This window comes from Dermochelys coriacea, chromosome 1 (genome assembly GCF_009764565.3).
Source record: "Dermochelys coriacea isolate rDerCor1 chromosome 1, rDerCor1.pri.v4, whole genome shotgun sequence".
Classification (NCBI taxonomy): Eukaryota; Metazoa; Chordata; order Testudines; family Dermochelyidae; genus Dermochelys; species Dermochelys coriacea.
Genome location: NC_050068.2, coordinates 100,688,216 through 100,760,304, shown reverse-complemented (window position 1 = coordinate 100,760,304; position 72,089 = coordinate 100,688,216). Strand labels below are relative to the sequence as shown.

Here is a 72,089-nt window from a genome sequence, read left to right as displayed (position 1 = left end):
TCTTTTGATTTCTGTTTCACTAACTTCCTCATTTTTGTGTAGTCCCCTTTTCTGAAATTAAATGCTACAGTGTTGGGCTGCTGTGTTGTTTTCCCCACCACAGAGATGTTAAATTTAATTATATTACGGTCACTATTACCAAGCAGTCCAGCTATATTCACCGCTTGCACCAGATCCTGTGCTCCACTTAGGACTAAATCAAGAATTGCCTCTCCTCTTATGGGTTCTAGGACTAGCTGCTCCAAGAAGCAGTCATTTAAGGTGCAAAAAACTTTATCTCAGCATTCCGAGAGGTGACATGTACCCAGTCAATATGGGGATAGTTGAAATCACCCATTATTATTTAGTTTTAAATTTTAATAGCCTCTCTAATCTCCCTAAGCATTTCACAGTCACTATCACCATCCTGGTCAGGTGGTTGGTAATATATCCCTGATGCTATATTCTTATTATTCAAGCATGGAATTACTATCCATAGAGATTCTATGATACAGTTTGGTTCATTTAAGATTTTTACTTCACTTGAGTCTATGTTTTCTTTCACATATAGTACCACTCCCCCACCAGCACGACCTGTTCTGTCCTTTCGATATATTTTGTACTCTGGTATTACTGTGTCCCATTGTTTTTTTCCACCAAATGCATCCGATGAAGTGAGCTGTAGCTCACGAAAGCTTATGCTCTAATAAATTTGTTAGTCTCTAAGGTGCCACAAGTACTCCTTTTCTTTTTGCGAATACAGACTAACACGGCTGCTACTCTGAAATGTGTCCCATTGATTATTCTTTTTCCACCAAGTTTCTGTGATGCTTATTATATCAATATCCTAGTTTAAAATGAGGCATTCTAGTTCACCCATCTTATTATTTAGATTTCTAGCATTGGTATAAAAGCACTTTAAAAACTTGCCACTTTTAGCTGTCTGCCATTTCATGATGTAATTGAATGGGACTTTTTTTCATTTGACTGTTTCTCATCAGATCCTACCTGTATTTTATTATCTCCCATCCTCTCTGCCTTACTAGGACATAGACAATCTCCATTAATAGATCCTCCCCTAAGGGATGTCTCTGTCTGAACCACGTGCTCCTCCGCACCTGTAGGCTCCCCCGCCCCCAGCCCCAGCCCTTAGTTTAAAAGCTGCTCTATGACCTTTTTAATTTTAAGTGCCAGCAATCTTGGCACTTTGATTTAGGTGGAGCCCATCCTTCCTGTATAGGCTCCCCCTTTCCCAAAAGTTTCCCCAGTTCCTAATAAAACTAAACCCCTTGTCCCTACACCATTGTCTCATCCATGCATTGAGACCCTGCAGTTCTGCCTGTCTAACTGGCCCTGTGCATGGAACTGGAAGCATCTCAGAGAATGGAGGTCCTGGACTTCAATCTCTTACCTAGCAGCCTAAATTTGGCCTCCAGGATCATTCTCCTGTCCTTCCCTATGTCCTACATGTAACATGGCCACCAGCTCCTCCCCAGCACTACACATAAGTCTATCTAGATGTCTCGAGAGATCCGCAACCTTCGCACCAGGCAGGCAAGTCACCATGCGGTTCTCCCGGTCATCGCAAACCCAGCTATCTATGATTCTAATGATCAAATCACCCATTACTAATACCTATCTCTTCCTAATAACTGGAGTTCCCTCCCCGGAGAGGTATCCTCGGTGCAAGAGGATACCACATCATCTGGAAGGAGGGTCCCAACTATGGGATCATTTTCCTCTGTTCCAATTGGATGTTCTCCTTTCCTGAGACTTTCATCCTCCTCAATAGCACAGAGGCTGTCAGACTGGGGGTAGGACTGTTCTACTGTGTCCCAGAAAGTCTCATCTATTGTGACAGGGTCAGGCCAAATGGCTACAGGAGAGTGATAGAAAGCAGATATATCAGCCCCAGGTTGAGTAGGTCCCTTTTCCCAGGGTAAGGTAACAGGGAAGGTTCCAGAACAATCAGGAACTTTCTGGAAACAATTAAGGCAGACAGGCTGATTAGAACACCTGCAGCCAATCAAGAAGCTGCTAGAATCAATTAAGGCAGGTTAATCAGGGTACCTGGGTTTAAAAAAGAGCTCACTTCCATTCCTGGTGCATGTGAGGAGCTGGGAGCAAGAGGCGCAAGAAGCTGAGAGTGAGAAGGCATACTACTGGAAGACTGAGAAATACAAGCATTATCAGACATCAGGAGGAAGGAAGTCCTTTGGTGAGAATAAAGAAGGTGTTGGGAGGAGGCCATGGGGAAGTAGCCCAGGGAGTTGTAGCTGTCATGCAGCTGTTACAGGAGGCACTGTAGACAGCTGCAATCCACAGGGCCCTGGGCTGGAACCCGAAGTAGAGGGTGGGCCCAGATTCCCCCCAGCCCTTCATCCCCCCAACTCCCTACTTGATACCAGAGGAGTTGAACTGGGCTGTGGGTTCCACCAGAGGGAAAGGTCTCTGGCCTGTTCCCCGATCCACTAGATGGATCAGCAGAGACTGCGGGGATTGTTCTTTTTCCTTTCCCCAGGCTGGCCAGTAATGAGGCTAACTGAGTGAACGGCAGATTTGAGCCACAAAAGTGGCCAAACTGAGTGCTGCAGTGAACCTCTGAGGTGAGAAAATCCGCCAATAAGCGCAGGACCCACCAAGGCAGAGGAGGAACTTTGTCACACTAGGTACCTCTCTGTCTCCTTTAGCTCCTCCAGTTCAGCGACTCTTGTCTCCCAAGCCCATACAATGTCTCTGAGGGCCAGGAGCTCCTTGCACTGAATACATATATACACCACCTGTCCATAATGCAGGAAATCATACATGCTGCACTGGGTGCAATAAACTGGATAGCCTCCAATCTGTTGTTGGACTTCTACCTGCATTATCTTTTTACTCCTGAAGCTTGTTCCTTTGTTGTTGTTTTGTTTTTATCAGGGGATGGTTTTGGCTTTAAGTTTAAAGAATATTAAGTTTATCTAGCTCCCCCTCCTCACACTCCTCCCTGGAGAACTCCCTTGCATAACTCCCGTTAACCACTCCTGTTCGCAAGCTAGTTCACTTCCAGCTCTGACACCAAAATGAGCTAATTTCCTGCCTTTTAATTCCTCCAGCACATGAAACATTTCCTGCAGGTATAACGGGGCAGGGCTGGCTGAGCCCAAAATAATTCCTTAACCCCTTGTTGCCCAGTGTGGGATTTGTACACCCCATCACAGTGTCTAAATTTGGATTTAGGTGCCTAACTTTAGGTATCCAAGTTTGTATGTTTTGGCCAAAATAAGAGAATTGAACTAATTACTAATTACTAATTATTTCCACATTTAACAGAGGAATATTTCCCGCCTTTTCACAGTGTTAACTCCTGTTCCCCTCTGCCTGTTTAGAGAGAGGATTTGAAAAATACACTATCTTTAGAAGCATTTCAAGTGTGATCTAGATCAGTGCTTCTCAAGCTATCTCATGTGGGGGACCGGCAATTTTTTTTTCCAATGTACGAGCACACTGGCAGCCAATGGCTCGCAGACCAGCACTGGTCCGCGGACCACCACTTTGAGTAGCACTGATCTAGATTATCCATAGATTTCAAGGACAGAGGAGACCACTGTGATCATCTACACTGACTTCCTGTATAACACAGGCCATAGAACTTCCCCAAGATAATTCCGAGAGCAGATCTTTTGGAAAACATCCAATCTTGATTTTAAAATGATCAGGGATGAAGAATCCACCATGATCCTTGGTAAATTGTTCCAGTGGTTAATTATTCTCACCATTACACATTTATGCCTTATTTCCAGTCTGAATTTGTCTAACTTCAACTTTCAGATCATGTTATGCCTTTTTCTGCTAGATTGAAGAGCCCGTTATTAAATATTTGTTCCCCGTGTAGATACTAATAGACTATAATCAAGTCACCACTTAACTTTCTCTTTGTTAAGCTAAATAGAGTGAGCTCTTGGAGTCTCTCACGATAAAGCATGTTTTCTAATCCTTTAATCATTCTCATGGCTCTTCTCTGAACCCACTCCAATTTATCAACATCTTTCTTGAACCATGTATATCAGAACTGGTCACAGTATTCTAGATGCTATCACATCAGTGACACATACAGGGATCATATAACCTCTCTTCCTCTACTTGAGATTTCCCTCTTTATGTATCTAAGGACCACATTAGCACTTCCGGCCACAGCATCACACTGGCAGCTTATATTCTGTCGACTGTTCACCATGACCCAACAGGTTTTTTCAGAGGCACTGGTTCCCATGCTAGAGTCCCCCAGTTCCAGTTTGTAAGTACGGCGTATGAGCTCTCTTCCCGGATCTATACATTCACAGCATATTAACCACATGTTGCACTCAGTTTACCAAGCAATCCAGATTTCTCAGAATCAATGACCTGTCCTCTTCATTATTTACCATTTCCCCCTATTTTCGTGTCATCTGCAAACTTTATCAGTGATGATTTTCTTTCAGGTCACTGATAAAAATGCTTAATAGTATCGGGCCAAGAACTGTTCCCTATGAGACCTCACCGGAAACAAACCCGCTCAGTGACAATTCCCCATTTACAGTTACATTTTGAGACCTATCAGTTAGCCAGTTTTTAATCCATTTAATTTGTGCCATGTTCATTTTATATTATTCTAGTTTTTTAATCAAAATGTTGTGCTGTACCAAATCAAACACCTTACAGAAGCCTAAGTATATTATGTCAGCACTATAACCTTTATCAACCATTGTAATCTCTTTTTTAAAAAAGAGAGATCAGATTAGTTTGACAGGATCTATTTTCCATAAACCAAGGCTGATTTGCATTAATTACATTACCCTCCTTTAATTCTTTATTAATTGAGTCCCATATCAGCTATTCCATTATCTTGCCCAGGATTGATGTCAAGCTGACAGGCCTAAAATTACCCTGATCATCCTATTTACTCTTTTTAAGAATTGGCACATTAGCTTATTTCCAGTCATCTGTCACTTCCCCAGTGCTCCAAGACTTATTGAAAGACTTATTGATGAGACTGTATCATCTAGTTTTTTTCCAAATAAACAATAGAAATATTTATTGAACACTTCTTCATTTTCTGCATTATTATTGATAATTCTACCATTTCCACCTAGTAATTGACCAATACCATTTTCAGGTTTGTATATTTTAAAACTGTTATTTACTGCCCTTAACTCTGCTGACTATAGAGTTCTTCTTGTGTCCTTTGACTTCCCTTATCAAATTTCTACAATCCCTGGCTTCTGATTCATAGTCATTTCTATCAACTTCTCCTTTCTTCCATTTATTATACTTGTTTTCCATTTTATTTTTTATAGCAGCCTTCATTTCCCTTCTAAACCAGGTTGGTTCTTTGTTGTTGTTGATTGTGGCTTTTGGGACACCTAGTAAAGTGTTCTTAAACAATTCTAATTATCATTCACGTTTTTCTAATTAAATTCTTCCTCCCAGCTGATTTGTCTCATAATTGTTTTCAGTTTTATGAAATTGGCCTATTGAAGCAACTGGTCTGGACTTTATTTGGCTTGCACATTATAAATGTGAACAAGTCATGATCACATGTCTCTAAGCTACCATTATTTTTTTAGTTCTGTGATTAGTTCCTCTTTATCTGTTAAGACAAGGTCTAATAAAGAATTCCCCCTGTGTGGGCTACAATACTCTTTGAATTAGGGAATTGTCATCTGTACTGCTTAGAAATTGCAAATGTTTTTGTACTGGCAGCAAAGATCTCCAGTATATGTCACTCAAACTGAAGTTCCCTATGATCATGCAACTTGTTTTCCTTACACATTATAGATGGGTGCATAAGGAGCTGGTCATCCTGGTCTCTAGTGTGATTTAGTGGTCTGTAGCAAATGCAATCTACTACCTCATGTTATTCTTTATCTGTTAGCTTTATCCATCTGATCTTGAATGCTTTATCCATAAGCATTCACGGTCATTTTCTTCTAATTATCATTTACCTGGAAGCAGATAATGCCATTTTTTACATAAAGTGACAAGTCCCCTCCCCTTTTGCTCACTCAATCCTGCTTAAATAGATTATAACCATTGATTTTAACATTCCTATAGTACAAATTATCCTACCAAGTTTCAATAATACCAAATAGTTCAAATTTATGTGAATAAATGAACGGTCCCAATCCTTCTTGTTTATTATGCAGGCTCCTAGCATTGGTGTATAGATCTGACACTTTGGGGTTCAACGCAGACCAGAAAGGGGCTGTGTCACTACCTGCCCTGCAACTCTGTGTGCTTTAAATGCTATGCTGCTGTGGTTCACGGCCCTGAAACTAAGAGCCAGCCTACTAGCATACTGGTCACACTCTGGCTTCTACCACCTACTTACTGTTTTCAGAGTGAACCTAACACTTTCTCAGTCTCGAATTTCCCCAAATCATCTGCCCTGCAGTGGCCAGTCTTCTTGCTGACCATTTATATAAGTTATTAAATTAGTTGCTCCTTCAAAGAGACAACACACAGCAGACTGTTAGCTTAATTGGGGATAACACACCCTTCCCTTCACTCACTGCATTAAATTATTTTATAGTAAAACAAGTTTATTTAACAAAAGGTCATAGGATTAAGTGATACCAAGTATACAGAATAAAGATAGAGAGGGTAACGAGTAAAAATACAATTTAAAGACTAAAACCAGATATAACAAATTAGACTCTCTTGTTTAAAGAAGTGTTTCTCACTAAGCCTCTTTTCCAGCACAGCTGACCAGACTCTCTAGCCAGGACCCTTCACAGATCTCATAGTGCTCAGTTCCTTTGTCTCTTCTGATGAAGGATGCCAAAAATGTCTGTCTCCTTATATCTTCCCAAAGTTAATTGACCCTGCTTCAAGAGGCAGGAAGGCTTCCTGGGAGTTCAGTCTCCATCCCCCATGGAAATTAACTGTTCATCTTTCCCCACGCTTTCTCCTAATGGTTGTTTCAGAGTAGCAGCCGTGTTAGTCTGTATTCGCAAAAAGAAAAGGAGTATTTGTGGCACCTTAGAGACTAACAAATTTATTTGAGCATAAGCTTTTGTGAGCTACAGCTCACTTCCAAATGCATCCGATGAAGTGAGCTGTAGCTCACGAAAGCTTATGCTCAAATAAATTTGTTAGTCTCTAAGGTGCCACAAGTACTCCTTTTCTTTTTCCTAATGGTTGTGTTTACCTTGCATGTAAATGTACCTTCATTCTCTCTGCCTGATTACCAGGCAAGCAAATACACATTCCTTTGTCTAGGGCAGATAGGGCTTATGCATTGCTTGCCAAACAGATTTTAAGAACCTAATTCTAGCACAAATTTATAACTCTTTGTTCAGACACCATACGGACACCACACAATGATTTTCAGGACCAGCATGTTATCACTTTGTACATAACTTAAATAACACCTTTTAGATACAGATTATGACAACAGGGTGTTAGGTGTAGTGAGTATGTCTGGCCTGACCAGAGTTGTGGACACAGAGGAGTGAACCACCAATGGGTCTCTGTGTTACAATAGGCAGTTCAAGAAATTCTTCTCTTCATGTCCTGTGGTTCCTTGATTAATTTTGTTCTCAACTTCTCGATTTTGTGCTAAGTGCTTAAGAGTGCTTAATGTGCTAAGAGCCTCTTTTGACGCTCCACTTTTCCTATTAGTTTAATCCTCTTCAGACTGTCTCTGAGGAGATTGGTTCTCTTTCTGCTGAGATGGAGGCCATACAAACTACACATTTCTCTCTCCCCACAGAAGGTGGATCAATGTACCACAAAATCCAAACCCTAAATCGTACATCATTTACTTAGTCATTTCCAGAACCTTCTGCCTGCTGTCTTCCTTTGTTCATGTGATGAGAAGGATCTCTGAAATCATTTGGACATTCTTCTTCTTCAGCATGCTTCTGAGTTCTTTGAAGTCATCTTTTATCTGTGAGATATCTTGCAGTGCAGTGTCATTAGTGCCAATATGAACCATCACCAATGAATCCTTGTCTGTTGACTTCAGAAGCCTATCTAATCTTAGAGTGATATCTCGTGTCTTAGCTCCAGGAAAGCAGCACATTGTCCACCTATCCCTTGCAGAATGTTCTTTTGATTCTTCTGAGTATTAAATCTCCAGCAGAGATTGTCTGTCTTCCTTGGACCGTTGGATAACTTTGTGGGCAAGCTTGATTGTCTTATAGGTTGGGCTGAGCTGCCATCCATATGTGTGACCCATACATTTCTCTATTCCCTTGGGCCTGCTGGATATTGAGGCAAGTCTTCCATAGTTTCCATATTGAGGACCTAGTATCAATTTGAAACTTCTAACTGCATGGAATTCTGCCTGCTTCTCTTCTTCCTAGTGGCCACAGTATACCTATCCTCATCTGTATTAAACCAAGTGGAATGCCAATGTGACCTCTTGCCTCTGGTGGTTACGAACCACCAGGCTTCCTCTCTGACATCCTCTCTCTCTCTCTCTCTCTGATTTGTTGGTGGCCAGCTCCATTCTTCTTTGAACCTGGGATACCGGTGTTTCTCCAACCCTGCTCTGTAGCAACTCCTCAGCTTCTTTGATTCTCAGTAGCATCTCAGCTTGCCCCTCAGTCCAAGAATCTTTTCCTCCAGTAAAGCCATCAACTTGCAACACAGCCATTAAAGGTGGCTTTCTGAAAATGCTTTCCATTAGTTAAATAGCATCCTTTTTACTGAAAACACATTTGTTCTACCTCTCAGACCCATTTGTAGTAAGTGTTTTTGGAAACAGAGTAGTAAAAGTTTTGATCTTCTGATCTTTCCTGATGAAATCTTCATTTGGTAAAGCAAGAATGCTTGTTACAAAAACTCTGAGAAACAAAAACATAAGTCAGTTGTCCATTTCTACAGAAGATAGGGACAGTACCGATCTAAATTTCTTTTATCTTTGATAAACACACTGCAATTCTGTGGCAGTGCTGAGATCTGAATTTCACTGGGTATATTTTTCTTTTGATTCACACAATAATCTCCCATTAATATTAATGGAAATTACACATGTGTATCAGAAGGAGAATACTGAATTCTTTTAGGATATATGCTTTTTACAATGAGAGAACTACCTTGTATTTCATTGTTAAATCACACCTTTTTTCCTAATGTAGACATGACCTCAGGGCCAGATCCTGCAAACCATTATTTCTGTGAGTTTGCATTCCTTATTCATGCAAGTGGCCCATGGCAATTAGGGTGACGAGACAGAAAATGTGAAAAATCAGGACGGAGGTAGGGGGTAATAGGAGCCTATATAAGAAAAAGACCCAAAAATCAGGACTGTCCCTATAAAATCGGGACATCTGGTCACCCTAATGGCAGTCAATACACCTGCCTGTGTAAGTATAGGATCAGGATTTTATTTTGCACATACCAAGTGGCATTTGTGCAAAGCACCGTGTCAGGGTGCGGGTCCTTCACTCGTGTCTTCTCATATGAATGGGTCTCATACCTCTGTTTTGTAATCACCTGTGATGGGATGTCTGCCCCACACTGGCCCTAAGGGGTTAATGGAGCCCTGGTCTGCTCAGGAAGCAGCCAATAGGAGAGGGGCTATGAGGAGCAGCCAATCAGGGCTGGGTAGGCCCATATAAGAAGAGCTGCAGGGCAGAGCAGAGCAGAGCAGAGGGCAGGTATATCTACACTACAAAATTAGGTCAAATTTATAGAAGTCAGTTTTGTAGAAAGCATTTTTATACAGTCAATTGTGTGTGTCCCTACACAAATGGTCTTAGTGCATTTATCCGGCATTTAGTCGGCGGAGTGCGTCCACAGTATCGAGGCAACCATCGACTTCCGGAGAGTTGCACTGTGGGTAGCTATCCCACAGTTCCCGCAGTGTCCACCTCTCATTTGAATTCTAGGTAGAAATCCCAATGCCTGATAGGGCAAAAACATTGTCGCGGGTGGTTCTGGATACATATCGTCAGGCCCCCCTTCCCGCCCTCCCTCCGTGAAAGCAATGGCAGACAATCATTTTGCGCCTTTTTTCCTGGGTTACCCGAGCAGACACCATACCACGGCAAGCATGGAGCCTGCTCAGCTCATCGTCACCGTATGTCTCCTGGGTGCTGGCAGACGTGGTACTGCATTGCTACACAGCAGCTGCTCATTGCCTTTTGGCAGAAGACAGTGCAGTACGACTGGTAACCATCGTCAACGTACTCCAGGGTGCTCTTTTAACCGACCTCAGTGAAGTCAGGGGCACCTGGGCAAACATGGGAGTGACTCAGCCAAGACCAGCCATTACCTTTTTAAGTTTTATCTCATGGCAATTTGTCCTGCAGGCAGTCCTACTGCACCGTCTTTTAATGAGCACCCAGGAGATGATGATGGCCAGCAGTCGTACTGCACAGTCTGCTGTCAGCAATATGTTTAAAGATAGGCCAGCAGTCGTACTGCACAGTCTGCTGTCAGCAATATGTTTAAAGATAGATGAAATGGATCAAAACAAGAAATAGACTAGATTTGTTTTGTATTCATTTTCTCCTCCCTCCCTCCGTGAAATCAACGGCCTGCTAAACCCAGGGGTTTGAGTTCTATCCTTAAGAGGGCCATTCTGTTTCTCCTTGATGCAAAGCCACCCCCTTTGTTGATTTTAATTCCCTATAAGACAACCCTATAAGCCATGTTGTCAGTCGCCCCTCCCTCCATCAGAGCAACAACAGACAATCATTTCACATCTTTTTTCAGTGCAGGCACCATAGCACTGGGAACATGGAGCCCGCTCAGATCACCGTGGCAATTATAAGCACTATAAACACTGCGCACGTTATCCATCAGGATATGCAGAACCATAACCTGCAAGAAAAGCGAACCCAGGTGAGGAGGAGGCAACTGCAGCGTGGTGACAAGAGTGATGAGGACATGGACACAGACTTCTCACAAAGTATGGGCCCCTGCAATGTGCACATCCTGGTGTCAGTTGTGCAGGTTCATGGTGTGGAACGCCGATTCTGGGCCTGGGCAACAAGCACAGAGTGGTGGGACCACATAGTGTTGCAGGTCTGGGATGATTCCCAGTGGCTGCGAAACTTTTGCATGCGTAAGGGCACTCTCATGGAACTTTGTGACTTGTTTTCCCCTGCCCTGAGGCACAAGAATACCAAGATGAGAGCAGCCCTCACAGTTGAGAAGCAAGTGGCGATAGCCCTTGCAATGCCAGACAGCTACCGGTCAGTCGGGAATCAATTTGGAGTGGGCAAATCTACTGTGGGGGATGCTGTGATGCAAGTAGCCAATGCAATCAAAGATCTGCTGATATCAAGGGTAGTGACCCTGGGAAATGTGCAGGTCATATTGGATGGCTTTGCTGCAATGGGATTTCTTAACTGTGGTGGGGGTCACAGACGGAACCCATATCCCTATCTTGGCACCAGAGCACCAAGCCGGTGAGGACATAAACCACAAGGGGTACTTTTCAATAGTGCTGCAAGCACTGGTGGATCACAAGGGACATTTCACCAACATCAACATGGGATGGCCGGGAAAGGTACATGACACTCGTATCTTCAGGAACTCTGGTCTGTTTCAAAAGCTGCAGCAAGGGACTTACTTTCCAGACCAGAAAATTACTGTTGGGGATGTTGAAATGCCTAGTTATCCTTGGGGACCCAGCCTACCCCTTAATGCCATGGCTCATGAAGCCATACATAGGCAGCCTGAAGAGTAGTCAGGAGCTGTTCAACTGCAGGCTGAGCAAGTGCAGAATGGTGGTAGAATGTGCATTTGGGCATTTAAAAGCATTCTGGTGCAGTTTACTGACTCAGTTAGACCTCAGCAAAGCCAATATTCCCATTGTTATTACTGCTTGCTGTGTGCTCCACAATATCTGTGAGAGTAAGGGGGAGATGTTTATGGCATGGTGGGAGATTGAGGCAAATCGCCTGGCAACCAGGGCAGTTAGAAGAGCACAGGAGGGTGCGGTGTGCATCAGAGAAGCTTTGAAAACCAGTTTCAGGAATGACCAGGCTATGGTGTGAAAGTTCTGTTTGTTTCTACTTGATGGAACCCCCCTTCCCAGTTTCACTCTACTTTCCTGTAAGCTAAGCACCCTCCCCTCCCCCCTTCGATCACCACTTGCAGAGGCAATAAAGTCATTGTTGCTTCACATTAATGCATTCTTTATTTATTCATCACACTAATAGGGGGATAACTGCCAAGGTAGCCCAAGAAGGGTGGTGGAGGAGGGAAGCACTGGGTGGGGTGGTGGAGGAGGGAAGGACAAGGCCACACAGCACTTTAAAACTTATTGAATGCCAGCCTTCTGTTGCTTGGACAATCCTCTGGGGTGGAGTGGCTGGGTGGCCAGAGGCCCCCCCACTGAGTTCTTTGGCATCTGGGTGAGGAGGCTGTGGAACTTGGGGAGGAGGGCGGTTGGTTACACAGGGGCTGTAGTGGCGGTCTGTGCTCCTGCTGCCTTTCTGGCAGCTCAACCATACGCTGGAGCATATGAGTTTGATCCTCCAGCAGCCTGAGCATTGACCCCTGCTTTCTATCAGCAAGCTGATGCCACCTACTATCTTCAGCCTGCCACCTCTCCTCATGGTCATATTGTGTTTTCCTGCACTCTGAGATTGTCTGCCTTCATGTATTTTGCTGTGCTCTGTCAGTGTGGGAGGACAGCATGATGTCAGAGAACATTTCATCACGACTGCGTTTTTTTTTTTGCCTTCTAATCTTCACTAGCCTCTGGGAAGGAGAAACATATGTAGCTGGTGGAGGAAAAAAAAGGGAGAGTGGTAGTTAAAAAGATACATTTTATAGAACAATGGGTACACTCTTTCATGGTAAACCTTGCTGTTAACATTACACAGCACATGTGCTTTCATTACAAGGTCCCATTTTGCCCCTTATTGAAGGTATGCCGGTTTTGGTGTGAGAGATCGCTCATGCAGGGCCGGGCAGCAGAATTTGGCTTGCAGGCAGCCACAGTCTTTTGGCGTCTTTAACCTTCATAATGGCTTCAAACAAAAGTGGGAATGGCTTCAAACAGCAGCATCCTCATTTCCCATATGAAGTAGCCGTTGGGTTGCCCATTAAAAATGGGTTGGCAATTTAAAAGGAGGGGCTGTGGTTTCCGGGTTCACGTGCAGCAGAAACCCAACTAACCCTGCTCCCCCGCACACACACACAATTCTCTGGGATGATGGCTTCACCCTTCCCCCCACTGCGTGGCTAACAGCGGGGAAGATTTCTGTGCAGCCATAGGCAAACAGCCCAGCAGGAATGGCCACCTCTGAATGTCCGCTTACTAAAACCACCCTGTTTCAACCAGGTGAACATGAATGATATTCTCCTGAGGGTAACACAGAGAGATAAAGAACAGATGTTGTTTGAATGCTAGCAAACACCGGGACCATACCTGCAATGCTTTGTTCTGAAATGATTCCCGACTACGTGCTACTGGCCTGACATGGTAAAGTGTCCTACCATGGAGGACAGAGTAAGGCTGCCCTCCCTGAAACCTTTTGCAAAGGCTTTGGGAGTACATCCAGGAGAGCTTTATGGAGATGTCCCTGGAGGATTTCTGCTCCATCCCCAGACACGTTAACAGACTTTTCAGGTAGCTGTACTGGCCGTGAATGCCAGGGAAAATTAATCATTAAACATGCTTGCTTTTAAACGATGTATAATATTTATAAAGGTACACTTACCAGAGGTCCCTTCTCTGCCTTCTCCACCTTCAGGGTCCAGGAGCCTGCCTTGGGTGGGTTTGGGGGGTACTGGCTCCAGGTCCAGGGTGAGAAACAGATCCTGGCTGTTGGGGAAACCGGTTTCTCCGCTTCCTTGCTGTGAGCTATCTACAACCTCCTCATCATCATCTTCCTCACCCCCAAAACCCATTTCAGTGTTGCCTGTCACTCCTTGGATGGAGTCAAAGCACAGGGTGGGGGGTAGTGGTGGCTACACCCCCTAGAATGGCATGCAGCTCATCATAGAAGCGCATGTCTGGGGCTCTGAACTGGAGCAGCCGTTTGCCTCTCTGGTTTTTTGGTAGGCTTGCCTGAGCTCCTTAATTTTCATGCAGCACTGCTGCGGGTCCCTTTATAGCCTCTGTCCTTCATGCCATTGGAGATTTTTTCAAATATTTTGGCATTTCGTCTTTTCGAACGGAATTCTGCTAGCACGGATTCGTCTCCCCATACAGCGAATAGATCTCGTAGCTCCCATTCAGTCCATGCTGGAGCTCTTCGGCAATTCTGGGACTGCATGGTCTCCTGTGATGATGAGCTCTGCATGTGACCTGTGCAGGTGAGCTCGCCTCGCTGGCCAAACAGGAAATGAAATTCAAAAGTTCGCGGGCCTTTTCCTGTAAACCTGGCCAGTGCATCTGAATTGAGAGCGCTGTACAGAGCAGTCACAACTGAGCACTCTGGGATAGCTCCCAGAGGCCAATACTGTCAAATTGCGTCCACAGTATCCCAAATTTGACCTGGCAAGGCCGATTTCAGCACTAATCCCCTCGTTCGGGGTGGAGTAAAGAAATCGATTTTAAGAGCCCTTTAAGTAAAAAAAAAAGGGCTTCATCGTGTGGACAGGGGTAGGGTTAAATCGAGATAACACTGCTAAATTCGACCTAAACTCGTAGTGTAGACCAGGCTGGAGTTGCTCCCTGGAGCTCAAGGAGAGAGGACTGGCTGCTTTGCACGAGGAAGAAAGCTAGCACCTTGGACAGAGCAGTGCTGGGCAGGATCAGGGGAGTTAGAGAGAGCTCTATGATGACTACTGGCATGCTGAGGCTCTGAAATAAGGGCAGAGATGTTCCTGGGGCTGTGGGGAAACAGACTGAGAGGTTGGAGGCAGACATGCCAAACCTGCAGAAAAAATGCAGAAATTGGGTTTGTTTTTGACTGAATTGGCTTGTGAATTGCTTGTTGACTAGTTTTTGGCTTGTAGCTTGTTGCTTTTTTTATTTTTTATTGGCTCCTGGCAAGTAGGGGCAAGGAGGGAGAGAGTCAAGGTGCACAGTGGGCCCACCACATTCCCATACTGCATGCTGGGGGGATCTAGTCACATAGAGTGTTGGGGTTCTTAGGGATTGGCTTGTGTTGGCCTTGTTTTGAAATGGGATTAGCTTGATTTTTGGCTTATTGTGAAAGTCGGGGTGCTTATTTACTGCGTGAAAGTTGGCAGCTGTGGTTGGAGGGGATGCAGCACCTTCCTGCCATCTACAGGGTCCCTGGGCTGGGTCCTGGAGTAGGGCTGGGGCTGGCCTGGGTCCCCTCCCGCCCCCACTCACCACTGAGGAAGTGACTAGACAGCGATCTGCAATACTGACCTCCAAAAGGGGTGAGCACAGAGTGCGGCACAGCCAGAGGCTGTGTCCTGAAGAGAATGCCGTGGTCTTTGGAGTGATGTGGGTCCTGGAGCAGAAGTGTTGGCGGCAAGACATCACCAGAAGAGGATGCACTGACAAACAGAGCTAATCCCCAGAACAGCCAGTAGGGGGCACCGCAATGGTGAGTAGTACCACCGCTCAGTACTTTATTTCTGTTTTATCATCACCACCCTTTTACAGTCCCATGCAGCTATTCTATTTACAATGTCTTGCAATCATAAGAGAGGGAAGAGCTCTATCCACACAGAAATCTCCTTTTACCCTGGCCCTGCTAGCCTTTCTCTTTCTCCCTCTCCCTCCTTTACTCCCCCTGCATGACCTTCCTGTGTTCCTTCTCTGCTCTTGAAGTTAATGGGCTAATTAGCACTTTAGCTCTTCCCAGCCCAAGCTAATCTAGTAATTAGCCATTCCTTCCCTCTACCAGGCCCTCTCCAGGGAAACTAATTGGATTTGCACTGACCAGGGAGCTGGTTCAGCTGCTGGCTCTCAGCACTCTGTAACAAGCAGCATTGCCAACTCCCACTATTTTATCACAAATCTTATAATACCTGGTGTTTTCCAGACCCACCCCCAGCTCCTGGAGCCATGGGAATATGTGAGAATCTCAGCTTTCATTTTTAAAAAGTAAGTTTCTAGCCCTCATGGTTAAAGAGAAAATGTGGGTTTGTCTTTTAAATCTTATTATTTTTGAGCCAATCTCTTTTGCGGGGCCTGAGTTGTGATTTTTGAATACATGGAGTTGGCAATACTGATAAGGCGACCAGATGCCCAAGTCAGTCCTACCTATTTTATATTGAGCAGCTCCTCTTCCGCCTTCTCCCTGTGAGCTCTCAGGAAGCCATTTTCCCCATTCCCTGGTGAGCAGCCACAGCAACTCTACCTAGATAGAGAATGGTACTGCCAGCAGAAGTGGGGCCTAGAAGGCTTCAGTACCCTCCCAGATGATAAGCAGAGGAAGTAAATGTAGGGAATGGGTTCCCCATTGGCAATGGGAGGAGAAAGCACCAGACTCATAACTAGGGACCCACCCTAGTGAGGTGGAGAAGGTGATTGGTGAATTAATTAATTTGTATTTGAGGTCTTTATAAATAACTTTAGGCTAACTTTTTAAAATAATGACATTCATGTTAGATTTGTTACTTTATTCATTTTTGAATGTGAAAGAAAAATTGCAAATAATATCTATTTTTACTCTAATAATTACCAGATAGGCCTGAACTGCTGAAAATCTATATACTTAAAATATGGTTCCTATATCTGAACCTATATGGGCATATGTTTCCTTGTAGGCATGACTTTTGCCACGGCTAGACTCTCTCAGACTTTGTTTAATAATTTCTGGCTGGGATACAGATGCTAAGCCAGTCTGATGCTATTGCTATACACGCTATCAGTAACAGCCATAACACAATGAACTTACTTTCTTTTGAGATCCCTCCACTAACCCCCATTGGTGCTGTAGACCTATTGAGTAGTCTAGTGTACTTCGTAATTCCTTTGGATTCATACATTAATAAATAACCACATGTGTTTTTACTGTGGAAACCTGATTCTTCTGATATACTTCCCCACCACCATTTCTGATGCCATCTGCCACCTCTACTATATGTAAGGGGTTATCTACATGAAAAGGTTGCACCAGTATATCTTGAATTGGCTTTTAAACTGATATAATTAAACCAATGCAAAAGGGCTGCGCAGACACTCTTATTTTGGTGTAAGAGAGGCTTATTTCAGTTTCTGTTAAACCGGTAACTGATCAAATTAAGCTAAACGAAAAATAAGCCACTCTTACTGAAATAATAGTAAAGGAGTACTTGTGGCACCTTAGAGACTAACAAATTTATGCATCCAATGAAGTGAGCTGTAGCTCACGAAAGCTTATGCTCAAATAAATTTGTTAGTCTCTAAGGTGCCACAAGTCCCCCTTTTCTTTTTGTGAATACAGACTAACACGACTGCTACTCTGAAACCTGAAATTATAGTGTCCACAAAGCTTTTTGCACTGGTTTAACTATTTTTAACAGGTTAAAATTCATACCTTAAGTTGTACCTGTGCAATTTTATTGGAAAAGCACAGCCATACGTTGGCTATCTCAGTCTGCCCATGCACAGTTTACACAATGAAGGACTGTGGTCTTAGATCATAAAGTCCTTTGGGCGGGGACCTGTCATATTATGAATAAACAATCATTTAAAGGGTGTATAACATTCAAATTCTGCTTTGGTCATATGTGGAAATGTGTGTGGTTTCTTCATGTCAGTCCTTTCTGGATGTTTTGTCCACAGCAAAAAACACCATAGATTTTGGTTCAATTGGAGGAATGAGAATCAGGACTGGAATAAGTGGAGTTTTGCTGACTGTGACTAAGGTGCATTGCCAGAGTTGTGTTAAGGGAAGCTTGTACAGCACCTTCCTGCATTCTTTCTGGCACAAGTCTGTGCTATTAGTGTCTTGCTTTCATGAGCACTCAATCCATCCATAAAACTAATAAAAATGTCATGCCCTTTCTTATTAAAAGATATTTCCAGTGACTCATCTTCAAAAAAGTCATGATTGCATTTCCTGCTATCTCACTCCTGTTTCAACGCAAAAGATACCCTGTTGATGTGAAGCCACAAAATAGCTTTATGTCCTATCAAGTTATCTCAACCAAAACCAGCTGCAACACTTACCTAATTAAACTCCAGTCTAAAATGTGTACTCCTACATCAATCATTAATATTGTAGTTTGTATCAGCTGAAATCTTCCTGCAGCTGGGTGGTTCCTCTACATTGGTCTGTTAAGTAGAATTTTCAAATAATCTCCAAACTGCATCTAAAAAATAAAACAAGTTGCCTGCTGTTAGATGACAGTATTGCTGCTTTGTTGGGCTCAGATTAGCTGTTAATACTAATTGAGAGGCACATATTGCTTCTTCAAGAATACTAAATATGTGTGTATATATATTCATTAAAGGAAGTAGAAATCTAAAAAAATGGCTTCTATCTTTAACATTGGTCTTTCAAAATTGTGGTTTTTGATTCTGTACATGTATATTATATTTGCAGAGGCATTAAACCAAATCCCTTCTCTCTGAGTAGCTTCCCACATGTTGGGGAGCTGTGATCTCTTCAGAAATTTTACACATTCACACACTGTTAAAGGAGTCAGGGAAACCTCACATTTGCAGGTAAATCTCAGACACAAAAAGATATAGTTCAACCTTTCCTTACTTCTAACCTTGTAAACTATAGACTTGCTGAAGTCAAAGAGATCAAGCAGAATGAAACCACATTGATAAAAAGGGAATCACAGCTAACTTACTAATATTTTCACTGTCCTGTTTCATGGGTGGGTTTTTGGTTCTCCTTTCTCCCATCTCCACTCCCACCTCTGCCCTCTATCTGCTCGACCTTTTTAGGTTGAAAATGCAGATCCTGGTCCTTATTTTAAATTCATAGCAGATAACCCATCTAAATTACACATTGTAAAAAAATGTGAATGTGACATTGTCACATTGTGTAACATCTTATTATAGCAAAATGATAGAATGTACCAGGATCACATTGAATTAATTTGCTGTATGGAAGACAACAAATAAGCAATGCACAGAATATACTTTCCTCTGTATTTGATGTATAGAGACAGGTATGCCCCCTTTGCATCACTCTAATAGCATAAAGAGGTCTAAACTGGGCAAAGCAGTCCTCTGGGGAATGCAGGGGCAACATAGTGCCTATGTAGGCAGCTGTGTGCTGCCCTCCTGCACAGCCTAGTGTATGAGGCATGCAGGATGTATGACCATGGCAGGAGGGAGCATGTCAGAGCAAACAGGGAAGTGGCCTCAGTGCTTTGCACTTCAACTGTTCTGGGCTGCATATGCAGCCAGGCCAGGTTGTCAAAAATTAAAGTAGTACCTAGGGCTTCTCTAACTTACAGAGCTTCTTGAGCAGTCCCAAATATGAATGCCTCTGCCTATGATCCAAGTCCTGTACTATACCTCCCCACAGGATCATTCAAATAGCATAAACCTTTCTCTTAAGTAATTAACAATTGCATACAGAAGCTCATATTCCCTTTTGTCCTTCTCTTAATTAAAATGTCTTTCTACTGTACTTTCTCTATTTGTCTGAGGATATAGGTATGTTTTTGTCTGTCAACAAACAGAAATAATTCCACAGTTATCCTTAGGAACCAAACACAAGTAATGGAATAAATCCCATGTCAGGGACTATGGGTGACTCATTCTACAGAGAGCAAGAGTAAATCTGATATAGTTTCTGAGGTCAGAGCACAGTAAATAGCAGCTTATGCTGTTTTCCCATATAATACCCCATCTAGTATTGACTCATTTCTGCAAATGGGTTCATAACATGCCTTCCGAGAATGTTTAGATATAAACATCATAAATGGTGTAAGTGCTTTTCTGTTGAAGTGTTTTCCTTTTACCATAGCATCTGGTCTCCTTGGCAAAACAGGAATATGCCTGTAATAAGTAACATTATTCTCCTTTAAAAGACCTTCATCTTTCTGAATAGCTATGTCTCTGATGATGCTCAACATACAAAAAATAACAATAATGGCAAAGAGATTCCAAGATAAAAAAACTTTTTAAAAGTATATTTAAAAACGCAAAGGCATATTTTTCACGCAACTGTTATACACAACCTCAACTCAAACCTCTGCTTTAAAATAAGAAAATGTTCACCATCTCATTCACATTTTGTCCCATGTCTCTCAGGGCATTTGCCTTAGACCACGTGGTCTGACCCACTGAAGCACCATCTAGGGGGTTGCATCAGCCTAGGTTCACCACACTTCTGGGACCCTGAGGAAAACCATAGTCCAGTTTTAATATGAAAGCATCCAGGGTTATCTTAAGAACGGAATGGGACTTTAGATTTGTATTCCTCTGAGGGGGACTGGATTTCAATTTGCAAACAGAGCTGGAAGGTCTAAATTAATGCAAAATATAAAATTAAGCTATTACATTTTCAACAGAGAACGGAGTTAGGACCTAAGAAGTTGCATACTATTTTTTTCTTCTAGGTAAAAAAATGTGTATTACCTGTAAACTGATTGATATATTGTAGGGGAATTTCTTGATTCCCATTTTCTGTTGCAGGAGAATTAATGAACCTTGGTTAAAAATTTAGAACTCATGGACAGGGGTGGGGGACAAGGAATGGGGAATAAAGGATTGTCTTGTGGGTGAGACATTATAGGATTAAAGAGAGTTGGGATCAATTCCTGGCTCTGCCACAGACTTCCTATGTGACTTTGGGCAGTTAATTTAGTACTCACTCTTGCTCCTTTTGAAGCCAATAGGAAAAATTCTCATTGTCTTCCATGGTGCAGGTTCAGGGCATTAATCATTGTGAGTTCTGCTCAGCTATGTGTGCGTGTGTGCATGTATTTGGGGTCGGGAGGAGATGACATAGAAAGACAATTATGGCCCCTGATTATGTGCTGGACAAGCCCAAGCATATAATGTAGCTTCTCATCCCAAAGAATCTTTACTATCATGGGAAGCAGTACAGCATAACCATTCATTCCTGTACATGGTTTGTTCCTCCATTAAGCCCAACCCAGTCATGTTCCTGCATAGATGTCCCACCATTGAGTCAGTAGTCAGCCTCTAGGTCTGACTGAACTTGGTTGCATTTGCATTATTTTCTTTGGCAACCCATCATCTGTTTGCCATCTGCAGTGTGCCCACTACTGTAATCTTTTTGATTGCAGCCAATCCCATGCACTGATTTCATGTTCTATTCTCCTTCTAACTTCTTCATTTATCTTAAAAACGTTCCACTATAAACCTGCCATCTTCTGGAGAACTCCTATCTCAACTGCCTCCAGCCTTCTGATGTCTGTTTAATTTAATGCAGCTGCTTCCAGACCGCAGAGTAACACTTTTAGTAGACTAGTTTGATAACTTTTCACTTTGGTACCAAATGTAATGTTTTTATCAGTCCATAAATTCATCAACTTCTGTGTAGCACTTGTAGCTAAAACACACCTCCTTTTAATCTCCTCTGTGCTGGAACCATTGGCACTGATCAAGCCTCCAAGATGCATATAAGATTTTCCTTGCTCTGCAACTTCACTGCTGCTGCATTTCAACACTTCTATCTATTGTCACTTTTCCAAGATACAATAAATGTCAAGAAGACAGAGTAGTTGTATATCCAAGTCAACTATACCAGTTTTCCAAGGTAATGAAGAGCATTCTTATTAATTCAAACATTGGTGTCAGCTGTACAGTGTCATCTGCACTATAAATGAAAGAGTTTAACTCTAGATCACCCAATATCATGCCCTCCACTACATTCTTACTGTCCAATTTTAGAATATGAGAAAAAGATAATGGTAATTCCATTTCCCCCTTCTTCTTCTTCTTCCTTTATGCTGCTTTTCCTGATAAGGGTCGCAGTGGCAGCATGGAGAGTAGGGAGGACAAGACCGCTTTTTCCTCCACAACAGGTTCCAGCTCCTCCTGGGGGATTCCCCAGATTTCCCAGGCCTGCCAGGAGATATAATCCCTCCAGCATATCCTGGTTTGGCCTTGGGGCCTCTGCCCCATGGGACGTGCCTGGTATAATTCCAACGGAAGCCTCCCTGGGGGGCATCCTTATCAGGTGCCCGAACCACCTCAACTGATTCCTCTCAATCTGGAGGAGTAGCAGCTTTACTCCGAGGCCCTCCCATATAGCCAAGCTCCTCACCCTATCTCAAAGAGTAATCCCAGTCACCCTGCAGACAAACCTCATTTCCATCGCTTGTACCTGTGATCTCAGCCTTTCGGTCATTACTAAGGCCCTACCAAATTCATAGTCCATTTTGCTCAATTTCATGGCCATAGGATTTTTTAAATTTTAAACTGCATGATTTCAGCTATTTAAATCTGAAATGTCACAATGTTGTAACTGTAGGGGTTCTGACCCAAAAGAGTTGGGAGGTGGGCCACAAGGTGTCAAGGTTCCTTCCCCACTCTGAACTCTAGGGTACAGATGTGGGGACCTGCATGAAAACCCCCCTAATCTTATTTTTACCAGCTTAGGTTAAAACTTCCCCAAGATACAAACTATTTTATCTTTTGTCCCTGGACCTTGCCACCACCAAGCATCTAACAAAAATAACAGGGAAAGAGCCCACTTGGAAAGGTCTTTCACCCAAAAATCCCCCCAAGCCCTACACCCCCTTTCCTGAGGAAGGCTTGTTAAAAATCCTCACCGATTTGCATAGGTGAACACAGACCCAAACCCTTGGATCTTAAGAACAATGAAAAAGCAATCAGGTTCTTAAAAGAGAATTTTAATTAAAGAAAAAGTAAAAGAATCACCTCTGTAAAATCAGGGTGGTAAATACCTTACAGGGTAATCAGATTCAAAACATAGAGAATCCCTCTAATCAAAACCTTAAGTTACAAAAAGACACAAAAACAGGAATATACATTCCATTCAGCACAACTTATTTTATCAGCCATTTAAACAAAACAGAATCTAACGCATATCTAACTAGATTGCTTATTAACTCTTTACAGGAGTTCTGACCTGCATTCCTGCTCTGGTCCCAGCAAAAGCAACACACAGACAGAGAGAACCCTTTGTTTCCCGCACCCTCCAGCTTTGAAAGTATCTTGTCTCCTCATTGGTCATTTTGGTCAGGTGCCAGCAAGGTTATCTTAGCTTCTTAACCCTTTACAGATGAAAGGGTTTTTCCCCTGGCCAGGAGGGATTTAAAGGTGTTTACCCTTCCCTTTATATTTATGACACAAGGTTATTGTAGGGGGGTTATTGTAGGTGGCTGCTGACTGGGCCTTCAGTCAGCAGCCACCACTCTCTGGCTGCCCAGCTCTGAAGACAGCAGTGCAAAAGTAAGGGTAGTAATACTGCAACCCCCCCTAAAATAACCTTGTACCCTTCCTGCAACTCCCTTTTGGGTCATGGCCCCCAATCTGATCTCCCCCCGTGAAATCTGTATAGTATAGGGTAAAAGCACACAAAAGACCAGATTTCACAGCGGGATACCAGATTTCACAGTCCATGACGCATTTTTCATGGCCCTGAATTTGCTAGGGCCCTAATCATTACCTAAATTTTGTGACCATAGGGGATGGGGACATAGAATGACCTGTAAACAGAGAGCTTCCCCCTAGAACTCAGCTCTTGCTTCACCACCACGGATCAGTACAGACGCTGCACCAATCTGCTGGTTGATCTCATGCGCCCGCTTGCCGTTACTCGTGAACAAGACCCCTAGATACTTGAACTCATCTACTAAGGGGAGCTGCTCCCCCTTCATCTGGAGAGAGCAGTTCACTTTCTTCTGGGCAAGGACCATGACCTCTGATTTGAAGGTACTGATTCTCATCCCAGCCACTTCACACTCAGCAGCAAAACATTTGAGTGAGCATCTGAGATCACAGTCTGAAGAAGCAAGAAGGACAACACCATCTGCAAACAGCAGAGATGCCACCTCCAAGTCCCCATACTGGATACGCTCCAGAGCTTGGCTTCACCTAGTTATCCTGTCCATGAAAAAATCACAAACAGGAATGGGGACAAGACACACCCTTGTGAGAATCGGACACCCACCTTGACTGAACTGGACTTACGAACACAACTCTCTCCAAGAATAGAGAGAGTGGATAGCACACAAAAGCAGCACCCAGGACCTCATACTCATGCAGCACTTCCCACAAGACATTTCGGGGAACATGGGCATATTCCTTCTCCAGTTCTACAAAAACAAAGGTAGACTGGATTAGCATACTCCTAAAACCCCTGGAGTATCTGTGAGAGAGTAAAGAGCTGATCTATTGTTCCACAGATGGAATGGAATCCACATTGTTCCTCCTGATTCTGAAGTTCAACTAATGGGCATAAACTCCTCTCCAGCTCCCTGGTATAGGCTTTGCCAGGGAGGCTGAGGAGTGTGATTTCCCCCCTATAGTTGGAACATACCCTCCAGTCTCCTTTCTTAAAGATTGGGACCACCACTCCACTTTGTCAGTCCAGAGGAACTGCATCCACCTTCCACGCAACATTGAAGAGGTGCATGAACCCCAACATTGTCCAGTGCTTTCAACATTTCCAGGCAAATTTCATCCACCCTTGCTGCCTTACTACTACAAAGGCACTTTACCACCGTATCGACTCTGTATCAGAAATAGATCTAATCTCACCTGCCTCCTGGAAGGGGGCATGTCCATTGGGTTGAGGAGTTCCTCAAAGTACTCCTTCCACCTCTCAACAACCTTCTCATTCAAGGTCAGTGTTTCACAACCCTTACTGCGTACAGCCTGGGCAACATCCCGCTGACCCCTCCTAAGGTGACGAATGGTTTGCCAGAACACCTTAAGGCCATCCGGTAGTCATTCTCCATGGTCTCGCCAAACTCCTCCCATGCCTGGGCTTTCGTTTCAATGACCACCACAGCCATAGCCCCCTTAACCAGCCGGTACCTCTCAGCCATATCAGGAGTCTGGTTCGAACATTGTTTAGAAGGCCGCCTCCTTTGACTTCAGAGCTTCCTTCACCACTGGAGTCAACCAGCGGGTCCCACCATGACAGGCACCACCCACCTTCAGGCCACAGCTTTTTATGGCTGCCTCAATGATTGAGGCTCTGAACATGGTCCACTCAGACTCACTGTCCAAGACCTCACCTGGAATGCAGCAGAAGTTCTTCTGGAGTTGGGAATTAAAGTCTTTCTGCACAGGGTCCTTCACCAGATGTTCACTGTTGACTTGCAATGATTGTTTGGGCCTCCTGTGTCTATCTGGCCAGTGGCCCTTGCATCAGATCCAACTCACCAATAAGTGGTGATCGTTTGCCAGCTCTGCCCCTCTTTTCACCCCAAGTGTCCAGAACATACAGCCTTAGGTCCGAGATGACTATGAAGTTTATCACTGATCTTTGGTCCAAGGTGCTCTGGTACCAAGTACATGTATGAGCAACCTTGTACTTGAATATGGTATTCGTTATGGACATGATTAGCACAGAAGTCCAAGAACAACTCGCCTCTTGGGTCCAGACCAGGGAAGCCATTCCTCCCAGTCACTCCCCCTCCAGGTATTTCCATCATTCCTCATTTGAGCATTGAAGTCCCCTAGTAGAACTACAGCATCGGTAGGTGGCACGCTATTAAGCACCAATATCTTTGTCTCCAGAAATGCCAAGTACTCTGAACTGTTAGGTGCACAGACACAAACAACAGTCTCTGATATCTGAAGTGTCATCAAGGTGACCCTCTCATCAACCAGGACAAACTCCAACTGCGCAACACCCAGCCGGGGACTTGTGAGTATCCCTACTCCCACCCAAGGCCTCTCATGTGGGGCCACTCCTGAGTAGGAAAGAGACCACCCTCTATTGAGATGTTTGTTTTCAGAGCCAATTCTATGTGTGGAGGCAGGGCTGACTATATCTAATCAGTACCTTTCCACCTCTTCCTCTTCTGGCTCCTTCTCACCAGTGAAGTGACATTCCATGTCCCTAGAACCAGTTCCATTGCAGAGAGCCAGTTCATCGTGTTCCATCCCTCCTGCTGCCATTTTGGCATCACACCGACCCTCACTCTTTGCCTCATGGGTGGTGAGCCCACAAGACGGGTCCACATAACCTTTTCAGGCTGGGCCCAGCTGGGTTATATGGGTAGCCCAACTACCAGACACTCACTTGACACCACCCTAGGGGTAGGTTTCATGTGATCATTTGGGGATTTCATTAGGGTCTTGAGGTGGATCATTTTTAGTCTGGAAGCTCCCCGCAGACCTATTCGCCTAAGGTGACCTTACCAGGAACCCTAGGCTCCAGATGACATAGTCCTGAGGTTCGTCAAAACATGCAAGCCCCTTCACCACAAGGTACCGACCCTCAGAGGGGCATTCCCCCTTGTCTTGTACCAAACTTTAACTTGAATCAGTTGTCTTATTTTCCACCAATTCTTTTGGCACTACAGGAGTATTCATACCTAACTTTTATAATTGCAATTGTCTTATCTGGAACTTCATGATGCTGGCAAACCAGGTGTCAGCTCTTGCCCAAAGCTTTAGGCCTTAGCTGAGCACTGATTAGTTCATTGCTGGAAATCAGTGCAGCTCACCTTTGTTTTAGTATAATTGAAATGGGTATTGAATTTATAACAAGTGTTTAGATTTTATGAAATGCTTGTAGGTTGCTGCAAGTTTTAATACTATTTATAATGTCTGAATCCCATGCTATAAAATAATACTCAAATGCTTGAACTACATAACTCACCAAACAAGAAAAAAACTATACCTAGTGCAAAATGCTAAGTCCCTATGAAAGGTATTACTATTTGCTTGTCAGAAAGGACTATCAAAACTAAATGGGCCATCGTGGGACATCACAATACAGATTTTGCTAATTGGCCCAGCACACCCACGAAGAGGCTATGTGCAAAAAGGCTCCTCACATCAGGAATTCTGCAAGAAGGAAATAAAGATAGCTGACAAGAACTTTTAATCTCTTTTTCTGTTTGGGCTCTCACAGAGCCAGAGCTATGAAACAGAAGCAGAGATCCCCGGGGTCAACTTGGATTAGCCCTAATAGACATTCAGTGCTGACAGACTGCTACAACTCTGAGACCTTTTGGAACCATATGCTGTAACTCATTTGTGTGTGTGTATCTATCTTATCTAACTTTATATCACCTGCTATAACCTGTAAATAACTCTCTCATTTCTTTTTCCTAATTAATAACTCTCGAGTTAGTTTACTATAGGATTGGCTACAAGCATTGTTTTTGGTGTGAAATCTGATTTACAAATTGCCTTGGAGTAAGTGACTGGTCTCCGGCGACTGGAAGCAATTGGAATCTTCTGTGATCTTTGACGTATAGCAACCAACTATCACATAGTCCAGCTTGCCTGGGTAGTAAGGTAGACTAGAATGCCCAAGGGGACTGTCAGTGACTCCATGTAAAACTGTTATAGCACTTCAGGAGTTCACATTTGTTACTGGGTTGGTGAAATCTAATTACAGAACATATCACCAGTTCGGGGTGTCTGCCCTGCTTTTTGACAGTCTGCTTTGAGGTTGGCACTCACGGTTGTGAACTACTCCAGACAGCATAACAAACTTAATATGATTTTATTACTTTCCATAATACTTTCCATAATACTTCCCTCCAAACCAAATCAAATACCTTTGTGAAGCTGATGAACAACAGCAAACATCTTTAATTCCCTTTCTTGCTTTTTTCCCCATCAGCTGTCAGAATGTGAATATCTGATCAATGCAACTTCAGCCTGATCTGAAACCACACTGTTCCTGATTTACTACTTCTTCTAAAACTAGTCTTAATCTGTTGGCAGTTACTTTAATCATATTTCCTGGCACTGATAATAAGCTTAGAAATCATCCAGTACCTCATCTTGCTCCCATACCGTCTTATTTATTTTTCCTAATGTTTTTCTTGCATTTGTCCACCAGCTTGTAGCAACTCAGCTGTTGTATTATCTATTCCTCTAGCTTTCCTATTTTTTAACAGATTCACTCCTCTTTCTATTTCTGCTTCTGACAGTGGTTCAGTGCTGATATCTATTCTGTCTTGCAAGCTGCCCTATTCATCTAGTATGTCTAGAATGCTTGCATCTGGATAAGCTATAGGGTTCCTATATATAATATAATATAACAAATGGGAGTGAACTGGGTTAAATTCAACTATTGCCAGATGGGCTGTAGAATGCCCCCATTGCAGTGCAATTGCATGTTCTGCTGTACATGGGGTGTACAACTGTGGAGCTGACACACAGGGGGAGCCTATAGCCCATTCTAGCATGAAGTTTGGCTGATCCTCCAAAGACTTGAGTAAAGTTACTCACATGCTTATGTGAATAGTCCTGTTGAAATCAGGATAAGATTAGGCCTTAAATCAACTATGTATAAACTATGATAGAGGAAGGTTTGAGGATGGGACAGGAGAGGAGGAGCAGCCTGTGATCCACAGCTGTTGTAGATCCAGTTGTCAAAAGTCACTCATAGGGGTGCAAAGGGTTTGTGGCTACTGTTCCAAATGAGGGACTGAAGACTGCATAACAACTGCCTCACACTTCATTTGTGAGCTGGAAGTTAGATTTGCAACCCCTGAATAGATTCCTACAAAAAGCTTATTTACTCAGGCTTGATGCAAAAGGACACTGAAATTCACCTTTAGGGTTTATTATCTATAGGCTCAGAGAAGAGATGTGTTTTACATCATTCTCAATAAGAAATACTAACTTAACTTACTGGATAGCTAACACATATTGTTCATGAAGGTTAGTTATTTTTATCTTCATATTATATATTTATTGCTATGTAATGAGACAGTTAACACTCCAGGTATGTTTTCTGTACATTATATTTAAAGAAACCTACATACAGATATTTCAAGAGGTAAACAATATGTATTGTGTTGTCTCATTTTTAAAGGCTGGTGTTAAACAGAATCAATATCATTAGTGCCCTACCAAATTCACATCTGTGAAAAACGCGTCAGACCATGAAATCATACCTCCCTCGTGAAATCTAGCTATCGCATGGGACAGGGCAGGGCTGCGGGCTCCAGCTGCTTGTCCCAGCGGAGCTTGGGAGGGATGGGACTTCCTCTTCCCCTGAATGGCTACTCTTAGGTAGGGTTGCCAACCCTCCTGGATTGGCCAGGAGTCTCCTGGAATCAGAATTGATCTCCCAGTGGCTATGGAAACCAGTCCGGGAAATTTTAATAGGCCGCTAAAAGTCCAGTCGGCACGCAGTGGGGCTAAGGCAGGCTCCCTATCTGCCATGGCTCCGAACGGCTCCCGGAAGCAAATATCACAGGGATGGCCAGGAGATCTCCGCATGCTGCCCCCACCCTGAGCGCCAACTCTGCAGCTCCCATTGGCTAGGAACCGCAGGTAGAGGCAGTGTGCAGAGCCACCTGGCCACCTCTGAGCCTAGAAGCCAGACATGCTGGCCACTTCTGGGAGCTGCCCAAGGTAAGCACTGCCTGGCCAGAGCCAGAGCCAGAGCAACCCTCTGCCCCAGCCCTCAGCCCCCTCTCTCACCCAAACTCCCTTCCAGAGCCTGCACCCCCTCCTGCACCCCAACCCCCTGCCCCAGGCTCAGCCCAGAGGCCCCTGCCACACTCCAAACCCCTCAGTCCCAGCCCAGAGCCTGCACCCCAACCCCCTGCCCCAGCCTGGTGAAAATGAGAGAGTGAGTGAGGGTGGGGGAGAGAGCAATGGAGAGAGGGTGGACGAAGTGAGCAGGGGGGTGGGGCCTCAGAAAGGGCAGGGTGGGGCCTTGGGGGAGGAGGCCAGGACAGGAGGTGGGGCAAGTGTGTTTGGTATGTGCGATTCGACAGTTGGCAACCCTACTCTCGGGAGGAGATCAGACCCACCTCCAGGTACCTCCCCCAGCTGCAGGAAGCTCCACAGTTGTGCTGCCTCAGAACCCCTCACTTCTGCACTGCCTTCAGAGCTGGGCTATGAAGGCAGCAGCCGGGGAGCTTCTTGCAGCCAGAGAAGGTTTCCAGAGGAGGGTCTGATCTCCCTCTTCCTCTGCACGGCCACTCTCTGGGGAAGTCCCATCCCTCCCCAGACCATTTGGGACTAGCAACTAGGAGCCCCCCGCTGGGGTACTCCCAGCAGCATGGGAACATCAGACCTACCTCTGGGAATCTCCCCAGGAAGCTCCACGGCTGCTGCCTTCAGACCCCAGCTCAGAAGGCAGCACAGAAGTGAGGGTGGCAATCCCGTGACCTCCCTAAAATAGCTTTGCGATTCCTCCATGATCCTCTTTTGGGTTGAGACCCCCATGGTTACAACACCATGAAATTTCAGATATAAACATTTGAAACCATGAAATTGACTATTTTTAAAATTCTGTGACCATGAAATTGACCAAAATGGATGGTGAATTTCATAGGGCCCTAAATATAATCTAGATAAATAATCTACATAATAAAGGCACAATCACAGTGTGTAAGCTTCATAAAAAACTTAGTTAAGGGGCAAGTTTCCAAAAGCCTGATAGGGCTTGATTGTGTTCCTCACCAGACTAAAAAAATAGTCCATAATGTTAAAACATTCAGTGGAATGATGCAATCTACATTTTGGTTGAGGTCAGCTGTCAAAAAGCCTGCTCAATCAGCCCTTAAGTGTGTTCTTACCACTTATTGCCAATTGGCAATAAATTAAAACTACTACTGTGGATTCTCAATGGACATTAGGGATTAAATCTAAAATACAATTTTAAGAAGAAAAGCTCACTCTGATTTCTTTCTCTAGACAAAAAATATAATCATGTAAATGCCATAATTAAAATTTAAGATAAGTTTTTGCCTTTTGAGTTAGTCCTTGGACAATTAAAGCTGCCTGGCATTTGATACATTAATAATCATAATTAAATAGCTATTTTAACTCTAGATTACTGCATGCTGGAGTAAAACTCCAAGGGTGAAATATGATCCCATAGAAGTCCATGGGAATTTTACCATTGACATCAGTGTGACTAGGATTTCACCCCAAGATAGGTAGAGGTCTCTAAATTATATTACAGCACTGAATCATTGTTCAGATATAAAAATTTAATAAAGATTGTTTTATGACACACAATGTTACCATATGTGACCCAGGGACCCCTTAATGCCAACTGGCAGAGGGCATAAGGGGTGCACAGAGGTTTACAGGATCACTTGGATCTGATGTTTACATAATAGTTATACAAAGGGTAGCATGTAAGGTCTCTGAGAGCCCGTAGCCTGCTGGTCATCATAATCATTGCAAAATATTTGTAAGGATATTATTTAAAAAGGTATGTATTTATCTATACTGAAAACTGTGTTCTTACAAAAAGAAAAGGAGTACTTGTGGCACCTTAGAGACTAACAAATTTATTAGAGCATAAGCTTTCGTGAGCAGCTCACGAAAGCTTATGCTCTAATAAATTTGTTAGTCTCTAAGGTGCCACAAGTACTCCTTTTCTTTTTGCGAATACAGACTAACACGGCTGCTACTCTGCAACCTGTGTTCTTACAGTATGTAAGTTACAGTAGGTCACCAGAAGGTGATAAACAGGTTCTGTTCAGGCAGGAGGTTGTAGACACTTTATCTCCTCTCACAATGCAAGTCTATTTGCATATGGAACAACCAGCTAATCAAGATTGTGAAGTCGACAAGGGATCACAAAATCTACAGGAAGGAATGCACATCAGCAGGGCATCCTGTTTATAACTAAGATTAAAGGATTGGTCTGGTATCCTTCACCTAGGGGACAAGCAGCCAGAGTGCTTATCTTACGAACAGAGGGGCACGCTGGGCCTGGCAGTCCAACGCTGGGAAAGAGACTTTGGGTGAGCTATCCTTTGAGACAGGAGAATGGCTTGTTAGTCTAAGCTTTAGAAGGCATATTACAATTTTGGTTTAGATGTAACCAATTGTTTCCAGTACTTCTACCTACTTGCTATTATTTAAATTTTTATTCTTTTAGATTCATTGATAGTACATTTAGATGCTGTACATTGAGCAAAGCAGTGATCCTGAGGTGAAACCATTAAACTCAAATGTACAGTTCTTTGGGAGCAGTGGATCTGTGACTTCTGGGAGAATCCAGTGGAACAGGGCCTGGGCACTCCACAGAGACACTCAGAGGACTTGGGGGTTGGAGAGTGCCTATTGTTTACATGCAGAGGGTGAGAGGAGTGTTTGCATTGTCTGTGGCAGGTAGAGTCAGGGAGTGGACCCTTGGCTGGCACAGAGAAGGCTTTATCACACTAAGGGCAGGTGGTAGCAAGGTGCCTCACAATCCTAAGTACCCCAGGGAAGTGTTACACTATCCATATTTCTGAATGATCAGACTGCCATAAAGAAGAAAATCACTATGGGCTCAATCCTGCAAATACTTAGGTAATTGCTAATTGCTAATTTTTGCAGGATTCTAAGGCCAGAAGGGACCCCATTGTGATCATCTACTCTGACCTCCTGTATAGCACAGGACATAGAATTTCCCCATAATAATTCCTAGAGCATATCTCTTAGAAAAATATCCAACCTTGATTTTAAAAATTGTCAGTGATGTAGAATCCATCACAACCCACTGGAACAATAGATAATTACTCTCACTCTGTTGGCCATAGAGTTTGCTTGTGTTCCTTGGCTTCCCTTATCAATTTTCTACAATTCCTGTCTTCTGATTTTTATTTATTATTATTAACTTCCCCTTTCTTCCATTTGTTTTATTTTTATATATAAATATTTTACAGCTGCCTTCAGTTCCCCTCTAAAACAGGTAAGCTTTTTAACCATCACAACTTTCTTCCTCAGTTGTGGGATTGTGGCTTTGGGGGCAGCTAATGAGGTGGTGTTAAATGATATTGGTATAATTCACACTTTTCTCATTAAAGTCTTCCTCAAAGCTGATCTGGCTCACAATTATTTTCAGTTTTGTGAAACTGGCCCTTTTAAAGCACCAAGTGTATATATATTACTGGTCGGGACTTTATTCTGCTTGCACAATATAAATGTGATCGTCATAATCACTTGTACCTAAGCTGGCTGCAATACTTTTTGAGTTAGCAAATTGTCATCTATAACATTTAGAAATTCCAGGGCTATGATGGCAGCATAAGACCTCCATCACAATTTCACTCAGACTGAAATCCCCCATGATCATACAGGGTTTTTTCCCTACACTATAGATAGGTGCATAAGCAGGTGGGCCTCAGGATCAGGGCCTAAGAAACTATTACCCACATTAAGAATCTTACACGCCATATTTGTTGTACAAGAGAGCCAACAGCAAGTTGCTCAGGTGGGTGAAGAATAGCGGTTCCCACACCCACCATGTCTCTGCAGGATGCATGCAAATCTTAAACTCCTAACCCCCACATCTTGCCTCCTACATGACCGGCATCTCATTGTCTCCCACCAGCTCTGTAGCTAGGACATTGACACAGGGTGGTAGACTGCCTGATAAGAAGGTGCTTGCCTTAAGAAGTTCATGTACTTAGTGAAAAATGCAGTCTCAGTCAGAAGCCTTTTTAAAACGTTGTTTTTAGGAAATCAGAAAATTAAGATCCCTATATATGTGATTGTTCAGTATAACACATATTCAAGCATTCAAAAGAGATTCAGAAATATAAAAGTATAGTCCTTACCATGAAAGTGCTATGTAATGTAAAGATTGTTCAGGTAACTAAAGGTGAAATCTTCTTGGATAATGCATCTGAATTCTTTCTCAAAGACATCAAGGGTCAGTTTTGAAGTCAAAGCATTTTCATATGGTAGGAGAATTAGGTTTCTCTTTTATTCATGAGTCATGTTCTGGGATAAAATGCTTTTCAAACAAGAAAAGGAATTTTCTCAAGCTGCAGTTGATGCTCCAAACAATAAAGACCACTATAAACTTTTCAAAATGTACGGGAAAGCCTTGTTTAATTCCTCGGCAGAACCTAGGACTTTTTCAAATTCCAGAGAGCTGGTGAAATAGACTGCTCACAAGCTTTTGTATAATTTGGGATTCTTGTCTGCAATTCACTATTGCTTTCATCAATCAGTTCAGGACAAATCTGGAATTACTGATGCTCATTTACATTTCAAAATCCAGGTAAGTGCTCAGTGACTATGGAATCCTGAAATGCTGGGAGCAATACCTTGGCTCTTTTAGTGGCACAACTTAATATTGACGTTTCATTACATGTATCTTCCAAAACAGGTGACTGGGTGAAATCTCTGAGAAAAAACCTTAAAATGTCTATTTTGTTGAAGTTCTTCAGAGGCAACGGTAACCAATTCAACGCTGTTAGCAAGGTACATTAGTTCCTTTTAAAGGTAGTTGTTCACAGGAGCAAAAACTTTCAAAATTCTCATAACCTCCAATGAGAACAAGAATTTGGATAAAAGAAAAGGAGTACTTGAATACAGACTAACACAGCTGCTACTCTGAAACCTGAAAAGAATTTGGATGATTCTATAACTTTCAACAATGAACCTCTTGCTTCAATGAACAGATCGCCATATCCATTCACAAAGGCTGACAGCATACTCTGAATCTCTTCCAAATTATTGAGGATTATGTCATAGAATCATAGAAGTGTAGGATTGGAAGGGACCTTGAGAGGTCATCTGGTCCAGTCCCCTGAACTCAAGGTTTTCAGGAGATCAGTCTATTTTGTTTCTTATGAGTCTTTGCAGGTATGGCCTTTGTTCAGCACACTCAGCTCATGCCTGTGCATACAGACCTATAATTTGAAAACATATCTGTTAAGGGCTGTGTTCTTCTCACACACCAGTAACCACCAGATGTAATTGGTGATTCAAGCAGTGTATGTAAGCTATTCGCTTGTTTAATGTCTGTGCCCACAAGGGCAGGGGGGCAGATACCAGCAAAAGGAGGACGCTCAGGCCTAAGTGTAGTAAACTACGCTTTATTAAAGGAAGAAAGGAAGAACTTGCGCTCCAATCTGCGCGGGGAGCCCTAGGACGCACGCAGGGGCTGCAGGGGATTCTGGCTGTTTGGGACAGCTGACCAGGCAGGACTCCACCGGGGGGGAGTCCTCTGCAGAGCTATATTTTCCGCACTTATCTCGGGTCAACAGCTGGTTACATTCTTATATGCATGATTTATGCTTATTACATAAACTAACTTGTTTACAGGCAAAAATATGCTGAGCTCTGCTACAATATATTTTGGCAGGGTCTGTCGGACAAAGTTTGTTGAAACTGCCTGCATCCTCCACTTACATCCGGTCATGTACTCAGTCCACCACTTAGCTCCTCGCCAATCTTCTGCAACCTTGCCCCTACACTCCACCCCCTGGCGGACTGAGGTGTACTAGTTACTGCCACCAGCGCACAGCGAGCATGCACACTGGTTTGGGGGTTGCTAGTCAGGCCAGAAGGGCGGAGGAGCAATTCACACAGCATTGAAGAATGACAAACATACATACAAAGCACATTAGTCCAATCAATAGCAGGAGCCCGTTGCGTCTCCCCCAGGCACCAAGATCCGGAAGCCAGGAGGTTAGCCACCACCAAGGTTCATCCCATACAGAAGTCTCAGAGCCCACGTCATGCAACACCTTCAAGTGGTCCATCATATTATGAACATCAGTCTCGATCCGCTTATTCTGATTTGAGTAAAAACAACAACTTTCATTAATCAAGGCGCAAATGCCACCTTGAGTGGCTAATAAACAGTTCAGCGCCATACGATTCTGTAATATAACTTGCGACAAAGAAGCTACTTCTAATTGCAGGGCTTGGATTGCATCTATGGTATTATTCTCTATAACCTCTAATGTGGCTGAGATATTTACAATAGCCCACTCCAGTTCGGCCACCCCTAGCCAGGGGAAGAAAGCATGGACAAACTGATGGAAGCCAGTGGGTCTCTGTACAATGGGGTTTGGGCTCCGTCGTTGACATGCCACCAATATGTAATTATGCACTGCATGAGCGTGCATGGTTTGCATTCCATACGTATAGGGGAGGAGCCGTCCCAATGTGCACCGTCCACACCATTGTTTGGGTAGGGTTTTATACGCCCAATGGCCGCATAGCCAGTACAGCCCCGGCAATCCTGCCATGGGGAGCCAGGTGCTATATGAGGTATTGCGACACCAACTATTGGAGCTTTGGTTACACTGAGACCAGTAATGTGCACGCAGGATTTGCCCGTGCCTAATTGTGCTGAGGGGCATTCTCCATACGGGGGCACTGGCATTGTAGGAATAAGAAAACCACGGGTATATAGTCCCCACTCACCCCACTGCCACCATCGATGGCAGAGGGTGGTGCCATTGGTATCAGTCAAATTGGTTTCAGAGGAACCGGAGCAATTGTCATTCGAGACCCACGCCTCTCTGGCGATCCACTAACTGTGCATTTCCGGTGGGCCAGCAGTAACGTTAAACTGCCCGGTGTCTGGCAGGTATTCTGCTATCACTGCGCACGAGGAACGGGGAAGTTTTCCGACGGGACGAGTGGCGTCCATTGCCGAAGGCTGCTGAACATACCAATATGCGTCCCCCAGTACCACTACCGGTGTCCCTTGGCGCCAGTAAGGGGGCGTTACATTATACTTAGTGAGAAAGGTGGTGTCGTTAAGGGCCCAGGATTCATTCCACGGCACTGCGGCCCATGGAATGCCAGCGCTTGCCAACTGGGGGGCATGTGTGCAGTACCAACAGTCCGATTTGTTACCTGCTAGTGCCACTGATTGCATCCACTGGATGGCCGAGTTGTGGTGCCATGTGGCTTGGGCACCTATTGCAGCTAAAATTAGTTTGAGGATTAGGCCGTAGAGAACATGTCGTAGGGCCATTGCAGGTGTTGGCCTTTGGGTGGAGCGACCGGGACAATCCACGGAGCTGCCCGAACTGCAATGCAGCGGCTATGGTTGCCTGGAAGAAAGACACTTAGAAGGCACATAAATTGGGGCGTCTTCTCCTTTTAGCAGCACAAGATGAGTATCCCCAGGACGGCAGCTATGATTGGGGGCAGGGATAGCTCAGTGGTTTGAGCATTGGCCTGCTAAACCCAGGGTTGTGAGTTCAATCCTTGAGAGGGCCATTTAGAGATCTGGAGCAAAAATTGGCGATTGGCCCTGCTTTGAGCAGGGGATTGCACTAGATGATCTTCTGAGGTCCCTTCCAACCCTGATAGTTTATGATTTCCCCATTGAGTGGCTTATGTTTGGTGGGGTCATGAACCCAAATTGCACGTCCAGTCGAGCCAAACCCTCCCACCCAAGTGCAAGCGCACCCACTTCCTGTACATCAGGCAACCTCACAAATCAACTGCGCAATTCATTTGCTTTGAGGAAGGGTTACTGCCTGCAGGCCATTATGAACCAAAAGCACCTTAACCTCCCCGGTATAGTCAGTGTCAATTACTCCCACCGCAACATCTATGCCCTTAAGGGCCAGACTGCTGTGTGGGGCAATGCACCCATAATAGCCTTGTGGGAGTCCTATGGCTAAGTCAGTACTTAAAGGTTCCGGCTATTGGACTGTAGAGTGAGACCAGCACTTCCCGGGGTGGCCCGAATGGGGAGGTGGGCTTGTGGGTGCAGGCACTGCACTCGCAACACACGGGGCCACTCAATGACCTCCCCCTTGAATCTAGCGTACAGGTGGGAGCTGTACAGAGGGCTATCATTGAGCGCAGCCATGGCCTGGTAAAGATTACGGCTCCACCTGGCCAGGGACTCAGTGGGAGATGGTTTGCATAACTGTTCTTTAAGTAAGCCATTCATGCATTCAATGAGCCCGGCGCCCTGCGGGTGGTATGAAATGTGGAACTCCCACGCAATCTCTCGTCCCCTAGCCCATTCTCTTACTTCTATTCCCATAAAATGGGTTCCCTGGTCACTTTGCACCTCAAGGGGGGATCCGTAATAACAGATGAGTTCTTCCAACCCCTTTATAGTCTGCTCCTGTGTGGCGCTTGTGCATGGGTATACAAAGAGCAGACCTGAATATGTGTCTATTGCAGTTAGTGTGTATTTATGTCACTGACTTTCAGGCAGCGGGCCAATGTAGTCCACCCGCCACACTGCCCCAGGTTTCTGACCTCGCTTCAGGTACCCCTTTTCTGATTTTAAGCGCTGGGGGGAGAGCCGGTACACTGTGGGCAGTGGTGACAGGCATCCCGCTGCGTACCGATTGTTGTCTGCAAACCATGATCGGTGGCTCGTTGCAGTCCTTTTTCCCCTCCCAGATGACTACTCTTTTGATGTATCCACTTGGCTAGGCTGGGGGCAGCTACTACATATACTGTGATTATGTCATCTACCTCTCTGTTGAACCGCGCCTCCTCTGATTTCCCCGTCAGATGGGCGTCTACATGACGAACAGCAATGGGCCTCTGTCTACAGGCATCCCAAATGACAGGCCACATGTCGTAACCCCAAAGGGGTTTGTCATGCACCTTCCAGCCAGCTGCATGCCAGACGGCCATCCATTGTGTCATGCTTTTGTAGACTGCCCAGCTATCCGTATACAGATAAAGGGGCCCTGGGTTCTCTGTGATGGTCATGAATGCTACCTGTAGCTCAGCCCACTGGCTAGACAGGCCAGGGCCTGTCTCAAACAGTATTTCCTCAAGACAGGGATTATATGCGGCCACTTGTCACCATCGTTCTGCCCCCCGTACGAGGCCGATCCATCAGTGAACCATGCGGCCTCTCGTTGTTATTCGGTTAAGGAGGCGTAGGAAGGGGCCTCCGTACAGGGGGGGTTGAGGCACTTCGACCGGGGAGGCATAAGTGTGCTGGCCTCCGGAGGGCAGTTCCTCGAAGATGACGACACCCAATGTGCGTTCGCATTGGTAATGCCTGCCTGGGTCATTTGCATACGCAGCTGCAGGTAGTGTTTTCACTTCCACAGGGTCTGGGTCTGGGCTACCCCAGTCCATGTGGGCGGGTTTTTGTCCCGGACGCAATCGCTAATCGGAAGCGGGGTACGCACCTTTACAGGCTCTGCGCCCGTTCTGGGCTCAGTTTGCTGCACGGCCCATACTACTGAAAGCAGCTGCTGTTCCAGGGGTGTATAATGCTCAGCCAAGCCTCGTAGGGATCATGACCAATACCCTATGGGCTCCTTTCGAGATGAAGCTTGCTGCCACAAGGCCATGTGGTCAACCACGTCACCTCAAGTTCAAAGGGGGTGCCTCGTCTGCCTGGGCTCAGCACTGTGTGCTGGCTGAACACCTCTTTAGCCTGCTGGAATGCAGCATGCTGCTTGGCCCCCGAACTAAACGTGGCTTTCTTCCAGACTACTGCTTGTATGGCCTGCAAGATGTACCCTAGATGGGGAATAAATGTGCGCCAATACCCAAGGAGGTCTAGGAAAGTTTGGGCTTGCCTTACGCTAGTGGGCTCTGGGAAATGGGTAATTGTTTCAATGGCCTTTTGTGGGATCTTATATTGAGGCCCCGACCAAAGTATACTCAAGAAGATCACCTCCTGGCTGGGCCCCTGGATTTTACTAGGGTTGAGAGCCCATCCCCTGGCCACCAGGGCCTGCAACACATTGTTCTTGGCCTCAGAGACTGCCGCCTCATGGGGCCCGCTCAGCAGGACATCATCGATATAGTGCTCTAGTTACCACTCCCTCCGAAAGAGTCACCTGCTCCAGGTCTCGACTAACCAACTGATGGCAGATGGTAGGGCGATACTTGACGCCCTGAGGCCGCACAGTGAACGTGTACTGCCGATCCTCCCATGTAAAGGTAAATTGATCCTGGCTCTGTGGGGCAATGGCGATGGAGAAGAAGGCATTTGCTAAATCCACCAAGACATGCCACTGCCCTACTTGCGTCACGAGGCGCTCCATGATGGAGACCATGTTGGGAACTGCCGCCGTCGGGGTTGGGGTGACCCTGTTCAGGTTGCGGTAGTCTACTGTCATGCACCAGGTTCCGTCCTTTTTACGGACTGGCCAAACTGGGCTGTTGAATGCGCTCACGGTGGGGCGAATGATGTCCGCCTGGAGCAGACCTTTAGCAGTAGTGGTTATTTCCTCGTGCCCACCAGGTATCTGAGAGTGTTTGGTGTTGACCACTGTGGTGGGGGTCAGAAACACCATGGGGTCCCACCGCAGATGCCCCCGCAGCATGGTTACAACCGCTCGGACATACAGCGGGTGCCCAAAGGATCCCCACTAGATATCTAAGGTCTGCCCTCGGAGGAGGTCTACACCCAATATGTATTCATGAATGGGGGCGATTAAAATGGTGACTCGTATGGGGGGGGCCTTCCCGATGGCCAGCCGTAACTGCATTGGCACGGCCCGAACGTCCGCCCCTCCGAGGCCGCTCACCGTTACCAACTGGCCCCAACAGGGCGGGGTGCCATGCAATATAGTCACCTCCACTCCTGTGTCCACAAGGGCCATTACTTGTTTTCCCCCCTCGGCTAGGCCAGTAGATCTCTACCAGGACATAAGGGCGGTGGTCCTCCACTACATAGCACCTTACCTTCAGGGCGGGGGGTGAGGGGGACCCACCACCCCATCAATACTGGGTGGGCAGCTTCCATTATATATAGTCTGCTGGCGGGGCAGATGGTTGGGGCCGCTGGGGGGTGCCATCTACCTTGTTTTGGGGCCGCCCTTTCATCGGGGCCCCCACACTCTCCTTGGTACACTGTTCCGGCTTAAACTGTAACCAGCGTTTTAACAGCTCAGCATTGGTTTTCCCATCCACTTCCACCAGGGGAATCCCTGCTTTCAGTAGTTCTTTAAACACAGTATTGCGGCTAACCCTCTCCTTTTGCTTCTCATTCACCTGCCACAGCTTTGTGGTTTTCGTCATACCGTCAATTTCCGTTAATTGCATCATGAGCTGTGCTGCATCCCCCCACCAATCCTATGGCACCCCCAACCATTGGCAGAATCATCGCCTTGATGGGGGGGGCGTTCTGCAGAAGCCAGGTGTGGATGGTACGGGTCAGCTCTACGACGTCAGGCCGTTCAAAATACTCGGCAAATATGCCAGTGAGTATGCCCAGCTGTCGGAGCTGGCTAACCCCCTCTGGGATGGAGGCCCACTGTTTCAACCCGTCATCCATGTCTGTGGACGAGATCCAGATGGTTTTGACAACCATGGTCAACCATGCCATGAGGGAGGGATATGGATAATTCGCCTCCGAGTTGGCCCCTATCTTGAGACTCCTACAAAGGAGGGGATCTGTGGTGAGCAAGCCCATCCTGCCTAGCTCAGTGGGGGTAAGGATTATCGCATCCGCTCCATCATCCCATAACCGTAGCAGCCGTTCCTTGGGATGCTGCTTGAAACGCTGCACGAAATCCTGTATCTCGGAGGATTTATATTCCTGGATAAAATCCCTGCCTACCATTTGATCATTCTCCCCATACGGTCCCTCGTATCATGTCTCGACAACAGGCCGCAGTTGTGGGTACAGCCCCGCCTTCCTGCTGTCTCCCTCCCCGGGAGGCTCGTCCTTGCTTGTCTCTCTAATGTCCCCATCCCAGGTTTCTAGATCCCAGTTGCTTTTGTGCACCAGTGCACATACGGCAAGGGGACACACGTCTTGCCATCCTCCCTTTCACTGCCAGTGGTTCACAATGCGAGCCACCATAACCGTGCATTGATGCTCTAACCGCTCGGCCCATTCGGCCGTACTAGTGATGACTTCTTGGGTTAGTGAATGGGCCTCATTTGCTTGCTGCAAATCAGCCTCTAATCTTCCTATCCTCTGGCACTGAACCAGCAGCATCTTGTCCACCACGCGGAGCATGGTCAGGAAGACCCATCCCAGGTCCCCTGCCGCTTTTCGCTCCACGGGTCCTACTTTGTCCAGCCGAAATTTGGATATGAGTTCCTCCAGCCTAACTGGGGTAACCTCCAGCTCCTGTTCTAGCTCTGGCCATGCGGCGGGGACAACCAACACACCAGCTTGCGAACCACCAGTGCCCACTGTCCCGTGGAGGGCCACCCGGGGATGTGGCTCTCTCCCTCCCCCTTATCCTTATTTCCCCAAAGATGCATCCCTCCACTGGTATTCTGTTCGTGATGCCAAAGGGCAGGGTGGGGAGATACCAGCAAAAGAAGGACACTCAGGCCTAAAAATAGTAAACTATGCTTTACTGAAGGAAGGAAGGACTTACGCTCCAATCTGCGCGGGGAGTCCCTAGGGTGTAGGGGCAAGGTTGTGGAAGATTGGCGAGGAGCTAAGTGGTGGACTGAGTGCGTGACCAGATGTAAGTGGAGGATGCAGGCAGTTTCAACAAACTTTGTCCAACAGACCCTGCCAAAAGATATTGTAGCAGAGCTCAGCATATTTTTGCCTGTAAACAAGTTAGTTTATGTAATAAGCATAAATCATACATATAAGAATGTAACCAGCTGTTGACCCCGAGACAAGCGCGGAAAATATAGCTCTGCAGAGGACTCCCCCCCGGTGGAGCTGTCCCGAACGGCCAGAGTCCCCTGCAGCCCCTGCGTCTGTCCTAGGGGTTCCCATGCAGATTGGAGCATAAGTTCTTCCTTGCTTCCTTTAATAAAGCGTAGTTTACTATGCTTAGGCCTGAGTGTCCTCCTTTCGCTGGTATCTCCCCCCCAACCCTTGCGGGCACAATGTCTGTTGTAAAAGCATTTGTACACCTCCTTTGCACCCTGACATAACTTTTGCATCATCAAAGCAAGAACAAAGTATTTTGAGGGTAAGAGCCAGTTTGTGGAGATCTTTCAAAATCTGTTGTGTAATCTCTTCAGCAATGGGTCCATGCAGTTGGGCTAGTCCAATAAGTCTCTCCTTGGCTTTTGCCATCAAAAGAGGAGCATAAAACAGTGGATAAACATAAGTATGTTGATTGAGAATTCCTGATTAATTGTTCACAGTAAGATCTAAGTCCTTGAAGTTTATGATATCTTGATCTCCTCTCAAAAGCAACTCATTTATCATGGCAAACTGGATAATCTTTGCCAAGGTTTTTAAATAGTACTAGTTTCTTTCAATGTGTGAAGGTGACACCAAAGCAACAATTGTGGAACTTGAAAATGCAAGTTATGATAAAATAAATATCATCAAAATCATTCATTAATGTTATTGAACAAATGAACACACTGAAATAATAAAATTTAGCAAATTTTTGTACGCTGGATCTACCCCATCAAGTTTTGAAGCTTTCCTCAAGACAAGGAATTTAAAATGTATAAATGCCGAAGATCTTTTTTTTTTAGTTTCTCTCTCTCTCTCCCACTTCTTTCTTCCCCCACCCCCTACTCTTGGCAAGGTGATTCATGGTTCTTCGGTGTGGGGAAAATTTCTTCTTTCTTAGGGCTTGTCTACACTTACTGCACTGCTGTAGCCATTAGTGAAGACACTACTTATGCATAGCTACTCCAAGAGTCGGTAACTATGTTGACAGGAAAAGTCCTCCTGTTGACATAGCACTGCCTATGCTGGTGGTTAGGTTGATATAACTGTCATTCAGGGGTGTGGAAAATCCACACCCCTGAGCAACACAGTTGTACTGATATAAGTTTGTACTGCAGATCCAAGCCTTAGTTTTCCAGGACTAAGGGGTTTTATTCAGTTTTAAATTGTTCCGATATTTTCCCATAAATTTTAATGGTCCACCACTGTCTTTTTCCTGACTTGTACAATGCTAAGTACTTGGAGCTAGCCTCGTTGGCTATTTGAGAAGGCAGCCCCTCCCTGCCTGATTCCTTCACAGAAATTATGAGCGCAGTTTTATATGCACAAATACATAACCACAGTTTGTATATATATCTCATAATAACCATTGGATTCAGAACATGACAAGCATTCATAAGAGATCTTCCTTGACATATAGTTATATACGCTAATTTTGTATACAACCATTTGATTCAATTGTATATTGTTTGGAGTTCAGACTCCCTGTTCCTCCATTGGGGTGTCTGGACCCTGATTGTCACAGAAATGTAGAAATAGCAAAAAATTATCTGTAGCATCTCTTTTCCTTACTGCAGTCCAATCCGCTATTTTATTCAAGTGGACTAAGCAGTTTTCATATTTGATTAAACTTTTGCCTGGAAAAAGTATATTTTTCCATTTGAAAAATCCAGATTTGATAAAAACTGTATTGGCTCCCATTCCACCCACATTGCCAGGGTGTGCATATATCCCACAAGGAAAAAAAAGGGCCTTATCAGCTCTAACAGAGCTCGTATTCATAGCCTGTTGCCTATCTAGGAGTGCCCCTTGACTCTGCAATGATGTCACCGTCCCTGGAACCTGAACAGTCATTCTAATGCTTCTTCTAGGCTCTAGAGGAGTATTCCAATTCAAGTCAGCCCATCCGTGCACTCTGATGCGCTCTAAATGGAGCTTTCTCCTCTCTCTCAGTTTGAAAGGAACACTTTCCTTCTTTTCCCTCCAAACAGGTAGGCAGGGTCTGGTCACAGAAACTCCAGCATAGAACCGTGTCCCCACTTAGCGACTTTGTATACTTTTGTAAGGGGACTGTTGCCCCCTTACTAACATTCAGTGGGGGTGTTTTAGTTGCTAGCTTCCAGTACTAAAAAGGGGGAAGGGTTGATGGGAAACCAGGACTCTGAGACTGATATTCCCCAGGAACAATGGGGAGAGGCCAATGCTCCAAGTCAGCCTGAATGACAGTATGAGCAGGCTAATCAGGGAGTCAGGAGGCCAGGGAGGTCCCATCCTCCGTGTGAGCTGGATTTGCCTGGGTCAGACAGAGTGGGGCCGAGCTAAGGAGAAAGCGGGCCCCAAGCTAAGCTGGGGAGCGAAGCTGTGCCAGATCCAGAGGGACCAGAAAAGCAGCCCAGAGAGAGCAGACCCTGTCCTGGGAGCAGAGCTGCAGCCCCAAAGCCAGAGGCACAACCCAGAGAGAGCAGGCTTGCCCTGGGAGCAGAGCTGCAGGAACCAGAGCCAGAGGGGCCAGAAAAGCAGCCCAGGAAGCAGTTCAGTGCTGGGAGCAGAGTCACAGAAGCAGCCTGCAGAGCAGACCTGGCCTGGGAGCAGAGCTGTGGCAACCAGAGGCAGAGGGGCCAAAGAAGCAGCCCAGGGAGCTGGAGGCAGAGCAGCAGAGACAGAGTGGTGCAGCTGGGGCTGGAGCAGTCTGGAGCTGGGTGCGGTGAGCAGCTGGGGAGAGCGAGGGGGATCCTGGGCAGCAGGCCCAGCACAGGGAGATGCCTCAGCCAAGAGGCTCTGCAGGCCAGGCTTGGATCGTAACCCCGATAAGGTGGGGGCAACATTGGGCAGAAGGGTCCTACCACTTAGAGCCTGAGAGCATGTGGCCAGCACCAGAGCAAGTGTCCAACCCACAGCATCCCTGCAGCACAGCCAGGGCCTGAGCAGGAGGCCTGGGACTTACAAGGAACAGACAGTGAACTTCCCTGACATTCCAGAGACGCTGTTTGTGATGTTCCCTGCCACAGAGCGGGATGATGTGTTTCCTTTAACCTTTCCCATTTTTCCTTATTCTTTTTAAAATTAATAGTTGATTAAATAACTTGCATTTGCTTTAAATTGTATGTAATGGTCAGTGGGTCAGAGAAGTGCCCAATGCAGAGAGTGTACCCCGGAGTGGGGACACCCTAGCTCCTGTCCTAGGTGATCACAGCAGGGTTGGGGATCGAGCCCCCCAGGAATCCTGGGCCCAGCCTTGTTGGGGTTACGAGGACTCTGCCAGACAGGAGAGTGGAAGGGGAGCCCTCAAGGGCAGGGAGGCCACTGGGTAAAGGAAGTGGGAGCGAGGACTCGGATCCTTTCGCTAGCCCACTTCACCGGGGTAATGCAGAAGCCAGGAAAGTTCCCCACAATAGCAGAACTATTCCCCCGTTTACATTTGCAAGCCTCCTTGCGGAGATCCTCTCTGTACTTTCTTACCAGGGTTACAATGCAATCCCCAAGCTTAATTTAACTGAAAGACTGTTGATAAAATGCCCCACCCCCAGACCTCTGCTAGCTACCGGAATTGTGACTACTACTCTGTGGCTTTCGGCCTACAATCACCTATCTGTGGAAACTCTCAGATAAGAAACTGGGGGGCAGAGGGCAGGAAATGGAACAAATTTAATTTCTCCGGGGGGGGGGAAGAGATGTGGGCAGGGGTGCAATGCCCCCTCTTGCCCCCCTCCCCCAGTTATGGGCTATCTCCCAGCATTAGGGACTCCCTCCTCCCATCAGCGGGGTGGGTATCTGAGGCAGAACTGACTCATATATATATAAGCCAAATTCCTGCGCTGATATTAGCCTTCTGATTTGGCAGGGGTAAAAATAAGCTTACATATGTGAGTTATATGGCTGATACATGATATGTGAAATCAGCTTTAAGGTACTGTAATTATTTTAAAAAGCAACTAATCCATGCATCATAAAACATGCTTAGCCTTGACCTATGAAATGCAAATAATCTCAGTCTAAGAATGGGTGAATGGAACTTTCTGAATTCCAGGGGACTACTACCCATGGCATATCTTACTAACTGAAAGAACCAAGAGGCATTTACAGTGACTTTCAGCAGGAAGGATTTCACATTAGTGCTGTCTCACAGGACTATAATGCAGAATGGCCCCTTTGGATTACTCTAAAACTAAATATCCTCTGTAAAATATAGCTATCATTACCAGTTGGCAAGTTAGACTTTTATTATTAATATGTGGACAGATTTATTTCCAGATCCAATAATACTCTCTAAATCTTTAGAAAGGCTGTCTGCCTTCGTATCAAATTCTTAAACATGAACCAAAATCTTTATAAAAAGATATAATAAATGTGATGGTTAAATTCTGCCATAAGATGCAAACTTGGGGATACCATTGATTTTGATGAGAGGACCATATGCCAAGTTTAGCTTTTCTGAGTGCAGAATTGGTCCTTTGGGACATGGGTACTTTTCATGGCTTGATGCTCAGAGGGCCTTGAGGTGCTGGGGACAGTAGAAACCACAGTCTATGGGGTAGGTACATATCTCTGCTGTTTGGTGAAAACCTGTGGGGTGACACTGAGATCATTGCTCATTTAACTGTCAATATCTCCCAAAAGAAAAGATAGGTGACATCTTACCTCCATTGCTTAAAATGCCACCTTTTGACATTGAGGGTCTTGTTGGCTATATTCTGAATCTTCCATTTACAGCAAGTATTATTAAATAGGTTGTGACAAAATAATTCCAGTACTGTCTAGATTCTTTTTTCGGTATTTTTACCAGCTCTCTAATGTGGGTTGTTGTTTTTTCTTGGGGCGGCGGAGGGGGCTTAGACTAAATATTTTTGGGTGTTTCTTACCTCTTTTTTTGGTTAAATCTAGCTAAATTTCTAAACAAAATGCCATTTTGAATGAAAAGCAGAAAGTATTTTGTTTTGAAAATGTTGCAATGAAATAATTTGACTTGTTTGAAATTCCCCCCTCCCTTTTTCTGAAACTATTTGCTGCATTTGACCTGAATACACGAATAGTTTCAGTCAATCCAAACCTGCATTTTTCAGCAAATAAACTATTTGTCAAAAAAAAAATCACTCCACTCTGGTCCTGAGTCTCTATGGGTATGTCTCACCCACAGTTGGCCCATGCCGGTTGACTCAGGCTCATGGGGCTCAGGCTAAGGGGCTGTTTAATTACGGTGTAGACATTCAGGCTTTGGCTGGAGCCTGAGCTCTGGGACCCTCCCTCTTCCCCTCCTCCCCCGCCCCGCCCCCACCCCGTGGAGCCTCAAACGCTGGGCTCCAGCCTGAGCCCAAATGTTTACAAAGCAATTAAACAGCCCCCAAAGCCTGAGCCCTGAAAGCCTGAGTCAGCCAGCACAGGCCAGCAATGGGTGTCTAAGTGCAATGTAGAAGTACCCTATATTCCTCTGCATTCGGCAAATAGTTGTGAAACCCACTACCAAAAGGTGTTTCTAGTGCACAGGATGGACAGTGTTCTGGGAATAAATCAGGTTGCAGAGTGAAGCAACCTATCTGTAGGACCTGTGCCTCATTTGTCGCAGAAGTTGGAAGGTATGGAGTGAATGAGGCAGGGGGCTGTAGGAAGAAAAAGGATGCCCTTGTGATTAAGGAAGTTGATTCTCTTTCTGAGTCAGCCATGGAGTCCCTCTGTAATGCTAGGCAGGTCACTCAGACCAAAATTTTCATACGTATTTGTGGACACTAATTGGAGGCCACTAACTGGATGTTCCTTGTGAGACACCTGGGGCCAGATTAGCAAAAGTGCTGAGCACTCACAACTGTAACTAACATTGATTGGAGCAGGGTTTTAAACATCTGTGCAGTAAAAATACTAAGTATTCTGAAAAAATCTGATCATACTTGTCTCACATTGGGCACCCCAGATCAGTCCCCAGGTTTGGCCTAATTCACTATTCCTTATTTCCTCAGATGTAAAATGGGGATAATCCTACCTAATCTAATAGAAGTGTTGTTCATTTGTATTTGTGAAGCACTCAGATACTGTGGTGAGAACACTATAGAAATGCCCTAGCGGAAATTAATAATTCTGTGTTCAGTGCTGGGTTTGAATGGAGTGCATTTAACGAGGGGTGGAGCTGCATGTTGACTGAGGAGAATTGAAAGAAGTATTGAATGTTTTTGGTGAATGAGGCAGAGGGTCTTTAGTCTTTAATTACATGATTGCATACTATCACAATGCCGATGCACAAGTGGATCCAATTATGGCTGGATGGGCAACCTGAATTCTGGCCTTTACTAACTTCTGAGTGCTTGACTTTTCAACCTTAATAATGCTATTTTAACATAGATTTTGTTTTGATGTAATTTGTGTAAAATATTGCTTTAATCAATTTTAATTGATTGATTTTATACAACATCCACTTCTCATGTTATTATCCGGTACACATATCCTGGAAGCAGAATACCTCGTATTTGGTATGCGGAAGGACAGTAAAAAATGGATTAATCATAGTCCTAGAAAATACTGTTTAAATGTGGTGCCTCATTTGGTGAGGCTATTAAATATACATAAAAGAAACTCTGCCTTCCATACAGAATATGATCATTATCTGCCTCAGCTATGTTAGAATTTTCTGAAGTCCTACTCCTAGTCACAGTACAAAATAAACTCTATGTTGCAGACATTGCAACTATTACAGCCTGGTTATAATAAAAAGTAATGTTGAATTTTCAAAGGAAGCCCCATAAAATAACATCTGTACAAGAAAGAGCCCAAAGAAACGGCTCACTAGAACAGGATTCAAGGTTGAGATAGTGATACTGTCCTAAGCACTTAGGACTGGCACATCACGATACAGTATAATTCAATGGGGCTATTACCATTGCATTTTTCCAGCCAGCAAAGAGTAAATCTTTGTGTGCATGTGTGCACTCTGAATGGTTATGTACTCTTGAATGGATTAAAATTAACACCACTATAGGAGCTTATGTTGTTCAATGCACTGCTGGAAGGTGCTCAGCCACTACAGTGATGAGCGTGGTACAGAATAGAATAGAAACAAGTTCAGACTGACTGGCTTGTGAGACCAGGTTTTTGGCCAGAAAAGATGAGCCAATCTAGGAAAATGATTAGGAAAAACAAGATTGGGAAAAAGTTTTGCATGTCCATTTCCCAAGCTTTGTTAGCAGCAAAGCACATGTTCATATTAATGGTCATTGTTCTGATCTACCTGTTATACATATCGGTTAAGCAAATGATACAGTCTTTGCAAGTATATTATTACCATGTGCAGAAATTGTTCTTTTTGTTAATTATTCACATGACCTTGGATCACTAAAACAGATCAAAGAAACAAAAACCCCAACCCTGCTAGCTGCAACTAACGGCTTTAGTTAAGAACATGGCACAGTATACAACATATAAAAATAAATCCTTGTTAGGTGAATGTTTAACATTTGAATGACTTCAGGTGTCTAGTTAAATTCTGTATTTGAGGGTTATTTCTGCAATCTGTATGGCAAGCAAACTGATGGCTACAGGTTGAATTCCCGAAAAGCTTTACTACATCAGGCTATGTCTGTCAAGGAAAGCTAACGCTGAGAGACAACTTTGTGGTACAAATAGCTTCCAAAAACCAATTTGAGGGATTGGAAGAATAGAAAAGATTTGTAGCTGGATTCCATTAGAAAGACACTCACAGCCAAAACAGTGGCTCACGCTGTGGCTTCTAGAGCCACACACCGCAGGGACCATCTGCTTACAGATTTATTCTTCATTGTGGGAAGACCCACAATTTTGGGCCTGTTCTTTAGGTCTGTTCTTTCACCGGCAGGGAAGGTGAAAGCACAGATATTAACTTTAGACTTCACCATGGATTGGATGAATGCCGAGAATACACCTAATACTATCAAGGAGCTTTGGGATTCTAGTATAGAGAGGATCCATGCTGGCATTAGCACAATTAAGCGGTACCGAGGAATTGAGCTGGGAGAAATTTTTCTAGCCAATATTAAATTAAATTTTTTTGTGGTACTAAAACAGTTTGCAAATTTGGGTTGAATATGGTATATAGTTTAATCCAAAACCCTCCCTTTTTTTTTACTTGTGAAATGAAATTTTCTAAACAAAATGTCAGTTCAAAACAAATGTCAAAATATTTGACTTTTACCCAAGCAATTTATGGTGGTGGTGTGCTTTCATTTTGTCAAGAAAAACAAAACATTCCGCGATTTCAGTTTGGCTATCAAAAAAAATGGATTATTTGTTAGATATGCTGGGGAATGGCACATGTTCTAGAATCTTACAGACTTTTGACTTGCTTGTTTATTGGACTGTTTCTGTTTGTCCAAATTTGTTTTTAATACCACTGCAGAGAAAAATGCTTCAGGCTGGTATTCCATAAGAAGTTTATGAAAACTGTTAGACTGTTCTGAAAAAAACTCAATTTTGGCCCCCCAAAAAAGCAGCAGTTTGAATATGTTTTTGTTTTTATGATAGTAAGGATGGTGCTGAGCAAATTAAAGGTTTGGCGCATGTGGTTAGATATTTGGCTGCATGTGTGTGTTTTCCATGTGTAATGTTCCAGCTCTGCACAGACAGTTGACACAGCAGACCTTGAGCGAACCGCCCAATGACCACAAGATCCGTTAAGGTACAAAGGCACCCGGCCCGGTTTATTGTTGACAAAGCATGGTAATAGCACCTGGCAGACTTTACAATTATACTAAAACATGTATGTCCATTACAATGGACACACCTCAGTCAGTGGCGGGACTTTCCACTGCCCCTTAGGCTGGATGAAGATATTCCCTCTGAGATACATCTTTATACCCTGATACAAACAAGTTGTGTACTGTTATTTTGATCTTATGTTTTAGGAGGGGTTGGTGTGTTTTTGTTATTTTGGGGGAATGTTTTTGTACCATCCTTGATATTGGGATGCTTTGGTAGCACTTGATATTGGGATGTGTTTGCATATGTACTTTGTGCTTAGCATTTTTAGAAATGTATATTTTTGCAATGTTAGCCCTGTTTTTGCCAAATTCTATAAGTAGTTTCTGCCTCATACCAGGCCTCTAATACAAGGACTTATGTCTCAGGCTCTCTTCCTACTACAGCGCACAGGACCCAGTTGTATCCCTAGCTCTTTGCATTGGAAGGACCCATATGTAGCTAGCGGCCTTTGGTCAGGTAGGGGTAATGTGGTCACTGTTGCCATATTGCAATGGTGCCAACTCTCACAATTTTATTACAAGTCTTGTGATATTTGATTAAAAAACAAACAAAATAAAACATCTGCTAGAATCAAAAGATTAAAAATCTATTTTTATCATCATTATTAAAGCTAAATTTCTGGCCCTCAAGGTAGAGAAAAGCTGGAAAGCATGAATTAAGTGCACATCCTCAAGGCTTAGAAACCAGAAGGCAAATAGAAAGGACCCAATGTTTATTATTTTTTAAAAAATCTAAGGATTTTTAAGCCAATTTCATAATTTATGGCCTAACTCAAGATTTCTGTATACTTGAATTTGACAATACTGATATGTTTTTTTCCATACACAAAGAACAAATGGACACTTTCAGTCATAGTGACCTTTATTTTAGATTAAAAGACAAAAGAAGGGAACAAATGTAAAGTGTCTATGAGAGAGCATGTAGTATCTCTCCCCTCTGACAGTCTGCACTGAATGTGAGCACAAAATGGCTGCTGAACTTACCATACCAGGAGAATGCACAGAAATTTAAAGGTGCAGTACACAGAAAAACAAAGCAATAACAGTTACATACATAAATACACCACACATGGCACTATGCCCTGTCCTTGGACCTGGGGGCAGGATGGTCTACTGTAGGCTCAGGGAACCATGAGAGGGATGGGGAAGACCAGGGAGGAGACAAAGTGTTTCCTTGGCAAACTCATGGGATACTCATTCAGATGTTAACCCAGTTTGAGTTTTTCTCAAATCTCATGGGGGTTTTTTGATTTGTTTTGCAGGGCGTGATCAGAAACCCAAGGAAAAGCATAATTCACTCCAAGAACAGAGAATATGAAGTGTGTGCGTAACAGTTAAAATATTATTAGTCTCTGTTATCGCTGTATTAAATATTAGTGTTGACTCTTCAGTCCCCCAGACTTCCCTGAGCAGTCTTTGGCTCAAGATTCAAAGAGTTAGTGAGTTTTGGCTCATACTTGTGAAAAGTCAGCGCAAACATTTGAAGGTTGTTTGCACAGCTGGCAAGCCAGTGGACCTCCCTGTCCCCAACCGGTCTTGCTTGCTCTACCCACTCACCATCAGCAAGCTCTGGAACCTCCTGAGATATCTGAAGGGATACTCTCAGGGCTTCCTGAACAATGGAGAGGGATTTAGGGTGGAGGAAGAAGGATGTCTGAAAAAATAGGGAATGGTCACATCTCCAAGTGAACCTGCAGAGCCTGGTTTACTTCCAGTCCTTGCAAATTAACCTGCAGGGTTCAATTCATGAACCCCCTTTGCAAACTGGACCTCACAGGATTCAAATAGCCCTATTCTGTATTCAACTTTATAGAATATAGGCTGGGACTCTGATCTTGCAATTGAATCCACATGAGTGGACCTTTGTTGTGCCCCTGTGGGGTCCCATTAAAGTTAATGGGGCTCTGCAGGGGCAGAAGGGAATGCTCATACAGATCTGACTGTAGGTTTGGGGTCTTAAGAACTTACGAAATCCAATTACTTAAAGCAAATATGTGCCTGATACCTGCTTCAGACCTGCAACATCTGCAAAGCTATGTTTTGTAGCAAACAAAACATGCTCAACTTTTATGAATTTGTTCGAAGGATGGCAAAACACAAGACCAGAGAGTGAGACCAGTGCAGAAGCTAGAAGCCTGTTTCTCAGAGGCTTGGTTGCTTATATTTCACAATCCTGCTGATTCAGTACGCTTTTGAGAGAGCTAATGTCTAGTTGAATGCTCCTGGGCCACTGAGAATAGGGGATTCCCTGCAAGCAGCCTCAGAGAGGCACTTTTTGACTGGGATCTTGCCCATAATTAGAGGTGTGCATTCTTGCACACTAAGCAGCGTGATCTGATCTACTGTTAATAAAACTTAAGATCTCGAGGTAGGCTATTTGTTAAAGAAACTTTGAAAGGGTCAAATTCTGATCCTATTAAAGTCAATGGGAATTTAGCTTCAGTAGGAGCAGGATTTCCTCTCATACAAAGATACTGTGGGAAATGAGATAAGAGTCGTTTTAAGAAAATTCAGATAAACTAAATGGTAGGAGAGGCTGGTGCTACAGATAAAGTAATGTCATTACCCAGTAAAATATCAGAAAATGTGAACATTTAGTTCTTTAAAAAAAAAAATACTGCTTTGGAAGCCAGATACATTTCCATTCCTACCAAGCGCTCAGGAGTCTATATCTATAAAAAGTGTAACATCTGGACACTCTGATTGTAATTTTCTCATTATTATCAACAGTCAACCATGACAGATGGCTACTGCTAGAACCCTGAAAATCTTTCTTTGTTAAGAAATGATTTGTTGTTTTCCCTGCTATTGCTTAGGTTCTGTGGCTTTGAAACCAGTATTTGAATGGGGGCAGACATAACAATGTATTTCCCTACAAATTAAGGCTGGTTCTAATAATTCAAAATATTTAGTCTACTGAAAGTTATAATGCCAAATGATTTTGATATGGTCATACTATGGACACTGAAATTTTACTGTTGTGGTAGATTTAAAAAAACAACTGTCAACATGAGAATTATATTTTTGTTATGTTACACGTGTTTAATTGATTTACAAAAGGGTTAGAGCCAAATTTTTAAAAGTATTTAGACACGTAATAGGATTTTCAAAAGCATAAGAGTTGCTAACTTTCACATGGTAAATAAGCACCCAGACTTTCACAATAAGCCAAAAATCAAGATAATCCCATTTCAAAACAAGGCCAAAACAAGCCACTCCCTAAGAACCTAAGAACTCTATGTGACTAGATCCCCCGCCATGCAGTCTGGGATTGCAGTGGGCCCACTGTGCATCCCTGACTTTCCCCCCCTTGCCCCTGCTTGCTGGGAGCTGATCAAAAAAAAGAAGCTACTAGCCAAACAAGCAACAAGCTACAAGCCAAAAACTAGCCAACAAGCTACTCACAAGACAATTAAGCCAAAAATAAACCCAATTTCTGTGTTTTTCCATGGGTTTGGCATGTCTGAAAAGCATCTTAGCACCTAACTTCCATTTATTTCAGTGGGTGCTAGGCCCCTACATGCTTTCTGAAAATCTCTCTAGGTGCCTAAATACATTTAAAAATCTGGTCATTAGTGTTTAAAACCTGTTACTTTTTTATTGTGAGCATTGCAAGCTGCATAAAACCTACAAGAACTGATATTATTCTCTTTCGGAGCAGTTTAACTTCATTCATGATAAAAGAATGTTTTCTATTTGTTGCACCTAAAGTTGTCGTAACTTTACGTCTATAGATATGGGTCCAGTTCTGCCCATCTGTATTCAATTGGTCTTTACATATGCAGGTAATCTAAATGACAGGTTTCAGAGTAGCAGCCGTGTTAGTCTGTATTCGCAAAAAGAAAAGGAGTACTTGTGGCACCTTAGAGACTAACAAATTTGTTAGTCTCTAAGGTGCCACAAGTACTCCTTTTCTTTTTGGTAATCTAGATGAAATCAATAAGCAGGGATTTGCACGATCAGTCCCTATGGACCTGATCGATAGCCCAATGAAGGCAGTAGAAATCTTTCTGTTGATTTTAATGGCATCATATAAGGATCTGAGTGGCATTTGTTTCGTAAACTATTTGTATATTTAAAAAAAATTGTTAACTTCAGCTGTGGATTTTACAGAGGGAAGGAAGATAATCAGAACTGTAAATATTACTTCTTTTGAAGGGAAGCTTGGGATCACTAATTGCTAATTTGAAATTCTTCTCTGGTTTTCAATAGAATGTTGCTTATTGCATCATCTACTGTTAATAATAATAATATAATTTTTAAAAATCTTGTCACTGTCACAAGTAAGGCCAATATGACCAGCTTTAATTTTCTCTAATCATTTTAATCTATGTTTATACACAGTATATTTTTATCTTAAAAAGTGCATGCTTGAAGTGGGGTGCATTAGTGTTTACCAATAGCTGGATTCTCAGTCTCAATAAACAAACTAATTACCACATTCACAAAAGGGTGCCATTTAATTGAGTGGTATCAGATTCGGCCCCCAACTATATATCATATTTATTCTAGGGACAGAGTCTTGCTGGTTTGTTGGTAGAGGGGAGAGGAATGGGACAAAGAGGGTTAATTTTAAGCGCTTTTTCTGTTGCAGGGATTGGATAGGGTCCTTGTGCATTTTGCACTTTTCTGGTTCAGCTGAAGGAAATGAGAAGCTGAGGTGACCTCTTTCTTACTACAACCTAGCTTGAAAGTAACAGAGGAACCATGCAGAGCATAGGAATTAGCGTGGCCAGTGCAGGGTAGAGAAAGCATAGACACACACAGCATTTGTTGAGATGTAACGGTACAGTGATTATGCAGTAACTATTCAATATGCAAATCCAAATCCCTTTACTCTGCAAATCCATTATTCACACGTCAGTACAGAGATTTACATACAGGGAATACCTACATATTGAGAAATAACTGCACAGTGTTTGTACAGATCAGACACTCTGAACTAGAATTCAGAGAAATGTACACCAAGGGAAAAAACGGTAGAGTTATGGATCAGTAAGTAAGTGTCTAGCATTTTTCTGCTGTGATTGGTTGAGACAATTCCATATTATAATAGCCAGTACTTATGTCTGGTGACTCTGTGTGTGTCTGTGTGTGTGTGTGAGTGAGTGTGTGCATGTGCACGTGCATATGGTGACAGTAGGAACCCTTATTTAGCAGAATCTAGTCCTTGAAACGGAATATGCCTTTGTTACTACTAATGAGCGGTCATCACACAGGGTCTGGACTGAAAGATCATTTCATCCCAATTGCTAGGACTTCACACTTGAACTCCCAAAGCCAATGGACTAAATACCCAGTTATTACACTGGGGTGCACATGTCCCTTGCTGGAATAGGTACCAGTGAGAGAGAGCTGGAAGACAGGCGGCTTTTAGATTGTGGGGTAAGCAAGGGCTTTTAGATAATATTTCAGTACTGCGTGACTCTGCTGAGTACCATCTTAGATATACTTTCTGTGACTTGCCATAATTATTTTTACCTCTCTTTTACTTAATGATTATCTATTTCTGTGCAGTTGCTAATAAAAAATATTTTGTTTAAGAGAATTTAAATTGGGTCTCATAACTTAACTGGGGAAATAGCAGACATCCCAAAAGAGGGAATAAAGTGCTCAGGTCTACCGAGGGAGACTGAGGAATTAATAGGTACAGGTCTTGAGTAGAGAAGAGGCTTTGGCCTCTCTCCCAAAACAGTGTCCTAGAAGGGCTGCCAAGGGTCTCTGTGAGCATGAAAGAGCTTGAACAATCCAGACCAGGTGTTTTCAATCTTTTCCTTAGTGTGATCTGCATCTTAATAAAGACATTCCATGGGGCCCTTCCCTCCCATTCATGCTTGCACACACTACCTTCCTCTCTTTCCACTGGTGATCAAATAGCATCCATGAGACAACTACAGAAAAAAAGTTATATGGAGGAAAGTATGTAATGCGGTTTTTTTTTAAGTTTCCTTTACCGTGATTTAGCAACTGGCTCCCTTTCTTTTCCTTAACATGCTAAATCACATTAAAAGAAAGGTTTCAGAGTAGCAGCCGTGTTAGTCTGTATCCACAAAAATAAAAGGAGTACTATGGCACCTTAGAGACTATGCCACAAGTACTCCTTTTATTAAAAGAAAGTAATCATACTTTAAATATTTCCTCATATCACTTTCCTCATATCCCTAGGAAGGGATCTGCACTGCCTACTTCCGCCAACAAACAGCCTGCCTGAACTCCCAGAGTTCAATACAGTCATTGATGGAGTAGTTCTGGACACCCTAAAGGACCCAAGAGCTGTGAATCCTACTCATGCTCTTCCAAGCTGGTGGAAGAGTCATGAGCAACTGGTGCCACTCATGACTGAAATAGCTCATGCCTCATTCAGATAAGGAACCCTTATTTCTTACTTCAAACATGCAATAGTCTGACCAACATTGAATGAACCCACCATGGATACATTGGTTCTATCTCACTACAGCTCCAATATCAAACTGTTCCTGAGTGAGCTCAGAGAAGTTAGCTAAAGGCTGACTACATGCTCATCTGATTGAAGCTAATAGTCTAGACCCTGCACAATCTGGATTCAGGCCAGGACAAAGAATGGAAATAGATTTAGTGGCACTGATGAACAGTGCTTGAGTCCTAAAAAATAGAAGTGCCAGAACTCAGTTATCCTTTGGACCTCTGCTGCCACCTGTCTGGGTCAACTTGCTCACAGACCAACCGAAACAGGTGGGGTGTCACTATACTCCTGCCAGGACCTCTCAACTTGTGCAGCAGTAAAGAGCTCTGCCTCCTCTCCCTTCCTTGGGGGGGGGGGGAAGAGGGGGAGCCTGTGGCACTGACCGGAGAGGCAGGGACAGAGGCACAACAAAGGGGGGGACCCAGACCTTTCCCTTGTCCAGCTCTGAGCAGAGACCCAGCGGTTTCAGCCTCCCCTCCTGGCCATGCCTGAGACAGTAGCACAGGGTGACTCTGTAGCTAGAAACTCACCGTCTGCACAATGTAGGGAGAAAATTTTTATTTTACTGTTATCTCCCTCACGCCACCTTGGATCCCTTTAACAACAACAGGGAATCCATATTGGTTGCCCTTCTTCCTCAGCCCCTGTTACACCTTTGGTGCCCTTTTTGCTCTAAGGTGGAAAACTGGGTAGGTCACCTTATCTGTAATCTGCCTTGCAACCGTACATTATAATAAGAACAGCAGCACATCTGTCAGATGGGGCTGCTCATCTTGGAGGTAGCGTGTGCTGCTGCTGCCCATCTGAGAGGCAGAGTGCTGCAGTGCGCTATTGCTTGCCTTGGAGGGTAGACATTAATATCATTCATAAGGCTGTAGGAAACATTTCTTACCTGCATGCAAGAAAGAGCTGTCATCTGCTGTTCTGATCCTGCCTGAGACACCCACCCACAATAACACAGGGAAGAAGAGCTGCAAGAAGAACAAGACAAAGCTTCCATCAGTCTGTACCTGAGGTCCTGCCTTCCACCTGCCTTGCCACCTGGATCAGGTCCCAAGCCAGTCCTGTCATTGCCGGTGCCAAGCATAAAGCTGCAGGATATGGTAGAGACTCATTTGTCCTCCATCTAACCTACCTGGGGTCAGCCTTGGGAAGGGAGCTAAGCCCTCTTTGTCACAGCCAGTGCTTTTGTAATTGGTTCCCTTATTTTTCAATTATAGTTTGGGAGTCCTTATGGTTACCTACCTGTTACTTACCTGAGTTATTCTTACCCTTGTCAACTGTTGTCTGTCCAATAAACCTGTTCTTGTTATACACCCTATCCATTGCCAGTTTTCCTTTGGGAGAAATAAGACCGTGATGATAGACGCGGGAGGGGAAAGATGTTCCTGAGACTGCTCCTCTGGCTGAGTATAAAATCCAGTCAACAACAGGAGGTAACACAATGGGGTACCTGCATCCCCACCCAATAGGGGAACACCTGCCAGAGTCCCAGGCTGGGGGGACCCAGCACTTTCCACAGCCTCCTGCCCCAGGCAGGGGAGCACCAGGGAGGAGGGCTGCAGCCTGTATGCCAGGGCTTTCCAGAGGGAGTGGGCTGCAAGGTACCTCCCCCAGAGCTCTCCAAGTTGTGCCCTAGCTGGCATTGGGAGCCCAGGCTCAGCACATCCCAGAGCTTCCTTCCCAAAATTTCACTGCTTTGCACTTCAAGTGCAAGTCACACTTCTTTGACCTCACCTTCTCCAACACACACAGAGAAGTGTGTTCATTTTACAAAATCACTAAGACTGAAAACCTACCAAAACAAAATACTCTGCTGCACACACAATTCTTCCCCTGGGGAGCAGAATGGGCTTTTTGCCTTGTCTTTTAAGGGCCTGATCCTGCTCTCACCAAACATCATAAAGGTTATTTCAAAATAGATAGATGCATTTGCCTCTTCAAAGCACTATACACATATTATACTAGACAAACTCTATCTAGCTAATGGTATGTTCAGCATCACAGGGAATGAGTTGGAGGGTTTTAAAGATATTTAGAATATGGAAGACTTTCCACACTCAATTTGAACAATTTTGAAGTCGGCCTGTTTTGCCCCTCAGAAATCTTGACAAAGTTTATTTGAAACACTAATCAATTTACTATAAATAAAGAAGGGCATCGCTGTTTGGCTTTCAATTGGTGTGAAAAAATACAATTAATATAAACCTGAAGAAGGGCAAACTCTTCTTTACTGGTCCACTTTGTCATTTGAGAGCCTGATGTATGTTGAAATTATATGAGTTTATTTAAAAGAAATTGATTACATTTGTGCCATTCACCCCAGTGGAATTTTCCCAGCTTATATATCACATCAGGCTTTAAAGAGGTATCAGTAGAATTATTATACAGTAAAGCATCAGTCAGATTTCATTTTTTGGTGTATCTGTTCCCCATTGAGCATAGGGCTTACTGGACATCACCAACGTTTTGGAGTTCAGCTGTTCACACTATGAAATGTTTCCAAGCCCAACTTTAGCCCTAGCTGAATGTTCTTTTTCATTATTCCCTTTTTATTTATGATTCACCACATTTATTAAGCTAAAAGCTTGCACTGCAGAAACTGTCTAAAGCATACCCCCTACATACAAACTAATCTCCAGATTACTAGTGAAATTGCTGCCTTTGTATACTTATGGACTGATGTGATAACTGAAAATAACTTCCATTAGCACTATAAAAACTCCAGCTGATACCAAAAGAATTTCATTTGATACCAGCAGAGAAAAATATTGGCTACTGAGATACTTTTTGTTCCTGGGTATTTACAGTTAGCTAGAATCCAGGTACCATTCAGAAAGTCAGAAGTCTCCAGATGTTTTCCTTAACATAAGACCCTTTACAGTGAGCCTTCTACCTTGAGGCTGACTAACATTCATCTATTAAAAGGATTTTTTTCTCTCCTATTCCCTGTATGTCTTCCAGGTTCTCCAGGTTTCTAGGAATGACATTTCTTGTGGAGAGTTCAGTCTTTAAGAAACATGTAGGCACTTGACTCCTGTCCATTACTGGGTTTGTATAATTTTTGCAGCAGCAGATGGCTCCTGTGATGCATGTGTACTGCTCTAAAAGGTAAACGGTGTTACAATAACTATGACCTAGTACTATTCTGATGTTATGCCACATTGTTTTTTGTACATCAGAGGCTGGGAAAGCCTGTACCAACACAATAAGAAGAAACAAAGAACCATCAAAGTGCTGTACAAATGTGTAATGACTCCTTGACCCTGTGTTGAAGATACTGTCTACAACTATAGATAGGGAAGCTGATACACAGAGATGTGAATTATAAAAGTCTGGGTGATCAAAAAAATACTTTGCTGTTTAGGTTGAATGCCATATAGTCTTTAGATAGCCCCCAACCATTTTCTTTCAGACAAATATCTGATTTTACCTCAGCCCCTTGACCAGAATATCTCAGAGCAATCAGATTTCCTGGAGCCAAACTGCAAATTACCTTCAAATTCCAATGTAGGTCTTAAGTACACATTTTTGTACGGTAGGTGACTCAAAAGTTAGAAGTGCAAAAGGATTCCAGGATACAATTAATCAGATAATTATTTCTCTAGTTAACCATAATATCAAGAATAAAGAGTTCAATGAATTCTTTAGCAGTATGCTTTTCTCTTTAGCTAAGCATTCTTTAAATACTGCACTCTTTCACTCTCTCTTTTGTAATTGAATAAGTTTGTGTGGTAATTTTCTCTACCTTTTTATATTTTAAATTCAAATTCAATTAATAACTGACTTAGCTAAAAGACACTTTGTTTCAGACTCCATTTCAGATTGTTTGCCATTGTGTTCTAGCTGCATCCAGTAACTTTTATAAATGATAACTCTTCAGCTCAGTTGCACAAAAACAAAGACATCAGTAGGGTATTTGTGGAGGTGTGTATCCTTAGTTCTCTATAAAATTAGCTTGGTTAATTAGAAAAGGAGTACTTGTGGCACCTTAGAGACTAACAAATTTATTAGAGCATAAGCTTTCGTGAGCTACAGCTCACTTCATCGGATGCATTTGGTGGAAAAAACAGAGGAGAGATTTATATACACACACACAGAGAACATGAAACAATGGGTTTATCATACACACTGTAAGGAGAAAAGGAGTACTTGTGGCACCTTAGAGACTAACAAATTTATTAGAGCATAAGCTTTCGTGAGCTACAGCTCATCCGATGAAGTGAGCTGTAGCTCACGAAAGCTTATGCTCTAATAAATTTGTTAGTCTCTAAGGTGCCACAAGTACTCCTTTTCTTTTTGAGAATACAGACTAACACGGCTGCTACTCTGAAAACTGTAAGGAGAGTGATCACTTAAGATAAGCCATCACCCACAGCAGGGGGGGGAAAGGAGGAAAACCTTCCATGGTGACAAGCAAGGTAGGCTAATTTCAGCAGTTAACAAGAATATCAGAGGAACAGTGGGGGGTGGGGTGGGGGGGAGAAATACCATGGGGAAATAGTTTTACTTTGTGTAATGACTCATCCATTCCCAGTCTCTATTCAAGCCTAAGTTAATTGTATCCAGTTTGCAAATTAATTCCAATTCAGCAGTCTCTCGTTGGAGTCTGTTTTTGAAGCTTTTTTGTTGAAGTATAGCCAGTCTTAGGTCTGTGATCGAGTGACCAGAGAGATTGAAGTGTTCTCCAACTGGTTTTTGAATGTTATAATTCTTGACGTCTGATTTGTGTCCATTCATTCTTTTACGTAGAGACTGTCCAGTTTGGCCAATGTACATGGCAGAGGGGCATTGCTGGCACATGATGGCATATATCACATTGGTAGATGCGCAGGTGAACGAGCCTCTGATAGTGTGGCTGATGTGATTAGGCCCTATGATGGTATCCCCTGAATAGATATGTGGACAGAGTTGGCAACGGGCTTTGTTGCAAGGATAGGTTCCTGGGTTAGTGGTTCTGTTGTGTGGTGTGTGGTTGCTGGTGAGTATTTGCTTCAGATTGGGGGGCTGTCTGTAAGCAAGGACTGGTCTATCTCCCAAGATCTGAGAGAGCGATGGCTCGTCCTTCAGGATAGGTTGTAGATCCTTGATGATGCGTTGGAGAGGTCTTAGTTGGGGGCTGAAGGTGATGGCTAGTGGCGTTCTGTTGTTTTCTTTGTTGGGCCTGTCCTGTAGTAGGTGACTTCTGGGTACTCTTCTGGCTCTGTCAATCTGTTTCTTCACTTCAGCAGGTGGGTATCGGAAACCTACTGACCGCTATTCCTACCTACATGCCTCTAGCTTTCATCCAGATCATACCACTCGATCCATTGTCTACAGCCAAGCGCTACGATATAACCGCATTTGCTCCAACCCCTCAGACAGAGACAAACACCTACAAGATCTCTATCATGCATTCCTACAACTACAATACCCACCTGCTGAAGTGAAGAAACAGATTGACAGAGCCAGAAGAGTACCCAGAAGTCACCTACTACAGGACAGGCCCAACAAAGAAAACAACAGAACGCCACTAGCCATCACCTTCAGCCCCCAACTAAAACCTCTCCAACGCATCATCAAGGATCTACAACCTATCCTGAAGGACGAGCCATCGCTCTCTCAGATCTTGGGAGATAGACCAGTCCTTGCTTACAGACAGCCCCCCAATCTGAAGCAAATACTCACCAGCAACCACACACCACACAACAGAACCACTAACCCAGGAACCTATCCTTGCAACAAAGCCCGTTGCCAACTCTGTCCACATATCTATTCAGGGGATACCATCATAGGGCCTAATCACATCAGCCACACTATCAGAGGCTCGTTCACCTGCGCATCTACCAATGTGATATATGCCATCATGTGCCAGCAATGCCCCTCTGCCATGTACATTGGCCAAACTGGACAGTCTCTACGTAAAAGAATGAATGGACACAAATCAGACGTCAAGAATTATAACATTCAAAAACCAGTTGGAGAACACTTCAATCTCTCTGGTCACTCGATCACAGACCTAAGACTGGCTATACTTCAACAAAAAAGCTTCAAAAACAGACTCCAACGAGAGACTGCTGAATTGGAATTAATTTGCAAACTGGATACAATTAACTTAGGCTTGAATAGAGACTGGGAATGGATGAGTCATTACACAAAGTAAAACTATTTCCCCATGGTATTTCTCCCCCCCACCCCACCCCCCACTGTTCCTCTGATATTCTTGTTAACTGCTGAAATTAGCCTACCTTGCTTGTCACCATGGAAGGTTTTCCTCCTTTCCCCCCCCTGCTGTGGGTGATGGCTTATCTTAAGTGATCACTCTCCTTACAGTGTGTATGATAAACCCATTGTTTCATGTTCTCTGTGTGTGTGTATATAAATCTCTCCTCTGTTTTTTCCACCAAATGCATCCGATGAAGTGAGCTGTAGCTCACGAAAGCTTATGCTCTAATAAATTTGTTAGTCTCTAAGGTGCCACAAGTACTCCTTTTCTTTTTGCGAATACAGACTAACACGGCTGCTACTCTGAAACCTTGGTTAATTAGTGTTTCAACACATGCCGCTTTGTGCATTTCTTGGTTATTTCTGTCTTCTTTGTGTTACATTTGGTTGCAGGAGGAGGTTTATACACAACAATGCCGTGGATAAGAAATTAGAAGACTTTTCCCAGCAACATCTGTGATTCCAGCACTTCAGACAGAGCTTGATGAGGGTCACGTAGGGTTGCCCAGAGGGAGGGCAAAAGGGGCAGTTTGGCCCGGGGTCCCCAAACCAGTGGAAGTTGAGATAATAGCATTGCATCACACCACTCTCTCAAATTTGTTCTGGGTACCCCTTCACGAATGCAACTTAGGCTCCTAAATCTGATCAGTGTTTCAATGCTCAGTGCAGAAATGCCTAAATACCTTTAAAAATGTGGGCCTATGTGTTAAATTGTGCTACGCTCACATATCTTGAGTAAACCTTACTTTACAAGTAATCTCATTAAAACCAATGGGACTACTAGCAGCATGAGGTCCAATTTAGTGTGAGTCAGGGTAACAGAATCAGGTTCTCTGTCAGCCTTAGTAACAAGTTTGGAAGGAAGGGTTCAATTACTTGGAAAAAAGCATTTCCGTATTACTAGAAAAAGAAACTGAAATGTCAGATACATTAATATAATTGCATGTACAATTCTACTGATGAAAGAAAATATGTATGTCAACTTTTAATATTTATACATTTTGAATTAAGTATATTGGATGATAGTCTACCACTGGCTTTGTCTAATTTATATCGGGAAGAAGTCTGGGACACTTTTTCCTCTGTATTTTCTCTGGAAACAACCTTTGATTTTCCCATAGCTCATCTGAAAGAATCTTAGCATTGTTTTAATATTGTGCTTTCGCTTTCTCTCTATGGTTACGGGATGATCTCTTCAGTACAAGCCTCTTGACTACCTAAAAATAAAACATGGCTTCTCACTCAAGGGTTGTTTATGTATTCTGCAAACTAGAAAAAAATTCTACCATCTCTGCAGTCTCAGGAATATAGTTATATGTTAATTACCTCTACAGTCCAAAGAAACTTTACCCTTTAAAGTTAATTTTCTTTATAAGCCATGGGCTAAATTTAGTGTGGTTTCACATTATACCAGTGTAAACCCTTGCACTTGGTCTTTATGATGGAAACTCCACTGGATCCAGATTTCAGAGCTGCAACCTTTCTTCTGCCTTGGGTGCCATAAAGGCCTAACACATACAGCAAAAAGAGTGGGCAACACTAATCATTTTAGTATTTTTAGTCTTATGATTGGCCTAATATGAATAGAGAGGTAAGTAAATACACCTTATTTTTTTAAGTCAATAAAACGATAGATAAGATTCTGCAGAGTCTGCATCTATCAAAGTGTTCCACCATCTGAGGGACATCGTACATCTCAAAGGTTTGAAGGAAAAGGTGGGTGCAGTAATATCTTTTATTGGACCAACTTCTGTTGGTGAAACAGACAAGCTTTCAAGTTACACAGAGCCTTCTTTAAGTCTGGAAAAAGATATTCAGAGTATCACATCTAAATAAAGGTGCAGTAGATTGTTTATCGTAAGAAGTTAACACTCCGAACAGTTCCAAGTATGCTGAACAACTCTGCAGAAGCACGTCAGAAAAACTGAGGAATAATCTCCTACAAACAAGAAATAATTACAGTCTCACACACTAGAAAAAAAAATCAGGAAACCTATCTGGAGATGATGCAAGAAACCCAAAGAAACTATTAAAAAAACCCTGATGACAGCCATCCAATACACAAACAAAAAGTGAAACCAACTACAACAACTCCACAGCCCACAGAAAAGTCACCTCCAGGATAAACCATGGCATCAGGACCCACCACATGGACACTATACAACACCCCAACCTCATCAATTTATCATGACTACCCTTATCTGGAGCAGAATTATCTGTTCTCTCCAAGGGATTGAACTTCTGCCCCACCACAGAACCTGATAACATGTGAAGAACTAGAAGAATTCTTTCACTAACTCCTCATCTAAGAATTCTTGCTTAACAGTGGAAACACCACTCACAATTACCATGCCCTCACTGACAGTCAGAAGAAAAAAGAATCAGCTGAATGAACACCCCACAGTGGATGAAACCACACACTTGATCATTACATTGAGTGCTTCAGGAAAAAATGTGATGTGAAATCCTTAACAAACTTCACATCCACTACAATCTTTCCAGTGCCAAGTGGACAGCTATATAGTCCCTGAAATCCATCCACCAGGTAGTGATCAAACCAGCAAACAATGGGAACTCAACTGTAATGACTACATTGAGGCCAACAGACAACTCTCTGACAGCACCTACTATAAAGAACTCAGAAGACCCCACACCACAATTCACCCAGGAATTTAAAGATAGCATCAAATCCTTCCCCAAACAACTCCAAGACAAACACTACAACCTTATCCCCAAAGTTCTACCCAGGAATACTCTACATGCTTCCCAAGATACATAAACAAGGAAATGCAGGCAGAACCATCCTATTTGGCCATGGCACTCTTACTAAAGGAATATCAGGACTCATAGAAAGCATCCTCACACCATTCACCACACAAAAAACCAGCTTCCTTCAGCACACAACCAACTTCCTCCAGAAACACCTCACCATTAACAACCTCCCTCAGAACATCAGCCTCGCCACCATGGATGTCATTCTCTATACACCCCTCAGTATTGGCCCATAGTCAACCCCCTATGCCTCCAAAAAAGTGCCAATAGAAGAATTTGCTCTGTAGCATGCTGTGAAGGCCAAGATCTGACTATTTTTCCCGGGGGCGGGTGTAAGTTCAAAATTCAAGAGACTTCCTGGAGCTTTGCCAGCCACTCCCTGCCATTTACAAGGGAGATCCAGCATGAGTACTTTTGCTGGTAGCAGTTGTTTCCATGTCTATCCATCAATTATTTCAATATCAGATTTACTCAGCATTCAGGTCAACCTTACAAATCCAGCCAGGATTCTGGAAGGCAAGCTGATTTCTTTCTGACTGGTGCAGCCACCACAGGATAAATATTATCAGGAACAAAGAGTCTGCAACTGGAAATTAGTTAATGATTCTGTTGATCACAAGATGCAGGAGATTCTATCTCACCCTCTCCTAGCTTTTTTTGGCTCTGCAGACCTCACAAGTAATAAACTCTTATTTTTATCTTTAAAGAAAGCAAATAGGATTCCTTCTGAAGCATCTGGCATTGGCCACTATCGGAAGACAGCATACTGAGCTAGATGGACCATTGGTCTGACACCATACAGCCATTCTTATGTTAGGATTCATAAAAAGTGACATTTTGAAATAGTCACTCTTTTGATCATAATGGCACTTTTAGAGGAAAACTGAATATATTGTTTTTGGAGAAGATAGATGAAATTGACCAGATAAAACTATTGTACATTAAAACTGCTATTGATTTATCAACTACAAAGAAAACAAAGACATTTGTGCATCCTAAGACTGCACAAAAAAGACTTCTCCATCTTATCCAAATTGCTATATATAAGCATGGAGTTCTGATATGATGACTAGAAGAGATGCACAGTTTATAGAAATAATTAATCAGCTAGTTCCACATTTTAGGGTTTAACCCAGACCAGCGAGAGATTATGTTATCACCTGCCCTGTAACCTTGGGTGCCTCAAATGCTCTTCTGCTGTAGCTCACAGCCAGACACAACAGCCAACAGACAAGTATGCAGTTCCCTAACTGTGCAGCCTGGTTCAGCACTGTGACCTCAGCAGCCTGCCTATAACATAATAACCCCACACTGGTCTCCACTAGCCTTGGTTACTACTTAGAGAGTGACCCCAACACACCCCTACTCCCAAGTTTCCCCAAAATTGTCTACTTTAAAGTATCCAGGCCTCTTGTAGAACACTCAGGAAGTAATAAGGTTCGTTGCTCCTTTCAAGAGACAAAAGTATATCTTATCACTTTAACTGGAGTTAACAATCACTTCAATTCAAATATAGCACTGGTTGGTATAGATTAAAAGTAAAACAATTTATTAACTGAGGCACATGGATTAAGTGATACCAAGTAAAAAAAGATAAAGGTAGAGATGATTACAAGCATCTAAAACTCTAAAACTTAACCTAATAAGATACAGTCTTTGTTCAAGATGATTTTCTCTTACCCATAGTCTTCTTTCCAGCTTTTTACCAGCTGGCCTGGCCAGAACCCATCACAGAGAGCAAATAGCTTGGTTTCTTTATCTCCTTAAGATGAAGGATCATTTAGGGGTTCACTCTCCCTCTCCTTATCATTCAGTGAAGCTCTGAAATGTATTCTTCTGAAGGGTATCCCCCAATAAAGTTCTTTAGTCATGCTGAGTAAAGGCACCACAAAGTCTGTAGGATAAGGCTCCATACTGGTTCCTCCCCTGCAGGTGATTGCTGCTCTGCAAATGATCTCTTCCTGCTGCAGTGTCTGATACAAATAAATAGCCCATTGAATTTGGCCACACTGGGTTTGAGGTGTCGGCCTCTTTCCTTTGTCTGGAGAAAACCTGTTTATCAACTCCCCCTGACATGCCTGGTTTATATCTTTTAGTCACAGACTTCAAAGCATAACATCAGTGAGTATCCATAATTTCACATACAGCTTTTATACATATCTTTACAATGATATTATTGACCAGTGTGTAATACCAGCATCAAATATTCACAGTGTCAAAGCCCTCCCTTTAAGTTCCCTTTTTTTAATTTGTATGGAAAAGGTCTGATTTTTTCTGATACTGACCCAAACTTGTTCTGGGAGCTTATACAGTAATGAATCATTATGGCACTTTGTGCAGCGTAATGCCACATAAAGCTGCCATAGAGCTGCTTCTTCCATGTAAAAGAAAACTGCACACCTTTGTTCAGTGTCCCATTCTGGAAGCTCGCGTGGGGAGAAGAGGCATATCTCACCATATGGAAACTGTGAAATGGACGTGAGAACAAATGTTTTTAATTGAAATTGTCATCGCTGAGCCAGTCTGCTGTCTGGGGTAACTTGCTGAAAAGTGACAACAGCAGCGGGGAAATTGAATGGAACAGATTGTGAAACTAGTATCCATTCTGCATTAATTCGGGAACAGCATAAGGAAAATGTTCAGGTTGTTTGCTTAAACAAAACCATGAAGGTTAGGGCCCTGATCCCTGAAATGCTGAATGTGGAGAAGCAATGTGATACAGTGAATCGGACACTGTGGATCTGTTTCTATTCCCAGTTACATAAGAACATAAGAATGGCCATACTGGGTCAAACCAAAGGTCCATCTAGCCCAGTATCCTGTCTTTCAACAGTAGCCAATGCAAGGTGCTTCAGAGGGAATGAACAAATCAAGTAATCATCAAGTCTCCCTGATCTGCTTTGTGATCTTCACCTCTGTCCCTTTGTTTCTCCTCCCATTCTTTGTGTTTCTTATCATAGAATCATAGGACTGGAAGGGACCTCAAGAGGTCATCTACTCCAGTCCCCTGCTCTCACAGCAGAACTAAGTATTATCTAGACCAGGGGTCTCAAACTCAAATCACCACAAGGGCCACATGAGGACTAGTACATTGGCCCAAGGACCGCATCACTGACACCCCCCGCTGCCCCCAGCCCCACCCCCACTCCACCACTTCCATGAGACCCTGCCCCTGCCCTGCCTCTTCCCACCCCTTCCCTGCCCCCATTCCAACCCCTTCCCCAAAGTTCCCACCCCAACTCCGTCCCTTCCCTGCCCCTATTCCAACCCCTTTCCCAAATCCCTGCCCCTGCCCCACCTCTTCTCCGCCTCCACCCCTGAGCACATGGCTACCTGCTCCTCCCCCCTCCCTCCTGGAAAGTGCTAAGCACCTGGAGGTAGGCAGAGAAGCAGGGATGTGGCGTGCTGGCAGGGGAGATGGAGCGGTGGGTGAGGGGAGCTTGGTGGCCACAGGAAATAACTCTGTGGGCCGTGTGTTTGAGACCCGTGATCTAGACCATCCCTGACAGGTGTTTGTCCAACCTGCTCTTAAAAGTCCCCAATGATGGAGATTCTACAACCTCCCTATGCAATTTAGTCCAGTGCTTAACCACCCTGACAGGAAGTTTTTCCTAATGTCCAACCTAAACCTCCCTTGTTTCAATTTAAGTCCATTGCTTCTTGTCCTATCCCAAGGATTAGCAACCTTTGGCATGCAGCCTGTCAGGGAAATCTGCCAAAGGGCGAGGACAGTTTGTTTACCTGCAGCGTCCACAGGTTCAGCCGATCGCAGCTCCCACTGGCCGCGGTTCGCTGTTCCAGGCCAATGGGGGCTGCAGGAAGCAGCATGGGCCAAGGGATGTGCTGGCTGCCAAATGTTTTCTTGTTACCCTTTATATCTCTAGCTAGTTTGATCTCTTTTTGTGCCTTGGCCTTTCTAATTTTTTTCCTACATACTTGTGTTGTTTGTTTATATTCATCCTTTGTAATTTGACCTAGTTTCCACTTTTTGTAGGACTCTTTTTTGAGTTTCAGATCATTGAAGCTCTCGTGGTTAAGCCAGGGTGGATCTCTTGCCATGCTTCCTATCTTTCCTACACAGTGGGATAGTTTGCTCTTGTGCCCTTAATAATGTCTCTTTGAAAAACTGCCAACTGTCTTCTATTGTTTTTCCCCTTAGACTGGCTTCCCATGGGAACTTACCTACTAACTCCCTGAATCTGCTAAAGTCTCCCTTCTTGAAATCCATTGTCTTTGTTTTGCTGCTATCCCTCCTACCATTCCTTAAAATCATGAACTCTACCATTTCATGATCACTTTCATTCAAGCTGCCTTCCACTTTCAAAATCTCAACCAGTTCCTCCCTATTTGTCAAAATCAAATCTAGAACAGCCTCTCCCCTAGTAGCTTTCACCACCTTCTGTCTCCACTACATTCCAAGAACTTGTTGGATAATCTGTGCCCTGCTGTGTTATTTTTCCAATAGATGTCTGGGTCGTTGAAGTCCCCCATCACCACCAAGTCCTGTTCTTTGGATGATTTTGTTTGTTGCTTTAAAAAAAGCCTCATCCACCTCTTCTTCCTGGTTAGGTGGTCTGTAGTAGACCCCCTACCATGACATCACCCTTGTTTTTTACCCCTTTTATCCTTACCCAGAGACTTCCAACAACTTTGTCTCCTATTTCTATCTCAACCTCAGTCCCGTGTATACATTTTTAATATATAAGGCAACACCTCCTACCTCTTTTCCCTGTCTGTCCTTCCTGAGCAAGCTGTACCCTTCTATGTCAATATTTCTGTCATATGTATTATCCCATCAAGTCTCTGTGATGCCAACTATGTCATAGTTTGTTTCTTTACTAGCTTATTCCCCATACTTCTCACATTAGTATACAGACATCTAAGAAATTGATTTGATTTCCCCCTCCCAGTTCTGTTTGTCTCTCCTTTATCCCTGCTGTAACAGCCCATGCTCCCCCCAAATTCCAACCTTCTCTCAGGTTTCCATATTTTTGACTTACCTGTGGGCTTTGGTCACCTTCCCCCTTCAAACCTAGTTTAAAGCCCTCCTCACTAGGCTATCCAGTCTGTATACAAATATGTTCTTCCCCTTCCATAATAGGTGGGCCCTATCTCTGTTTAGCAGTTCTTCTTCCTGGAACAGCATCCTGTGGTCAAGGAAGCCAAAGCCCTCCTGGCGACACCATCTTCTCAGCCAAGCATTCATCTCCAGGATGCATCTGTCTCTGTCTGGGCCCCTACCCTTGACTGGAAGGATCGAAGAGAACACCACCTGTGCTCCCAACTCCTTCACCGGTATTCCCAGAGCCATTGTAGTCACTTCTGATCTGCTGAGAGTCATACCTTCCTGTATCATTAGTGCCCACATGGATGAGTAGCATGGGGTAGTAGTCAGAGTGCTATTTAGATTGTAGTCTATTTAGTCTATTGTAGCCTATTTAGATTGTAAACTCTTTGGGGGAGGGACAACTTCTTACCCTTTGTCCAGCACCTAGCACAATGGGCTCTCAATCTCAGTTGGGGCCTCTAGGCACTACTGTAATACAAATAATAACAAAAAGATAATTTGTGTTATTTTCATTGGCCACTGAAAGTGCTCAGCTTCCCTCAGGATCAGGTACATTCTTTTTCTGATAAATTTATTCTCCATTAATGTTTGACAAGGATTTTAAGGAGTCCAACAGAGGCTAATTAAACTTGAAATAAGTCTTTACAGAGAATAACGTCTGTTAGATTTCCATTCAGAAAATTCTATCTGTAAACATG

The 72,089-nt window shown here is 43.8% G+C and overlaps 1 long non-coding RNA gene across 1 annotated transcript; it reads left to right on the top strand.

Moving 5' to 3' along the window:
* The first annotated feature begins 26,836 nt into the window (after window positions 1–26,836).
* LOC122457659 lies at window positions 26,837–53,051 on the top strand. Its single transcript, XR_006277312.1, has 3 exons — window positions 26,837–26,947; window positions 50,715–50,728; window positions 53,040–53,051. It is a non-coding gene; the product is annotated as an uncharacterized LOC122457659 (long non-coding RNA).
* The last annotated feature ends 19,038 nt before the right edge of the window (window positions 53,052–72,089 follow it).